Source organism: Durio zibethinus, chromosome 2 (assembly GCF_047325235.1).
Source record: "Durio zibethinus cultivar Kanyao isolate XHJ-2024 chromosome 2, ASM4732523v1, whole genome shotgun sequence".
NCBI classification, from domain to species: domain Eukaryota; kingdom Viridiplantae; phylum Streptophyta; class Magnoliopsida; order Malvales; family Malvaceae; genus Durio; species Durio zibethinus.
This window is the reverse complement of record NC_143163.1, coordinates 11,889,003-11,961,091: the sequence shown is the minus strand read 5'-3', so window position 1 is coordinate 11,961,091 and position 72,089 is coordinate 11,889,003. Positions and strand designations below refer to the sequence as shown.

Here is a 72,089-nt window from a genome sequence, read left to right as displayed (position 1 = left end):
ATGATCTAAAGAATTTGCATTAAGAAAACAAAAAATTTGAACCCAATTGAAAAAGGAAAAAAGTGCTAGATTTGGGGTTATGCAACAAAGGGAAATGATTAAACTTCAAGAAGAGATATAACATTGGAAGGACAAAGCCATGGAAAATGAAGAAAAAGCCATTTCAATTTCTCAAGAACAACTAAATTGAAAAGTTTTGTATTTAACAACTTTAGCAAGGCTGATAAAGATAAAATGTCAAAAATAGAATACCACATTAAAGGCCCATATAAAAGATAAAAAGAGAAAGCATTATGAAATGCAAAAAGAGTAGTAATCATTTTACTAAGTAATTTAAGAAATAGAACAAAAATTACGAGACCATAAAGATCATATTTTCACAATCATCAAAAAATGGACAAATAGAAAAAAAGATTGGAAATACACTTACGATCTCGAAGTGGAAGGCAAAAAGCTTGGAAAGACAACAATACATAGAGCATCTAGCTAGTCAAATTTACAAGGCAATAAAAAAAGCAAGGGAGATGGTTGAGAGGTAGAAGCCTTGATAGAAGAGATCAACCCAACTAAAAGTTATGGGTAATGTTTCTTGAACTTTTTGGTTGAAGCTAGGGATCATTATGAGCAAATTAAATGTTTTATGGTTACAATGCTAGAATGATAAGACTCTGTAATCAAAAGCTATTTAGAATCTATAAAAAGTTCTAGTGTTTGAGATATGTCTTTGAGTAAATACCTCCCAATGCATTCATGCATACATTATGTATATCTTTCTCTATCAATGTTTTACCTCATTAAAATGATGTTTCTAAAATTAAAATAAAGATTGTTTCACTTTAACAAAAGTAATATGGTGTCTTAATTTTTCAAATTATGATAAAAAAGTTTAACGATAGCTTAACCATCGAAAGCTTGGAACCAATATGCTTGCCACCCATATAATACAAGGTCACAAGTTAGAATTATGGAAAACAAGCAAGTAGCTAAGATAGAAAGAATGGAAAAAGCTCAGAAAGATATGTGGCTGAAATACATGAAGAGATACGAAGACAAATGATAGGGTTAAGAGAGTTAATGGGAGGCATGGCCATAGGGGAAGCTGTTGCTGAAACTTCTCTACAAGAGAGGAAAACTGACCCCAAGAAAACAACAATGTTAGAGAAAAACCACTTTACCTACCTGAGTATACTTCACCTTATGCTTGAGTTTCTTAAGTGATGTATCCATTACTTATGGGGGGCAACCTTACCCATTCATGAATATGAATCTACCAGCTAACCAACAACCAAATCAAGGGTAATTTGAGCAAAATCTAGGATGTAATCCGATTGATCAAATTTTTGTTCCCAATTAGATGATCTCGGAGGGCAAGAGAAATTAAGGGGCATATTGGAGTTATGAGAGAAAAAAGAAATTCAACACAAGTATGACTTGCTAAAGTGTAAACATCTTATTTTATTTGGGAATTTTTTTTAAAGATTGAAAATAGGCTTTCGATTGTGAATTCAGCTCAATTAAGAAACTTTGAACCTAATAGGAAAAGTTTTAATTTTAATTTGATTTAATTTGTTTTATTTATTTTGTTTAACTTTACTTGTTTAAAAGTATAAAAAAAAAGGGGAAAAAGTTTGAAAAAACGTTGAAGATTTTACAGTAAATTTTGGTGTGTAATTTTTGCAATTACGTTTCTAAAATTGATTCATAATAAAGAAGGATTGGATCCTAAAAAAACCACCCTTACCCTTCATTACCGAAGCCAGTCACTGAAATGGCCTGATCTTCCCATTGTTTGAGCAACAGTGACCAACAAATCAATTTGGTGTCATTCACATTACCATTCAGAATAAGCATCCATTACCAATAAGTTATGAAAGAGAGCCTAGACTTACAGAAGTTACAACCACATCAATTTTCTAATTTCCAGCAATCTCTTATCACCTGAAATTTTCCAGTCTCACAATAAACACACAAAGGTAGAACCTAGAACCATATGCCACGCCACAACAAAAAAAATCAAACAGACTAGGGTAATAAATAGACAAGAATTACACGCTTTTGATTGAGGATATTTTTTGTGGATTTCTAGATGCAAGAGAAGAAAAGAGATGAGATGGGGTGGTAGGAGTGACTGAGATAGCTTTGATGGTAATCGACTTATAGTCCATGTTCTAGGATTGGTGATGACAGATATTTGATTTTTGGATCTTTAGATCTTGCCAGCAATTGAAGATTGAAAGGAAAAGACAAACAAGATGAAAAAAAATGAAATGAGAGGAAAATTTGGAGATAGTAGTATCCAATCTACATTAGTAGTTTGATTGTTAGTATTTGGGTTTTGGTATTTTTGGGGAATAGAAAACATAAGAAAATAAGGATAAAAGATACAAAAAAGAGGTGAAAATCTTAACAGTGGACGTTCTAATTTTGGAAAACATTGGAGGAGAATAGCAGCCAGTTCATGTCAAAGGTATTTTGAAGGGAATGATGGGAAATATCCTGACCCATGTATGATTCGGCTAATCCGTGCGTCCATTTGCTTTCAAATTTAATCCGTTTTGCAGGTATCTCTTTTTTTATTTTTATTTTTTTGATTTTATTTTTATTCATTTTATATTTTGAGTTTTTTTCTTTCATTTATTTTATTTATTTTGCAAAATTTTCTTTTTAAATAGCAATAAAAAGTAAAAATAAAAAAATCTTTTCACAATAAATTCATGAATTCTACCAAACTATTGGAGAATTTTCATGAATTTAATTTTTAAAATGGAATCCACCAAACTATTGAGAAATTCCATAAATCTATTTTCAAAAAAATAAAAAAATAATTTTTATCCTCTAAACTATTGGAAGATTGCTTCCCAAATTAAGTATTACCAAATTATTAGGAGACTTAATGAAATTCTCAAAAATTTTTACAAATCTTTGTACAATAAAATCTCATCAAAATATTAAGATATTTGCTTCAAAGTAAGTTCTACCAAACTATTGGAAGACTTTACTAATTTTTTTTAAATAAAATAAATTAATAAATCTGATGACGGAGCCTATTTAGAATGAGACATTAGTCTCTATAAATACTCATGAGGTGAAAAAATTATCTTAAATTGCTACCAAACTATTAGGATAATTTTAAGATTGATTTTCAATATTATTCGATAAATTACAAATATGATCAAGGGTTAGGTGATTTGAAATCAAATTGGTACCATCATTTGGATGGGTATTGTGGGGGTGCTATAACCTTCCCCATGTGTAATCGACTCTCGAATTTAACATCTAATTTTATGGATCAAAATATATATCAGGTGACCAATCACACCTAGATAAAAAAATATTGGTGGTGACTCCTCTAATCCATGAGTAGCGGTAAGTCCACGGATCTATAAATTATGACAAAAAGAAAAAAGACTAAAAACTATTAAAAGAAAAGATATCTTTGGTAGTATTAATGCAAATGACCTCAGTTTGGTCCCAGATCTAGTAATTCTATTGAAGTTTAAAACTCTTGATTTTAAAAAGTATGACAGAACTATGTGCCTATTTCATAATGTTCTATCGTAAGATAACATATCACACTGACAATGATAAGCTTTTGATCCATTGTTTCTAGAATAGCCTTACTAGGTCTGTGACTAGATGGTATGTCCAACTAGATAGGAGTCGCATACATTCTTAGAAGGATCTTGCTAAATCTTTTCTTGGTCAATATAAGCATTTATTAGACATGGTTCCTAATAGGTTGTCACTACAAAATATGAAAAAAAAAAGCTACTAAAACTTTTAAGGAATATACATATAGATTGAGGGATCTTGTCACTTAAGTACAATCACATTTGATAAAAAAAGAGATAACGGTGCTTTTGTTAATACTCTCAAGGCATCATATTATGACAAAGTTGTTGGTAATGCAACAAAAAATTTTATTGATATGGTAATTTTTGATAAAATGATAGAAAGTGCCATTAAGAGTAGCAAGATTGAGATAGGTGACACCTCTAATTCCAAGAAAGCAATGCCACCTAAGAAAAAATATTGAAAGGCACATGCTATGGCTTATAGCAATCAACCACCTAGAAATTTTATCTCATATCACCTCTATCCAACCTACTTACCTTATTATCCCATACATAACATTTCTTAAAGTCCATACCCATATCAACCAGTACCACCACCAATATTCCCACAAAGCTTTCGCCATCACATGCCTACTTACACTTTAACACTCGTAGCCCAACCTATTATTCAGCCAAACAATTTGACAAGTAATCTTAGAAGTCCACAGGCCACTAAAAAAAACTTTTTTTGATCCTATTTTTATGTTTTACACTAATTTGTTCCTTCAGTTAGTAGCAAGCTATCTCATTACACCTTATCCATAAACCCTTTGAAGCCTTCATACCCTAGATGGTATGATCTAAATGCTCAGTGATTATCATGATGGGATTGTAGGCTATTCCACAAAAACTTACACAGTTCTTAAGTACAAAATGCAGTACTTGATAAAAAAAACTATGTGTAAATTTTAACACCAATAGAAAGCCAAATGTCAATGAAAATCTTTTATCGAGCCACGTTAGGCCAACAATCAATGTAATAGATGGCAGTATGGTAAGGTATGCGAAAAAAAAATGTTGATAAAATTAAAACCCTAATAGGTTAAGTGTTTGAAAACTTGGTCAAAATTGACTTGCTTCATCCAATTCCCTCAGAATAAGATATCCATCAAAAAGATTATGATTTAGTCCAAACATGTATTTATCACATGAATATGGTAGGACACTCTATTCAGAATTATGACGTATTTTGCCAAGTGTTTCAAATAATGATGGATTTGTCTTAGGTAAAGTTTGATGAAAAAGATTATCAAAACACAGAGAATGCAACAGAAGAAAGGTCTTCAAGGAGTATGCCTTCTAAGTTTGTACTTAAGTCGATGATGATTTATTGTAATAAAAAATCAGTGAGGCACAAGAGCAATCCTTGATGAATGTAATAGGAGCAAGATCTTTGAGAAGTATGTTCCCTAAGTTTATGCCTAAGCCAGCAACTATTTTCTACAACGTAAAACCAAGCCTGGTGAAATAGTAGCCCAATTTTTCCCATGAAACCTATAACAATTCAGGTCCCTAGCCTATTCCCTTATCAGAGTTATAAAGTAGTGCCATGAAAGTATGGTTATAATGTCATAGCACAAAGATCAAATGACTGTTAGGTTACAAGTGACCTAAATGCCACTAGTATTACAAATATAATCAAAGTAGGAGGAATGACAAAAAGTGAGAGATGTTATACTCCCGAAATGATATAAAAGGTTAAAAAAAAGCTAAAAAAAAGAAAAGAGGTGTTAGAAGAAGAAGATAAGACTCATCTTATAGTGGATCAAGATGAACGATATAAAAAACCTATTTTTGAAAAGAAGCTTGTGAGTTTTTAAAATTGATCAAGCATAATGAATACAGCATAGTAGAGCAGTTGAACAAGATGTCAGCTTGAATTTTTTTATTATTGTTATTGCTAAATTTTGAACCACATCTGAATGCTCTATGAAGAATGTTGAATCAAGTACATATAGATCGTAACATCTCTATCGAAAATGTTGACCAAATTAGAAGGAGTATTATGGCTTAAAATTTTATAACTTTTAATGATGATGAGATTTCACCAGAAGAACGGGACAGTACCAAGGCCCTCAATATCATTATTATGTGCAAAAGCCATATCATAGTTAAAATTCTTATTTTCAATAGCTCTTCAATCAATATCATGCTTATGATCACCTTAACAAAATTACCCATTGATGTATCATATACGAAGACCAGTCATATGGTAATGAGGGCTTTCGATACATTTCAAAAAGAAGTGTTAGGAGACATCGAGATACCAATGCAAATAGGGTCATGCACTTTCTCTATAAAATTCCAAGTCATGGATATTTTGTCTTCTTATAACTGCTTGTTGGGACGACCATGAATCCATATGGTAGGCACTGTCCCATCATTTCTATATCAGAAAGTAAAGTTTATAATATAGGATCAATTGATCAATGTTTCTGGAGAAGAGGTCTTGTTGGTAACCAAGCCCATAATTACATCATATGTGAAAGCTACTAATAAGTCATTGGAGTGCTCTTTTAAATCTTTTAAATTTATTAATGCAACTTATGTGAGAAAAGGATCGAATGTGCCTACTTCTCGCTTATCAAATGTAACCAAGATGGTCATCAAACAAACATATGAGAAATGATGATATGTTGGATATGACCTCAAAAGGAATTTGTAAGGATTCAATGAGCCACCAAGGGTGTTTAAAAATAAGGAAAGGTTTGGATTGGGATTTAAAGTCACTACAATAGAAAAAAAGAAAGCCATGGCTGAAAAGAGAGAGAAGAGATTGGTGCAGCTTAAGCGACATGAGCTGAAGTATAAGAGAATGATCATCCTTTATCTTTATAATACATTTCATTTAGGTGGATATATCCATCCTGATCTACTATAGGTCACACAAAATGAACCTATTCTAAACATGGAAGAAACTTTTTTCAAATTCCATATCTATATGGTGAGAGATAAGCTAAACAATTGAAAAGTAATGAAATTACCAGTTATCCTTAAATATTTCACAAGGTAATGTAATGAGTTAACTTCCATCAATGCTTATGCCTAAAAGTATTTGGAAGATTTTGTACGAGCTTATCTTTTTTTTATCATTTCAATAAAATGAGTAGTGTTTTACTTTTTCATTTCCTCTGCTATTTCATTCATTCAAACTTACAATATCTTTTTCTTTTTTTATACCTACACATACACTTATATCCTTTCAATTTCACCTATTTTTAGGTTTTCAAATAATGAATAGAAGGATAATCATGACAATAATTTAGGATTTGACTTTGAAAAACTTATTCATGTTGATGAACTTGATAATGAAGAGGATTCGAATGAGTACAATTTACCCCCTATTTATTAAAACTAATGGAATAAGAAAGAAAACAAATTGAACCTTATGAGAAAGCTATAGACATAGTTAATTTGGGTAATGAGAAAAATAAAAAAGAGGTTAAGATGGGCACATCACTTTCACCTATAGAAAAAGAAAAGTTAGAAGAATTACTTTAAGAGTTCGTTGATGTGTTTGCATGGTCATACGAAGATATGTCAGGACTTATTTAGATATTATAGAATATTGATTGCCATTAAAGCTAAAATGCAAGCCAGTACAGTAAAAATTGAGACGTATGAGTGGCCATGTTAAAAATCAAAGACTTTTTGGAGATAGCCAAATACTCGAAATGGGTAACTAATATAGTTTGGGTTCCCAAAAAGGATGAAAAAGTTTGAATGTGCATGGATTATAGAGATTTGAATAGAGTTAGCCTAAAAAATAATTTTTCTTTGCCCTATATTAACACTATTATGGATAACATAGTTAAGCACTACATATTCTGTTTCATGGATGGTTTTTTTTTTATATAACCAAATTAAAATGGCCATTTTTTATATGAAAAAAATCACGTTTGTTACCATGTAGGACATGTTCTATTATAAGGTCATGCTTTTTGGATTGAAGAATGTAGGAGTTACTTATTAAATAGCAATGGTAACTTTTTTGCATGACATTATACATAAGAAAATAGAGTTGTATGTGAACGATATAATTACAAAATCTCATAAGGAAAAGGACCATGTTACCAATAGCTGAAATTTGTTTAAAAGATTGTGAAAGGATCAACTTAAGCTAAACCCAACTAAATGCACATTGGTGCTAAGTTAGAAAAATTGTTAGGGTTTGTGATTAGTGAGAGGGGCATTGAAGTTGATCCAGATAAGATACTTACCATCCAAAACTTATCTCCCTCACGCATGTAAAAGGAACTAAGGGGTTTTCTAAGAAGGCTGAATTATATTTCTCGTTTTATTTCTCAACTTATTTCTAAATGTGACCCAATTTTCAAGTTGTTTTGAAAACATGATCTCGATAAATGGGATGAGAAATGTCAGCATGCCTTTGAAAAGATTAAAGAGTACCTATCAAATTTATCAGTGTTGCTACCTTCTGTTGTAGGGAAACTATTGATTTTGTATCTCATAGTGCATGACCATTCTATAGGATGTGTGTTAGGATAACAAGATGAAAGAGCAAGAAAGAGTGAGCTGTCTATTACTTGATTAAGAAGTTCACCGAATATGAGTCCAAATATTCCCAATTAGAGAAAATATTATACGCATTGGTGTAGATAGCCCATAGACTCAGGCAATATATGCTATACCATACTACTTGGTTGATAGTAAGATTGGATCTTTTTAAGTATATCTTTGAAAAACCATCATTGTCGAGGAGGTTAGCAAAATGATAAGTCATGCTTTCTGAATATGAGCCTATGAAATTGAACTTTCCTAACGAAGATTTGATGAACATTTCCCAAATGGAGGAAGGGGTACCAATAAAAAAGCCATGAAAATGGTTTTTTGATGGGGCTTTGAATGCTTTAGGGTATAGGATTAGAGTAGTTTTGATATCCCTTTATGGAAATCAATATCCAAGCATCACAAAGTTGGATTTTAATTGCACCAACAATGTGGTAGAGTATAAAACATGCATAATGGACTTGTAAATAGCGATTGAGAAGAAGATTAAAGTGTTAGAAGCATATGGGAACTCAACTTTGGTAATTTACCAACTACGAAGTGAATTAGAAATAAGGGATTTCGAGTTGGCACGATACCAAAAGTATGTGATAGATTTGATCGAACAATTTGAAAAGGTTTAATTTTGGCATGTACCTATAGAAGATAATCAAATGGCTGATGCTTTGCCTACATTGGCTGCAATGTTTAAAGTGAGGGATAAAATGAAAATCCAACCTATCTGGTTGAATGTGCAAGGATCACTAGCATATTGTTCAACTATTGAAGAGGAGATTGATAGCGTACCTTGGTACTATGACATCATGCAATATGTCGAACACCAACAATACCCAAAACATTTATTAAAAAATGACAAACGAATTATTAAAAGACTGGTTATGGGATTTTTTCTTGATAGAGAAATTTTTTACAAGAAAAGTCAGAATCAAATGTTATTGAGATGCGTGAATACTGTTAAAGGTAAAAAAACACTAGAAAAAGTGTATGAAAAAAGTTATTGAGCACATGTAAATAGTCACATAATGGCTAGACAAATCATGAGAATATGCTATTATTGGTTAACAATGGAAAGTGATAATATTAACTATGCTAAGAAGTGTCATAAATGTCAAATTTATGTATATAATATTCACATTCCTCAATTTCCTTTACATGTTCTCGCTCCTCTATGGTCTTTTTTCATGTAGGGGATGGATGTGATTAGACCCATCACTCCAAAAGCTTCAAATGAATATCGATTCATCTTTGTAATAATTGACTACTTCACAAAATAGGTTAAAACAACTTCTTATGCTAATGTGACAAGGGTGGTGGTGTGCAAGTTTATAAAAAAAGAGATAATATGTCGTTATGGCCTTTTAAAAAATATCATCTCTAATAATCCTTGTAATCTAAATAATAATATGTTAGCAGAGATTTGTGCTCAGTTTAAGGCAAACACCATAACTTGGCTCCATATCATCCAAAGATTAATGGGGCGATAGAAACTGCCCGTAAAAAATATCAAGAGGATAATAAAAAATGACTGATACCTATAAAGATTGGCATGAAAAGTTACGTTTCACATTGCATGCTTATAAGACATTAGTATGTGCATCTACTTGGGCAACTCAATTTTTGCTCATATATGAGATGAAAGTTGTATTGCTAATCGAGGTGAAAATTTCCTTTTTGAGAGTTTTGATGGAAGTAGATTTAAAGGAAGTGGAATGGGTTTGAAATTGTTACAATTAATTGAACATCATTGAATAGAAAAGGCTCACAGCTCTTTGTTATGGTCAGTTGTACCAAAAAAAAAATGATACGGACACATAACAAAAAAGTTTGATTTAGGCATTTCTGAGAGGAAGAATTAGTTTTAAAGAAAATTCTTCCAAATCAACATGATAATCGAGGAATATGGACGCCAAATTATGAAGGTCTATATGTAGTCAAAAAAGTTTTTTTGGGTGGAGCACTGATCTTACAAAGACGGATGGAGATGACTTGCCAAACTCGATAAACTCAGATGTTGTGAAAAAGTACTTTGCTTGAGAAAGAGACAAAAAAAAAAAAAAAACAAAAGAAAACATAAGAGAAAACCAAAAAAAAAAAGAAAAAATGAATAAAAAATGAAGGAAGACTCATAATTAAAAACCCAAAAAAGGTAGTTTAAGTCAAATGAAATATTTAAGTTGAAAACTTGAAAAGGCGGCTTATATGCAAAGGAATACTAATTTTTAAGTACAAGGAGGTAATGTCCAATGCAACGAACTTGGAATGATCATATGCATCAATGGAATAGGTTTTTAAGAGAAAGAATTTTGGAATATTTTTCATGATTGTCTGAATATTCACTGTCTAAATACGATTTTCTTGTTTAAATTTTGTATTAGTTTTCAAGTTTCTCATTGGACACATCCTTATACCTTCCTATAATAAATATTCATCTTTCTTTAATTTACCTTGCTTTTTAATAATTTTCATTCTCACAAATAAAGGAAATGCTAACTCATCACATTGGTCATGAAATTTGGATTATGATAAATGATTGATGATATTCATAAAAGGTCTTACATTATTTTGTGAAAGTCAAGGATAACAAAGTTAAAATAAGGATTAAGAAAAAAAAGGGAAGCTTTGGAAAAACACTAGTTCTCAGACTCATTAAACCAAAGTAAAAACTTGCTGAAAGTGGTGTTGGATAACGGTATCAATAAAGGATCATCATAGTTCACAAGAAAACACCTCATAGAATATGCAGACCAAGTTTAAGATTGGTTGTTTTGAAAAGAAAAAAAGAAAGAAAGAAAGAAAAGATTGACTTGGAAAACCTTGTTATCACAATTTGGATGTGTCATATTGGTTTCCAAAAAATCTTGTATCATATGTATTGCATTCATTACATTCATAAATTACATTTAATATATTTTTCAAAAAAAATTTTTAAACTTTGGGATTTTTAAGGATGAATCATTCAAGCAAAAGATTAAGGTATGAGATATGATTTTGAAATGGGCACAACTCGTGAAACCCTCAGGTCATTTTCAAACAAGATTTTGTAAAGTTTCAAAGCCTTTGTTCGAAAAGAGCCATTTTCAAACAAAATTTTTTAAAGTTCAAAGCCTATATTTGGGCGGAGCCATTTTCACACCAAATTTTTTTAAAAGTTTCAAAACCTTTGTTTAGGATGAGCCATTTTCACACCAATTTTTTAAAGTTTCAAAGCCTTTGTGTGGGAAGAGCTATTTTCATGCTAATTTTTTTTTTTTTTTAAGTTTCAAAGCCTCTGTTTGAGAGGAGCCATTTTTAAATAAATTTTTTTAAAGTTTCAAAGCCTCTGTTTTGAAGGAGCTATTTTCAAACAAGAATTTTTAAAGTTTCGATACTTTTGATTAAATGAGCATTCAAAGATCTCCAGATTTATAAGAGCTCTAGGCATGATCTCATATTTTATTTTAAAAAGTTGTTAAACTCTTGTTTACAAATAGTCAAATTAAAAAAAAAAAAACCTCTCACAAGCATCATCTAGACAAATTTATTGTTTATGTTTTTGCATTATTTTTTATTTTCATAAATATACAAATAGAAGCAGTTGTAGATACTTAATTTTGTTCGAAACTGTCTAACGTCATTAAACCATACTTGTTTTACGAAATACCGAAATAGAGATCAAAATGAATAATTTTTAAAACGATTCATTTTCTGGCCTGATTAACAACCTAAGTTAACCATCAAAAGAGGCTTGGAGTTAATAAAAGAGGGGGCCTAATTAAGGGCCCATTAAAAGCTTAAAGGAAGGCCCAAAGATAACCCATGACATGGCTTAATTTGTGGCCCATTTATGGCCTGATTTTTTTTAATGGCTTAGATATGGTCTTTATGAAAGAAGTCCAAGCAAAAGCCTATTCTAGCTTTGAGGCCTATTTCCATAAGAAAATGACAAGTTTTCACATGGGGAAGACATGTGGCTATAAAAGGGAGGTAGCGAAAAAAGAGGAGGAGGCTGGAAAGGAAAGAAAAAAAAAGGGTAAAAAAAAAAGAGAGGAAACACAAACAGAGAAAAGGAAAGGAGCCATCTGAAAGAAAAGATAAAAAAAAAAACAAAGGGTAGGTATAAGTTTGCGGGAGCACAAAAGGGAAGGAAAATTAGAAAAGGCGAAACCTACAACAAAAAAAAAAAAAGGAAGAGAGAACGAGGAAAGGCTGTAAAATGCAAAAGAAGGAAAATAGACATCAGAAACCAAAAAAGGTGATTTCTTTGATCCCATCTCGAGCATTTCACATGCATAATGTCATTCCTTATTTTCTATGTGTTTCTTTACGTGAAGTTCAAGACATAAATGGCTATTATATCCTATACATATGTGAACGTTCTCCTTTCTAAGTTTTTTTTTTTTTAAATAAAACATAAAAAACAAGTTCATAAACATGATTGAGGTTTTGGTTCCATCCAAAAAACAAAGGGAAGGCTAAACTAAAATAAATGGTTCTAAGGCAAGTTTAAAATATGGTTTTCTTTTCTTTACGTGAAACTTTGAAAGTCACTGACTTTCTTGAGCACATCATTAAAAAGGATAAATTGGGAATCAGATGGAGTTTCATTTTGATTTTGATTGGAAAAAAACCACATGGTTCTCTCCTTCAACATCTGTCCTCACGTGAAAAACAGAAGCTCTGTTTGTTGTCAACAGCTCCAATGTCGAGTTCCCTTTTTACAACTAGGGGCTCGGGTTCATGTTATTGTGGGCGCTTTTTGACTGGTATAATAAAAATGTTTCTTTTTTAGAAAGCTAGTACCTTTCAAAACCCAAGGGAGGAGAAACTTAAAAACTTTGCTCTGTTTTATTCCACTTGTCCTTTTCTTTTCTTTCTATTTGTGGCATTTTCCTAGCAAAAACTTGGGACTTTATCTTGGTCGGGGTCATGTATTTAGTTCTTGCTCTTCTTGCATAAAATTTATGGGCGGAGTTTGAGGCACTATCAGTCTTGGCACCTACTGTTTACACTTAAGGCTTATGTTTGCTGCAAGGGTTCAGTTTGTGGGATGAAAAAGTTTGAAACTTTGGCTGTAGAATGACTAAAAAAAATGGGAGGAATCTTGCCGTTTAGGGTAAGATAGACAGTTTTAGGAATGTAGGTACTATGGTAGACAGCTTTAGGAATTGTCAAGATATGCAGTTTAGGGTCTTCGAAACATAGGTACTTGAATATGCAATTCTTAATATCATGAAGGGATGATTGCTTAGGGAGGATAGAGAAATAAAATAAAAAAAATAAAAGTTGAAAGTAAGTTGGTTTAAAAATGGGTGTAGAATGCTTAAAACCAAGCTATCACTTCAAGGGCACCACCGTGGACACCATGAAAGCTTATAGCTTTCAGTGCCATTGCTTATTCCGGATAGTGATCATATAAAGGATGGGGAGAAGGCTGAAAAATAGGCCAAGGAAAAGTTATGAATTTTTCATATTTAATAATCATCTATTTTGAAGCCATTTATGAGGGGTGAACTTAAACTTAGGCCATCATGTTAAGATTCACACTTATGTTTCCTACTCTAAATTTTGTAAGTTACTGGGTTACAGTAAATTTGTTTTATATCATTTATGTCTTTCTCTTTTACATTTTTTAGTCCAATTTAAGCTAAAAAAAATATAATAATGAAATAGAGTAAAAATATCCCATCGTGAATATCAAAGCTTTCATACCTATTTTTTTATCCTAGATCCCACCGTTCATTTTTACTTTAAATTAATAAATATAATAGTACATTTTGTCTTTTATATATTATATGCCTATTTCTTTCATGCTATTGTGTTTAATTTAAACTTAAATCTTATGTATTATGATATTTGTGTGGTTTGAATTTTCATTTTAAAATTAATTTCATGCAATTTATTTTTTTATTATTGTAAATTATTTTTTGATTCAATTTATTTTTTATGCACACTAGCTTAGTGAAAAAAGAAAAAATATATATAAAAATAATAACAATAATAATGTTAATAGTAATAAATAAAAATCTCCAATGATAAAATTTTAAGGAAGTTTGAATAATAATTCATTAAAATCTCTAGGTGTTGATTTTTTTTAAATACTACAAAAGTAATTGAGTATTTAAGAAAATATTCAATACAAAATATTTTATTTATCTATGTTTCTAAAATTTTGATAGATATTAATAATAATATATAATGATTCTTTTAGTAACGAAATTGATATAATTAACTATTTTCTAAAAATTAAAGATTAAAAATTAAGATAAATAATTAGACAAAAAAGGAAAAAGTAAATAAAATCTCCAAAGATGAGATTTTAAGGAAGTTTGAGTGGAGATTCCTAAGGAATCATTAGGTAAGAAAATTCTTCTAAAGATACCATCAATGTATCGAGGTATCTAGAAAAGTTTTCAATAAAAAGATTTTATTTACTTTGTTTCTTTTTAAAAATTAGTAATAATTATGAAATAATTAAAGAGATTAAAACAAAATTAAAATAGGTAACAAAAAATGTAACAAAATATATTGTAAGGAAAATAAGTTTTTCGTATGCATATTCTATTTTATTGTTTGCATTACATAATTCTAAAAGTAATGAGAATTTCTAATGATAAGACTCCAAGAAATCTAAGTAGTGATTCCCGAGAATTTTTTAGGTGAGAAAAGTTTTCTAAAAATTACCAAAATATTGAAATATTTAAAAGTTTCTTTTTAATACGAAAAACCTCCATGTTATCATTATTTTCTTTAATTTGAGAAGTCTTTTAGATAAAAATATGTTTTTAAATAAATTTTTGGATAATAATATTACATTTCTAGATTATAATATTATTACATTTTTTATTATTAAAGCAAACGAAAAATCTCCGAAGATGAAATGCAAAAGAAATTCGAGTAGTGTTTTTTTGGAATCTCTGGGTAAAAAAATTTATCTAAAATGCTATCAATGTATTGGAATATTTAAATTAATTATCGATAAAGATTTCTTGTTTATTTATAAATGGCATAAAATGATTTTTTTTACAGACATTATGCTTCAAGGTTTTTTTTTTTTCAATATAAATATTGAAAATAAATATGAATTGTCAATGATAGGATTTTTGAGAATTTCGAATAGTGATTCTTAAAGATTCTTTAGGTGATATTATTCCTTTTAATATTATCAAAATATTGAAATATTTTTAGGGATTCTTCAGTATGTGGGGTTCTCATTTATTTTTCAAGCTATTAATAAAAAAATATGCTTGTAACGAAAATTAAGGAAATTAAATTTTAAATACCAAAATTAAGATCATTTTAGTCATAATTCAAAAGTAGCACATAATTAATTGGTACCATTTTAAACAAGCGCTGTGAGGGTGTTAATCATTTTTACGCGTAACTGATTCTCGAACTCAACCTGATTTTGCATATCTAAAAAATTATATTTTTGATAAAGTTTTAATTAATTTTAAAATTTTATTAAAAGGATAAATTTTAATAGATGGTTAATCATACCTGGCCAATCACACTTAGCTAAAAAAGATTGATAGCGATTCATTTCTGTTTTTAAATTCATCTAACAGCTCTCAAAATCGTTACAATAATCACAATATTTAAAAATCTATCACAATATTCTGTTACAAATTTCATATATTGTCTTTAAATTTGTTATATTGGAAAAAATCTTATACAAATTTATTAAAAATCTATCACAAAACTTTCAATATATGAAACAAATTTGTCACTATTTAATTTAAATAAAATTATTATTTTTTATTAATTTATTAAATGAATTAGAATTATAATTTCATCCCATAAGAGTAAAATTATCCATTAAACACTATTTCTATTCCTTTAAATTAAACGTATTTAAATATTTTTTATAATCTAACTCTAGGTTTAAGATTCTGAATATATTAAAATAATTTACTAAACCTAGTATGTATTGATTTTTAAATTAATTTTATTATTTAATTTAACATAATTATTTATATAAGTTCTTTTTGCAAAACCCAAAAAAATTGAAATTTCTCATTATGATACATGATATTAATGCTTTGGTTTATTGAATAAATAATTTTATTATTTCATTTTATTAGGATTCAAAGTTAGTCCTTCAAATAAATAAAAACTCGTCCCACATAAAAATTTAGGTTTAAATCTCTTATTTTATTTGGTTGGATGGAATGGTCATTCTATTTATGATCTACTTCAGGTTCATTACAAATATAACTTTATTTAATAGTTTGGCTTGTTATAAATTTTGTTATATGATATATTTAAATTAATTAAAATAAAATTAATTTTGATATATTAATTTAGATTATTAATATTATAAATAATTAATATAAATGATAATAACAATATTATTAATATGATATTATTAATAATTAATTATATATAATAAAAAATAATATATTTCTAAAAATATTTTATATTAAAGGAACTAAAATTTTTTAAAAAATTTTAAAAATTCAAAATATTTTTTATATTAAAGAGATTAAATTTCAAATTTCATGAAGTATAAGGATTAGATTTCAAATTTTGTGTTAGTATAATGATCATTTACATAATTTAACAACTGATTTCATTAATCCAAGTTGCTATCTCAACAAGTCAATGCCATGTCAACAAAGTCAACACTCACATTATAAAGTTGATGGTCACGTTAGTATTTTTAATAATAAAAATTTAACGGAGTTAGTGATTGAACTAAGATTATTAAATTAAAATAGTATGAGAATTAAATTTGTATAAAGTACAGTATAAAGATTAAATTTCAAATTTAAAATATAGGAATCTATGGCATAATTTGACCAAAATTTTATATTTAACCGACTTATAATAAAAAAATAATTTTTCAAAAAAAAAGGGAAAATGACACGTCTTCTCTTTGCATTTTCTTTATTTGTAAAATATTTGTACACTTAAAATTTATATCAAATAAAAATAAATTACACGTCTTTTTTAAAAGAACAAAGACACACACACACACATATATATATATATATATATTATCAAATGATGAATTAAATAATAAAGAAAGTATCAGCATGCTTTCACTTCTATAATGTTGCTCAAATTACTATACAAAATATAAAATTGTTAGGAGATGAGTGAAAAAATAAATTGTAAAAATATTAATATCTATAAAAACAAACTTGTAATAGTAATAAAATATATCTTGGAAAAAGAAAGATGCAAACAAAAAAATAAATTATAATAGCAATAAAATTCTAAGAAGTTGCAAACCAAAAAATAAAAAAAAATGATATAACACGTTGCTTTTATGATCTTTTAATTTATAGAGTAACTCTGGGATAACATTTAGAATTGAATAAATAATTTTCAAATGATATTTTAAAAAAATTAAAAGGATATAATAAATGATAAAAATTATATAAAAAATTATGCCTTTTTTTAAATACAAAATTGATATTAAAAGTTGAGATGGATATAGGTTTTATTATCTAGAGATTTAATATGAAAAGACTATTTGAATTCTCAATGTTTGATACAAATTAAAATAAAAAAATATAATAAGTTTTTAAAATATTTAGATAAATTTAATCTTTATAATTTTAAAACACATAAAAATATTTTCATAATTAAATAATTTATAAAATAAGATTATATCATAAAAATTAAAGTTATTAGGATAAAATCCATATTTCAAATTTTTTATTTTTAAAAAAACATATATTTAGATTAATTTGATTTGTAATTATAACTTGAATAATTTTAATATTTGAATTAATTCAAGATTATACAGTTTATAATTAAGAGAAATTATATTCTTTTAAAAAATTATCCAACATGTAATTTAAACAAGTTTTTCACATAAATATTCATGTCCCAAATATTATCAAATATCGATGTATATTATAATATAATAATATATATATGATTGCATGGATCGATAATTTGGCGTTTGGAAGCCTACGCTTTTTTTTATCATTTGTTGACCAAATTTAAAAAACCAAAACACTTTTAAAGACGCAGAGAGCACTTTTGTCGTAACAAAGGCAAGAAAGTGAGAGATGGCCGATGGGTGTATGCCATACAAAAAATTTGTAAGCAAATTGTAACATAAATTAAGCTTAATTTGTGGCATTTTCACTATGTAGAAAAATTTTATTGTGCGTTGTTGCAGTATAAATTTTGTTCTAATTTTTTTAAAAATATATATTTTTTTACGTATATTTCGTGAGAATTGATCTTTGATCTAACATATTTTATGTAACAAAATTTTAACAAAAAAATTGATCAAACTCTCAAATCCTAAGATCAAGTTGAGAAACAACTACACAATAAGGCATCAAATTGTGCTGAGAATTTTCCATTCTCTAATACTTATTTCATACGAACAAAGAAGAAAAAACCTTCACAATGATGAAGAGATGACTAATCGAAATTCCATACTAGTAAAATCTTTTAATGCTCTATCTAATTTTCTGTCAAGAGTTCTCCAGATGACAAACTATAATTCTATTAATGCTCTTTAAATCGAAATTCTATACTAGTAAAATCTTTTAATGCTCTTTAAATAGAATAATGTGATGGCTATTTCTTATTCCAAATAGGACTAGGGTATGCGGTCAACCTTCAAGCAACTATAAATAACACATGTGGAGATGAATTTTATCCGTAAATAAAAAAAAATCCATTCTTTTCACTTTCTATCCTCCTAACCAAACATTCTCCATCGAGACATACAATTTATTCATATTCATTAAAAAGGGGGTGGGGGGCTATAGAATCTAATTTTCATAGTAATCAAGGAGTTAATATCGAATTTAAAGTTACATGCTTAACTGAAGTTTCATTCATCTTGACTTCTAAACCACTTGCAAAAACATTATCCATTCAAAGAGTTGGGAGATGGCCTAGTAAATATCTTAAGGAACTTTCTAATCTAATAATATAAAGTTAATTTGCTCCAACCAATAAAAGAAATAATACTAGTATTTATTTATTCACTCACAAAGTCAAATATCTTTCAAGATTAAACTAAGTTGATAGCAACAAGTTATCAACTCCTTATCTTTTCCCTTAGGAAAAATAGCTACTTAATTATTATATAACTAGGTGTCACATTCTGTTGTTGTGGTTTTTTTTTTTTTTTTTAATTATTTTAACATTGAAGAATAGGAAAATAGGTTAAAGTTATAATAACAAATCATAATTTTTAAATTGATAATAATAAAAAATTATGTTCAAATACATATTATAATAAAAAAAATTTGGTATATTATTAACATATGGTTTATCTGGTTCTTTGTTCTTTTGTTTGAGATTTTTCAAGGAATAATCTGAAAGCAATGTAACTTGTATTGTTGAGTAAGGTAAGCTATCATCATGATTTGATTTATTTATATTTATATCATTAACAAATAAGTTAAACTTAAATTACATTAAATGTTAAGTACATTTATTCATAATTAATTGAATTAATGACTATCATAAATTTATGAATGATTAAATTCATTCATTTAGAATTTTATTGATAATTAATTAATATAAAATATAGACTCAAAATTTTAAATGATACAAAACATGAAGTACCTTTATTCACAATTTATTGAGTTTATGAATATCATATATTCTTAAATATATAAATTCATGTATACACTATCAAAATTATTTTGAGTACCGATGAAATTTTAGTAACAAAATTTTTTCATCAGTAATCACTTATGAAATATTGACGAAATATAATTGTAAAACATTCAAGTACCGAAGGGATACTCACAGAATTTACCTAGGGATTTAATTTTGTCGGTAATCTATAGGTCAAAATATGGCATGAATTATCGTAGAAATTACCAATGAAATTTTTTGTCAATAAAAAAAAATTTACATGGTTGCTGATTATTGATGATTCGTCATAAAATTCCAAAAATTTAAAACCCCTTATTCTCAAATTCGACAAACCCTAAATATGCCTTTTCTTCCTCCCCTGATCTATAAAATCCCTAACCCCTCTTTAGTCACTCATCTTTCCTCTCCTTTCTCCCTTCGGTTTGCCCTCTTTTCACCTATGAAACCATCACCGCAGATACTTTCGAAAAAGTAAGCTACTTGCATCAATCAACCTTTCCTTATTTGTGGAGATTTCTCCTTGTAGAAGACAATGATAAAAGCATAAAAAGACTTCTAGTTGGTGCTATGAGTGATAGCTAGTTAGGGACTGATAAAAAAAACCAATGTTAAACTGCTTTTAATGGAATACTTTCTAGTAGGATATGAAAATCGGATATTTGTTTGTATTTCAGTTTCCTTGGTTAGATTTAACTTTTTTTTAATGGTTACTAATTGTCATCTAGGTCTTTGATTAATGTTCAAAGTTGTTTTCTTTTTTCTGTATTTATGTATTTACTTAACATGGTGCTCCATTTCTTGCATTGTAGTTCTTTCTCTATATTCAAACCATATATTACTAAAATTACTCTATTAGAATAGGCAAGGTTTCTAGGAGGGGGTTTTTATGTAATATTAAATTGAATTAAAGTTTTGATTTTGAACAATTAACTTGAAGTGGAATCTTAGACTCACATCAACTTTTATTAATCTATCAATGATAGACTTGATTTGTGATAAAAGTTGTTTCATTGCACTTTAAGTTTGCATCTTTTCACATCTTAGCTGCTTATACTATCATGGTTTAATTCTTCTAATATTGTGTTAGTTTGTTTTGAAGTGCATGCTTTTTTTTTTTTTTATGAACCATTGTTTAAGACTATGAAGTAGAGTTAATCTTGTTGTTGGTTTACAAATTATGCTTACTATTTTAGAAATATATGTTAGGAATATGTAGTAGTAACTAGTAGAGATTCAAGGTTTGCTTATGAATACCTGGTATATTGCTTTTACTTGTGTATACCTAGTATATTGCTTGTGTAACTATTATGCTTGCCATTGTAACTATTATGCTTATGTATTCCTAATATATTACTTCATAATGCACATACTTTGAAATATCTAGTTAGTTTTGTAATTATAAGTAAGTATTTTTTGTCTCTTACTACGTATAGACTTAAGTCTTTCTCCACCTATTATAACATATGAGTTGCTCATCAAGAAACTTAGGCTATAATCAAAGATGAAAAGTTAGACCAAGAAGAGAAAATGAAAAACAAAGTTGCCTCTTAGTGCTCACCAAATTGATTGAGAAAATAGTTGTTGATATTCTATTTGTTTAACATGAATCATCTTTCAAAACCTTGTATATGGAGATATTTATGTATTCATTCTGTTGAAAGTAATGAGGTTTGTGAAGAAGAGAGATTATCTCATAGACCAATTTTTTATATTATTATTTTGGCCCTAAATGCTTACACTTGAAAGAGAACTGTTTATAAACACAAATTCATAATTTAATTTCTTTGGAAGGGATTGAAATATAAGGAGAAAAAGATAGGGAAGATTTTGTTGTTTTCTTTTGCCCATTTTTTTGTTTTTCATTTTTGGAATCGTTTTTTTAGATATTGCGTTCTTGGCTCTCAATTTTTACATCTTTTGTCAAATTTTGGATATTGATTATTCATGTTGGGCTATCATCTTTTGTTTATTTGGCATCATTACACACAATACCCTACTTTTAGAATTCTTTCAACTCGAGGTTGTTTAGTGGCAAATACAAAAGTTCTTTGAGAGAAAAGATTTTGTTTTACTCTATTTATCTTTATTAGAAACTTATTTTGATATAAAAATGCTTTTTATGGGTATTTTGTAACAACTCATATAACCTACATCCTCATTTTTCTTAATGGAATTTCGAAGTTTAGATTGTTTATTTCTATTTTCAAGTTAAGGTAATGTGAGACTAAGTGGGTTTCTTCTACCAAGGAACCCAAGAAGTAACCCTAGTTTTCCCTCATCATTTCATTTATTTTATCAATTCCTTTTCTTTTTTTTTTTTTAATCTATGTTAATATGGTATCATTTGTAGAGCGAAGATGAGGCTATAGTTAAGGACATCAAGGAAATAAGATGACGATGATGATGATAAGGAAGATAGTGCCCAAGGTTTCTCTATTTTATTTTTATTTTCCCCTTTGAGTTTTTTCTTGACTCATTTTCATTTTTTTTTTTTGTTGGATTGTGTAGTTGATACTTGGTTTGGCTTCAAATCTTTGTTTTAATTTCAGTATTAATACTATTATAGTGATTTAAGTGATACTTTATGAATTAGTGGAAATTTTGCTATATCAATTTTGGAATTTGGTTTGAATATATGCTTAAATTTTTAGTTTGGTTATTTACTTATCTTTAAGTATGAAATGAACTTAAAATTGTCTGTGTAAACACCTAATTTTATTTAGGCAGAATCTGACCAATTGTGAAGCTTTTAAAATCTTAGTCGATTTAAATCAACATTTTCTTAATTTTGAAAAGTTTCTAAAATCAAAATTGAGACCAATTTAACCCAAACGATCTAAAGTCAAACTTAATCAAACTTGATCAAACAAAGTTAAACTTGATCAAAATCGATCAAAATTAGCCAAACTACATTGAACTTATGTTAGTTTTTTAAAATTCATAACCAAATGGGATTAATCAACCATGGGATTAATCAACCATGGGAATGATAATTATGATTTTAAAGTATTAAAAACTTTAATTGTATTTCGAAAAAGGTAAAATTATTGAAATACCCTTTAGGGGTATTTTTGTAATTTAACCTTCTCAAAGTTGAACTTTTTTAAAACTTCTAGATCATAATTAAATATCTTTTAATGATTTTTTATACATTAAAAACTTCAATCATACCTTAGGAGGTGTGAAATTAATAAAACACACTTAGGGGTATTATCATAAATTGATCTTTTTGAGGTCAAAATTTTACAAAAAAAAACTCTAGATTATGATTTGATATTATTTGATAATTTTTGAAAATTTGAAAACCTTGATTGTACTTTAAAAGGGGCAAAATCACTAAAATACTTTTGAAGGTATTTTTGTAATTTGACATTCTCCAAATTAGTTTTTCACGAACTGTTCTAGATCATTTTTTTTAATTATTTAATGATTTTTGCACATTAAAATATTGGTAGCACCTCGAGAGGTACGAAATTATTAAAATACCTCTTAAGGGTAATTTTGTAATTTGATTTTTTCGAAGTCGGATTTTTACAAAAGCTTCCAAATCTTAATTTCACACTATTTCATATATTTTTGGTGGTTTAAAATCATAAAAATGAAGAAAGAAATATTGTTTTCCAAGAAAATATTTTAGAAATCGAAAACTTTTTAATGGGAGTAAAATGGTCTGTTCACTTGATTCCAATAGCATTAAAAATCTAATCTTTGGCATTGAGTATTCTTAACCATAAGATGATTTTGAAGGGATGGATCTAATGGTGAAAGGTAGCTCATTGTAAAGAAAACAAAAGAGAAATATTAACCATTAGATGAAATTTTAATCTAAGGGCTCATATTCATTTGGATGGGATATTTTCACACCATTTGAGAGAGCTGAGATTAATATTGGAAGATGAAGAGCTAGGATTTGGCAAAAAAAAATAGTGGAAAAAATAAGAAAAAAATAGAAAATTTTGGATAGCTTTTGTAGAAGTATAATTTCTAGTTCCTTTTTTTTTGCATTTCATAACATTTTTCTTGCATTTTTATATCATTTTCATATTTTTTTCTATTTCTTCTTGAGAAATTTCATAGTTGTTTTTGTTCTTAGCTTTTAATTTGATATAAAAACTCAATCAATGAATCGATAAATTGATTTAAGATAAAAGATAAAAAAAAAATCCACCATTAAAGCCATTTGAAGGTTTGACCAAGCATGGATCCACCATGGTCAAACCTATTTTAGAATATAGGTCTAATGCAACTCATTTGATGACCCCATACATTGATTTTGTTATGACTTGACCTATTTGCATTAAAAAAATTTTTATATTTTATTTTAGTTTTGTTTTACTTATTTTAATTCAAATCTTAAATTCAATACTCAATTGATGTAACCAAATTTGAACATATATTAAGGTAAAAAAATTAATTCCACCATTTAACCAAAGTATAGGGACGAACTGTATAATTTGAAAAAAAATATATGTGGAAAATGTTGCCATGGCAAAAATTTTTTTGCCACATCAGAAAAGTCAAAATGCCATGTTATCAATTTTAACAAAAAAGTTTGAACTGTTAAAAATTTGACTAAATTTGATAATTTATTGAAGTATATGGATTCAATTCGAATACATTAAGGTAGAAAGACTAATTTCATCATTTGACTAAAATATAGAGATTTATTGTACAATTTACCTAAACAAAAAAAAAAGCTGACATGGCAACTACAAAGATAAAAAAAAAATGAAGTTGACATGGCAATATCCATGTATCATAAAAATAAATAGCAAAAGATAAATAAATATATATATGTTAGATCCTTTTGCGCCATAACAAATGCTTTACATTATCATAATTAAGTCTAATTAGGTTGGTAAATGTCTAACCTAAAAATAAATAAGGGTTGTCGCGTAACCAATAAGATCTATGGTTTTTCTAATTTTTTATCAACAAAATGTGAGAGATTAGGTATTTTTTTTAATTTATCGGAAGCCAAGAAAGATTTAGAGTAGAGTTTTAGATCTAATATTTAAGTATCAAATTTATTTATTTTAAATTGCTTTCTATCTAAGTCTATTACTTTTTTCATTATTTGTAATAATTCTTTACTTGGAGGTTAACATGTTTACATTCCTAATCTTTTTGTCCCTATTATTTAAAATAAATAAAATTAATGGAATATTTGGATTAATGGCAAGTAGTAATTTATTAAACTTAGCTTTTTATAAGTTCATGATAAGGTTGGTTCATGTCTCATGGAAAAATAAACTTTACCCTTACCTTATATATTTAATGGGTGTTTGATTCATGAAAATATAAGATTTTCTCCCAAAATCTTGTTTTTCAAAATGTGATTCTCATGTTTGGTTCACGGATATCTAATTCCTAAGGTAATCTAAGATTCCCAACAATACCAAAATGTTCGAAATAAGAAACTCATTTCTTCCTATAATTTTTTAAGATTCTAGGAGGAAAATTAATTTTATCCCACATTTAACCTCAATACTAAATTTTTCGATTTATTTTACCATTGAAAATCAACATAATAGGAAAATTGGCATTCATAGCCACACGATTTGATAAGGGCACAATCCTAACAACAAAATTGAACATCTAGCACTGAAAATGATCGATAGAATATTACATATAATAAAAATAATGTTTTTAATGAAACAAACATAGTAGATAACGTCAATTTTTTGTTTTTGAATTTTTTTATTTTAGAAAGTACTACATTTTTTTTATATATGAAACGTAGTAGATCAATTAAAATACTAACAAATAAAGTAGATATTTTCATATCAACAACGTTTCTTATATTAAAAACATTGTAATTGATGTGATATTATATAATAATATTTCTAATACTTTTAACTATGTTTTTTATATCAGAAATGTAGTTTTTAATAACATAGACCATATTTTTTTACATAAAAAATGTAATTTTTGAAGAAAATAAAGATCATGTTTCTAACATAAGAAACATAATCTTTGTTAAATAATACTAATAAGATAAAACTAAAACTAAATTATCGTTACTAGAAGTAGATTAAATCTCTTTTCTGAAAATAATAAAAATAAAAATTTAATAAAGGACTAATGTTGTTTTAACACATGTCAGTATTAGCTAAGATTTTCTTACCTTTCCAAAATGCATATTAATAGAGGTCCCCCATTGTTTACAAACCATAGTCCACAGTCACCATTCTAAGGCCCGCATCAAATCAAAACCCTCAACTTCATACTACAAACTAAACACAATAATCTAACATTCTAATGCCACGAAAAATTACCTCTTGCCATGAATCCACATTTTCTCGAAGATCACTTTCCTTCTCAAAATTAAGATTTTATAAATAAAAAATCCCTTTAATTTATTTGGTCCAATCATGATGAAGTCGGTCCATGTCTCACCTAAAAGTAAACCCTTAACTAACAAAGAAAAATAAAGTAACCCATTTAATTTGTGATGCATGGAAGAAGCCTTCTGAAAATACCTATTGGAAGTCTTATTATTTCTTAATCTTAGCAGTTACTTGGACCAAAACCATATCCAAGATTTTCTAACCATTATTGGATAGAAGTCTGGATCATTTATGTCAAATGAGTTTTGAAAGTCTTTTCAGTTTAGTAAATGTTGATCAAGCACTAAAGGTGCATGGTTTTTAATAAGGATTCCATCAAAAGTGGTTTTGCATAATAAGATTAAACTCAATGTTAGGAGAAAAGAGTTTTGAACATGGTCATGAGAATCTAATCTCAGAAATATGTTTGTCTATGTATTAATCTTTCATATAATAAAATTAAATCAATATTTTTTTTTATGAACAAACTCCACAATTATTATTTATAATCAAGTAATATGCTAATATCAAGACAACAAACATCAATAGTGTTACATTTGAATATTTAGTTTAGTGCTTAGTATATGATCTCTTATTCAAACAATTAAAATTCGAATATCTTCTTTCTCAAATAAAATGAAAAAAAATCAACATTGTTACTGAATTATTGATTATTTTGTTTGGAATATAATTAAGAAAATAATAGTAGCTAACAATCGTAACAGATGGTTTTCGATTGGGTTAAATACATATTTGGCCTTTAAACTTTGTAATTTTGCTCACATTGGTAGCTAAAGAATTTTTTTGTCGTATTGGTACCTAAGCTTTCATATCGTTATTACGTTAATATTTTTTATTAACACCATTAGTCAAGTTTATTGATATAGTATGAATATCCAATAAGATGCTAACACATGTTAAAAAGTGAAGTCAACTTTATTGATATAGTATGAATATCCAATAAGATGCTAACACATGTTAAAAAGTGAAGTCAACACCACATCATCATTATCACGTCATACCCACATCATCTTTAAAAGAAACAATTCAAAAAAATTCAAAATTTTTTTTTTAATTATAAAAAATTAAAAAAATCTAAAAGATTAAAAAATTTTAAAGAAATTCTAAAATATGCTTTAAAATTTTGAAAATTTCTAAAATAATTTTTTAACAAAATTTTGAAAATTCAAAAAATTCTTAAAATATTATGGATTTTTTTAAAAAATTTTGAACTTTTTTTAAATTATAAAAATTATAACATTTTTTGAAAATTCTAAAAATTCTAAAATAATTTTGAAAAAGAATTTAGAAAAGTAAAAAAAAGTTAAAAAATTTTAAAAATCTGAAAAAAATTTAAAGATTCCAAAATTTTTATAATTGAAAATATAAAAAAATTTAAAAAACTTAAAAATTCTGAAAAATTTTAAAAATTCTAAAAACTTTTGAAAATTAAAAAGAATCTAAAACTCTAAAAAATTTAGAAAATTTTAAAAAATTCAAAAAGAATTAAGGAAACTTAAAAACTTTCAAAAAAATCCAAAATTTTGAAAAATATGAAAAAAATATAAAAGAATTTTTTTATTTTTAAGTTTTTAATTTTAGATTTTTTTTAATTTTAAGGAATGTTTAATTTTTGAAATTATTTAATTTTTCAAAAAATTTTAAAAGTTTTTAGATTTTTTTATTTTCGATTTTTTTTTGTTTTTGTATTTTTTAAACTATAAGAAAATTAATTTTTATAAAATTTAATTTTTTTATTTTTAAAAAAATTTTCAAAATTTTAAAAAATTTCCAAATTATGATAATTTATAGAAATATTTTATATATATTTTTAAAAATTTTAAAATTATTTTAAAATTTTTCATAAATTTTAAAATTATTTAAAAATTACTTATAATTTTTCAAAATTTTTTAGAATTTTTAAGAATTGTTTAGAAAATTTTAAAGTTTTTTGAGAAATTTTTTAAAAATTTGCTTACTAAAATTTTTTTTTATTCTTTTAAAAAATTATTTACTATTTTTTATAAATTTTTAAATTAAAATATTAATTTAAAATGTTTTTAGAAAATTTTAAAATTTTTTTAGAATTATTAAAATTTCTTTTAGAATTATCTTGCATTTTCTTAAGTTTTTAAAATTTTTCAATGTTTCTAAAATTTTTTTTGAAAATTTTTAACATTTTTTGAGAATTTTTTAAAATTTTTTAATATTTTTTGAAGTTTTAAAAAATTCTTTAAAACTTTTATTATTTTTTTTTGGAACTGTTTAAAATTTTTAGAATTTTTTAAAATTTTTTATATGTTTAAAAATATTTTTGAAAATTTTAAAATTTTTAGAATCTTAACAAAATTTTAGAATTTTTTTTTAAATTTTAATATTTTTGGTAATTTTTTAAAAGTTTTTAAAAATTGTTCGAATTTATTTGAATTTTTTAAAAGATTTTTTTGTATATGATGTAAGCATGATATGACATTAATGATGTGACATTATTTAGACCTTTTGATACACGTATCGATATCTTGTTGGATATTTATACGACATCAACAAAGTTCACTAACAGCTTTAATAAAAAGTATCAATGTGATAATGATATTAAAGTTTAAGTATCAATATAATAAAAATTACAAAATTCAGGAACTAAATATAAATATTATCCCTTTTTTATCCTATCCTCTAAAATAATGCAATAGAGGATCAATTTTCTTTCTTTCTTTTTTTATTTTTTCAAATTGCATCTAATTATCCTTTTACAAATTATAATGAAGTTAATAAAATAAATTTAACAACATAAAGTAAATAGTTAGAAAAGAGTCAAACCTATATCAAGCAAGTATCAAAATGTTTAATTTAAATTGTTCAACAACTTCTCGATATAGATTGCTTAGTTGGCGAATCAAGTCATCTAATGGACAGCTTCTTGTTTATTTATGTTGAGAAAAGTCGAAAGCAATTGGCTTCCCCCGTTTCAAAGTAAACTCTATTCCATATATATATATATATATATGTATGTATGTATGTATGTATATGTATATAAACATATATGTGATGAAAGCAACTATAAATATTTAATAAATTTAAAATTTTAAAGATCAAATGGCAAACCTTAGAAAGAGAGTATATAAAGTGAAGAAAAAAAGGTCGATGCTAGCGAGTGTTCAGTTTAAACTTTATTTCCCCTTGCATTTTTCACTTTCATATCTGCCAAATAAATTTAAGATTGCTGCTACACGTCATTTTTTTTTATTATTCATTAATTTTCCAATATAAATTCTCATGTTTTCAATCATAAAATTATAGAACTATGAGTATATTAAATGCAGTTATTTTCTTGTGTATCCCTAATGAATCTTTAATTATTGTTTTTATTTAAATATTTTTAATAATTAAGATTAAATCTCGGACAATTATTGAATTGAACAATGATAGTGCCCGTAAAAATATCTTGCATTTTATATATTTTAACAATAGATTATTTTTCACCAAAGATGACATTATTGTTATCGTTCAAATGTATCACATTGAACATAAACATATATAAAAACAAAACATCATTAGAAGAAGCTTCCAAATTTAATATCAAAGTAGGCAAAATTTCAACATTACATGCAAATAACAAAAGCATCTAATCAACTAAATAGTGATGAGCCTTTGGATACTTGATTCCATCAGTCATCACTCCATATCTACAAGAATTTCTCTATGCTTGAGGATAGAGTAGTTTTGGGTACAGCACCAATAACTGCATCTTTCTTCTCGCCATTGACAAAGATCATGATTGTTGGGATGCTTCGGATTCCATATTGGGTAGCAACTGTGGGACCATCATCAGTATTCAGTTTGAAGCACTTGAGCTTTCCAGAATATTGCTGTCCTAGTTCAGCTATTACTGGATGGATCATACGGCATGGCCCACACCATGGAGCCCAGAACTCAACTAATACAGGCCCATTAGCCTTGAGTACAAGTGATTGCCATGTTTTATCAGTCACCACTGGAACTGCCAATGTAACAATACAAGGGACAAGTGAATTAAACTGTTGTATACAGAAACTAAAACAGCATTGGTTCTATACAGATTAACCTGCATTTTCTTCTTCTAACAACATAGAAATCTCATTTTTCAAGCTCAATTGAAAGTAGGCTACGAAACTAAAAATATTACGTGGTTTCCATAAAACCACTGCTTATTTTCTCTGAATGTTCAGCTCCAGATTACAAGTCCCAATAAAATCACAAAACATTTCAACGAGTTTCCAAAGATGAATGCTTATTGCTTACATACGGTTAACCGGATTACAAGTTACATTTATAAAGATATTTTATATGAACTTTCAGCAATAATACATACTAGTTTTTAGTTTGGCAGAGAATTAAATCCCTCTTCACGCAGATGAAGGTTTATACAGTGAGAAATATGTTATGATCTCGTCATTTTGCAGCTTGCACCAATCTCGTTGTTCCCTAATCTTTAAGAGCCTTAACTCCAACTATTTGCAGGGGAATGCCAACAAACATGACACCATTTTCACCCAAGTCGGTAGAACTTGACCATAAACTTTCAATTTCAAGTCCCCAAAAGATCATTTTCAGCTTTCAATTTCAAGCCAAATGGCAACTATAACTTAATAACTCACATCAAGCCCCTTCTCCTTGCCTTACTACCCTTCCTACACAAAAATAACCAAATCTAGGTAATGCTCCTATCTTCTATTGAAATAAAACCAAAAATAAATTTCTGTGAATGTCAATATAACAACTAACAAGACCTCTCTTTTTATTTCCATCTCACATCAATCCACTTCAAATAAACAAAAAAAAAAAATTATATTTCCCCTGAATTCTTGCACATTAGAACTCCTTTAATCTTAATTTCAGAAACCGCAATAGAATCAGTTATACTTTCAAGTAAAATTAGATAAGTTTCCACTAACAGTGGGAGAGCAGAGCTTACCCGTAAGAGCAGTTTCTCGAGCTTCGCAAACAACGCCTCCTTTGTGCTTCGAAACCCTACGATATCTCCAATTCCACGACGCCTTCGAGTAAGATTGGATCTTCAACCCCATAAATCCCGGAAAGCCACCGCGACTAGATAAAGAAACCGATGAAATCATCATTTCCGGCTGTGATACTGAGGTTCTAAAGCGTGAAGAAGCAGGGGAAGAGAGGGCGGCCATGGACTCTGTTAACGACGCCATTGAAGAGAGAGAGAATATTTTTATTTAGTGGTATTGTTTTTTTCTTTTTCGTTTTGCTGCTATACTATTCTGTATTCACCAAAACAAACTTGTTTAAGCAGCATAAATTCTGTTCTCCCAATTGAAACAAGAAATAAATGCGTTTGGTTTATGCTATTATTATTTATTTTTTAATAAAAATAAAAAATTAGAAAACGAATTAAAAACAAAAGAAAATTAACAAAAATACCTATCAAATTAGATATTACGCACCTATCATGCGGGTGAATAAAAAAAGTGAATTTAAAAAATAAATTATTTTACAATTTCATACGTGTAGATAAATTTTTTTTAAAAAGTAAAAAAAATATTTAATTACATTCTATTATTATAACCTCAATTTAATTTTTAAATAATTTATTAATTAAGTTGATATTCCATAATTTTAATAATAGTATAAATGAAAGTAAAAATAGTGGATCAACAATTCACAAACTTCTCCATCTAATATAATTTAAGATTAATATCATAAATGATTCTTAAATTATAATAAAATATTTAATATATTATTTAAATTTAAAAAATTTTTAATATAGTATTTAAATTATGAATCTATTAACTAAATTAATACTCACATATAATCTCATTAACTTCAAATGATAATACAAATAAACAATCTTTTAAATATTATATTAATTATCATATTTATAATTTAGATATCATATTAAATATTTTTAAAGTTTAGATATCATATTGATCATTTTACTATAGTTTATGAACTATTCATGATATTAATATTTCACTTTACATATACATGGCAATTCATGTATTTGTGTAGATTAATAATTCGTTTATTTATATTATATTTTACATGAAGATTGTATGTCACAATTTGTATTGACATAAAAATATAAAATATATATTTTTTAATTTTATTAAATTTATATATAATTTTTACTAAAATTTTAAATTTTATCACTTTTGTAACTCTTTTCGTATTATTTTCAAATTACGTCATTTTGTCTGGCTTTTCCTTTTATTAATTAGTTTTTAGTGTATTAAGGATTTTATTTTAATTGTTTTAGCATAAAAAAATTAAAATTCTAATTTACAACCAATTAGATTTTCAAGTATTTTACTTTTTTATGATTTATAAGTATAAATTATAATCATAAGTAAATTCAATATAAAATTAAATCTAATTTATATATAATAAAATTTAAACTTGAAATTTCCGAGTGATAAGATATGTTCTTTGCCTCCTAGTCAAATCACTTCAAGTATTTTATTTGATAAAAGAAATACTTGAAAGGATTGAATTTTAGTATACCTCCTACAATTTCTTCGAGCCTCAACTTATTATTTGATTAGTAAGTCAATGTACCGAAATTTGTTTGCCAAAAAAAAAAAAAAGTTACTGAAAATTTAATTCCATTTAGGTTAATAAGCACAAATAGACTAATCATGATTTCTCATGGTTTATCGATTTGCCAATTATATGCTTCCTTTAGTTTATGCGGTGCCCCTTTCTTCATTGTTGTTATCATCATTTCTTTCTGTTATCGCTTTTTCTCAGCAAGTCTTCTTATCCATGATCACTGTGTCATTTAATAGTTTGATTTTCATGTTTTTGGTCTATTGCGGTAAAAATCAGGGAGATTTTAAAATTCAGGAATACAAGAAGCTCAGATCAAATTATGAGGCTTGGGGTGACTTGGACAAAAAGTTCCAGTTATTTCTGCTCGACATATTGCATGCCGGTTGCTTGGAAGTTATTTGGAGATTTTCAGAGCTATCATTGATATGCTTCAGAGAAGAGCTATCATTTAGAAGTAATTTCGTCATCTTTTCATAATTTGATAATGAATTTTATCAATTTTAAGTGTTGGCTTCCTAAGGAAGATTGTATGCGTTAATAAATTCAAGCCTTGCTCGCTTTGGCATGGCATCAAGTTTTGGTTGTATATGTATCCGAAGGTTTTGATTTTCTTTTACCTTATTGATATATTGATGGTATTGATCCATAGTGCATATGTCACGGACCTAAAGAGGAGTCCTGAATCTTATATCAAACATAATAGGAAGATCACTGGGATATAAAAGGATTCACACCACCTCTATCTTGTGAGGTACCTTTTGTAAGACAAAACAGTGAAGTTAAGGGGGTCAGAGCAGACAATACTTTATAAGAGTGTGAATCGTGGCGGTTAGGCTGATCTGGGATGCCGGATGAGTGGATGCCCGGGTCTCGAAGCCACGCAGGTTCGAAGCTTAAGTCTTGACCCATGATAAATAGTATCAGAGCCAGTTATAAACCGTTCGATCTACGCCAAGTACCTCGAGAGAGGTAGGCAGGGTGGCCAGCCTCCGTGACGAGGGTATCACGAGGTTGAGTGCGAGAAAATGTCACAGACCTAAGGAAGGTCACTGGGATATAAAAATGTTCATATCACCTCTGCCTTATGAGGCGCCTTTTGTAAGACAAAATCGTGAGGTCAAGGGGGTCAAAGCGGACAATACCTCACAAAGGTATGAACTATGACGGTTAGACTGATCTAAGATACTAGATGAGTGGATGCCTGAATCTCGAAGTTACATGAATTCGAAACTTAAGTCTCGACTCGTGACACATGCATCAAATGTATCTTTTAATACTAATTACATGTATATTATTAATTTTTAAAAGTTTGACCTACTATTCCCAAGAAAGTATTTCTTTCTTTAGCCCGTAGAAAACTAGGGAAAAAATGTTTTGACTTCTATGTCTTGTTTCAATTTATTAATTAAAGGTGGAATGCAAATGTGCATCAGTATCTTTTTCCTAATATTTTTGGTACAAAGAGGAACAGATAACCGTTAGCGTACTTTTATTATAACATCAATAATCAACATGCAACTGACTGAGATTGTTTCGTTTCCAAATGCCATAACTACTGTCCCAACTTTATTGCAACTTTTTCCTCTCCTCCTCTTTCTTTTTTTTTTTTTTTTTCTTTGTTTGGCAAAACCAACAAAAAAGAAAAAAAGGCCCAAAGGGGAGAAAGAAAAGAAGAGAGGGAGAGTTGCCTTGGTGAGGAGATCATATTATAGGTCTCCAAAAACAAAGAAGAAAGAAATGGGTTTAAATCAAAGCTTTATGCATCTTATAGTATTCTTTTTCCTCGTAGCTGGATTTGCCTCTTCTTCCACCCACATTTCAAGTAATTCTCTTATTTCTTTTTTCTTCATTATCCATTGTCACACATATATGATAGGTTTGAATTCTTAAGCACATTAAAAATGTTTCACAAAAAAAGTTATACATGATATTATGATTTAAACATGACATTTAGTAATTGTTTAATTTGCATGCAGATGGAGCCTTTGAATCTCATGGAACTGCTGGACGTAGTCTCCTTCAAGCTAAAAAGGGTATGTTCGGTTTTTCAAGGAAAAGAACAGAAAATCTGCCTATCTGGAATTGTTTTTATTTTCTATATTCATCAAAGAGGAGAAATTCACATATAGTAGCGTAAATCTCACAGTTTTTCCAATATTTGGGGTGTCCATGCACACCCCCACTTCAAAAGGTGGATCCACATTTTCTTCTAGCTTTCATCAATACACAGAACATATAGGAAGGATGAAAACCATGAAGTAACTTTGTCATTTCTTTCATAATTAACTATGCATTATTTCAAATGAGAGATATGTGATATACATTATTCAAACTCATTGTCTCAAGTAAACTAATTTCCGAAATAAAATTTTCAAGTCTTCAATTCGGACATATCCTAGAAAAAACTAGTACCATATAGTCTTCATTGCTCTACCTCGCTCTGCAGATATATACAGATTATATGGAGCATGCTTCCAAATTCTCTTTAAGCATTGTAAAATAAACCGATATGATATCTCAAATGTCATGAACCTACAGCTTGCACTGAAGACTTCGAGCACAAGAACTACACAATCCTCACAAGCAAGTGCAAAGGACCCCTGTACCCAGCCAAAGGTTGTTGTGATGCTCTCAAGGAATTTGCTTGCCCTTTCGCGGATAAACTAAATGACCTTACCACTGATTGTGCTTCAACCATGTTCAGCTACATAAACTTGTACGGAAAATATCCGCCTGGCCTGTTCGCCAATATGTGCCGTGAGGGGAAAGAAGGTCTTGAATGTCCTGAATCAACCCCTAGCGGTATGGCGGTCATTAAGCCTACATTGCCAGTGCTCAAGTCTGGATTCCTAGTGTTGTTATTTCACTTGTTCTAAAGGATAAAAATGTGGAGGATTGACCATTCTGCGGCCCTTTATTCATTGTTAATCCATTTTCTTCTTGTCTGAGTATATGATTCTTCCAAAGGTCTGGTTTTCAGGTGATGTTTTCTACTATTTTGTAAGCTTTGGTTCACATTGTTTTATTAAAATATCTTAAAGAGTATGATTCTATATAATCCGTTTGTTTTTGCCTCTGAAGATGGTTGAAATTAAGACAAGCCCTGAAACATTCTGGGATGTTTGTCTGACACCATATTTGCTTAGTCAGAAATATTATTGTTTGAGATAATTTCCGAATGTGATGTTTGCCTGTGAAGGCTTGAGATACTTGTGGTGTATCTTGGAGAGTAGGTTCAGTGGATGGATTGAAAATATTAGAGAAGTGGAGATTTTTTCCTTTTTGTCTATTGAATCTGCTTCAACATCAAGTCTTATAATTAAACCAAAATTTTCTGTTACTGCTTTGAACAGCACTAAATTTTCTTCTATTATTGCTAACGTTTATACATGTAATTCTTGTCTGCAATTATTGAAACTTGGCATTCTCCTCAAAGGAGACCTTTAATTTTATCATCATGTATATTTGATCATATCATATTTCGAGTCAAATTGAAACGACCTTAATTTAAAAGCAGCCATCACTTCAATTAAAATTGCGTCTTCTCTTCTTTTTCTAATCCATAATCAAAATTTCCCATCAATCTAATTAGTCTGGTTTAATCTCTATAAGCGTTTAATTGGATAAGAACAGCAAAAGCCACCATTATATTTATATATATATATATATATATATATATATTTATTTATTTATTTGAACAATAGTTAACTATTTCTCTAACTTGGAATTTGGAACAAGAACAGATCATACTACAGATTATACGACTGTTGGTATGTTGAGTTGTTTCTATTTATACAGATAAGCATAGCTCTAGGCAAATCATAAAATGCATATTTCTTCAACCAAAAACAAAAAAGAAAAAGGTTGTTCAAAACGGTTGAGAAAGTTCCTATCCGTCACTACTCACCGAAAGGAGGGACTGGGAAAAATCAACATCGCAATCATGACGAAAGGAACACCAAGAGCAGTAGAGCCACAGAGGAATAATGTGAAAGTGTAATACCCTACTCAAATGAAAATTGAACTAGATTATTACTAAAATTTATTAATTTAATTAAAAAATTAATTACTAAAAATAATGATATAAATATTTTGTGAGAGAAAATTTAGTTATCATAAAACAAAAAAAGAAAAGCAAAGCTCTTATTTCTCATCTTCCTTAGGGTTAAAAAGCATGAAAAATCAAGTTGAGAATCCAAAATCAGAGGCTACAATAAAATTAATCTCCTAAAAGTAAGTATATACCCTCTTTTTATTTAAGAAAAAATATCATATTGGTTGCTATTATTTGAAGTTATAGTTGTGAGAGAAAAATTTAGAAAAATTATGAAATCTTTCATTAATCTTCTTGATCTATTTGGGTAAATTATTAGGCTTCATTTACTTCATGTTAATAAGATTTAATGATGATTATTGAGTAGATTTTAAAAGCTGAAAGTAGAGATTTGGGTTTTTTTTAAAGATTGAAAGAGAAACTTTGTTTTTGGATGAGATGTAATTATCTATAACAGTGGATTAAAATGAAATTCTGTATTAATGGATAAGTTATTGCTGTAAGCATTAATACTTTTTGAAAGCTTGTTGAATCTACTTTCTAACGAAATAAATGGAAGTCAATTCTAAATTTTTTATGAAGAGTTGTCTAATTTTTACATAGGGATGTGCAGATTACGTGGCAGCAATATTAGTGATGAATTAAGAAAATAGTCTTAAATTTTATACAAGGAATTATGAATTGAGACATACATGTTTAAAAGGATTATTGAGTCTACTTTCCAATGAAATAAACGGAACTGAATTTGGAGTCTCTTATGAATAAATATGTAAATTTTATTAAAAGGTATACATGCCAATTGATAGCAACATATGATGTGGATTGAAAAAATTATTACAATTAATTTACAAGGAATACGAGATGGACCATATGTTTAGAAAACTTATCAAGTCTAGTTTCTAACGCACTATAAAGATCTTAATTTTGAGTTGGATATCTTAAGATATGATCATCTTAGTGAAAAGATCTCAGACTATCAGTATTAATTAGTTGAGTTAACCATTGTGTAACTTAGTTATTTTTAGCATAAATATCTCAAAGTGGGTTGATTAATTTCTATTATGTTGAAATGATCTTGAATAGGTCATTAATTATTTTAAGGGAAAACTTAAATGGTGGAATTGAAATGAGGTAAGTAGAATCTCACATATTTTGCTTCTTTTCGAACCTATGTATTTTATATTTTTCTAAATGAGTAAATGTTTTATTTCATTATTTTTTATATATGAAAATAGGAGCAAACAAATGATTATTTTGTATTTTTGTTATGTAAATGATGGATCATGCTTACGAATAAAATGAAAAAATGATTTATGTTTAAAGAATAATTTTATGATAGTTACGTTTTTACATCCTTGGAAAGTGAGATTATTGATACTAGAACTAGTTCTACGACCCTGACTAATATAGTAGTTAGCTTAGCTATGATCATATAGCTTACTAATGGGTTATAGTAGTTAGAATAAAGTCTTGGCTAGTGGGTTATAATAGTTAGCAATGATTATGAACATGAAATTATCGATACGACCAATGTCACGAGTTATAACAGTGATCATAGCTAACGATAAATGAATAATAATGATGATTTATGATGATGATGATTTTTAAAGATTGATCCATGATTTGGTTTGATTATGATATTTGAATAACAACATATTTTACAATGATTTATGAATTGATCTATTTTGATATTGATTTATGATCTACAAAATGTTTAATGTAATGATGATTTTTGAAAATGTTTTGACATTATGATTTGACAAATTATATGATATGTATAAAAACGATACTTGATCTGGTTAGGTGTGTGAAGCTATACTTGCTGAGCTATAGATTGTCATTCCTCTTTTACTTTTTTTTTTTTTTTTACAGATGAGTAAGTAATAAGTTTGTTTAGTTATGTCAGAAACTAGAAGATCATATTGAAAATATTATTTGAGCATTAGAGATCTTATTGGCTAATGAGATCTTATGAAACAATTTTATATTTTTATTAGTTTGTATTTGAATATATAAAGATTTATCATCAGTTTATTGATGAAGTTTAGAATGATTAAGAAAAAAAGCTTCATGTTACTTTGAGATTTTACTTCAAGGTAATATGGTCGTATTGCATCTCAATCTCGAGATATGATATAAAGTAATATCAGAGTTTAGGTTGTGATTTTTAAAGAATTTTTAAGAGTTAGATTATGATTTTTAAATTGTGATGAGATTTTTTTTAAAAGCCTAAGTTATGACTTTTGGAGATTTTCTAAGAGTTCAGATTATGATCTTTAAACTATGTGAGATATTTAAGAGCTTCTATTATGATTTTGGACATTTTCTAAGAACTTAGGCTATGATCTTTGGAGATTTTCTAAGAGGTTAAATTATGATAATTAGATTAATGGTGATTTTCTTATAATGTAGCTTATGATCTTTGGGTTGAAATAGATATTTTATGAGTAAGGTTATGATCCATATATTATACGAAGACTTAAGGACTTAGATGATGATATTTAGATTATGTGATGATTTTCTAAGATCTTAAGTTTGATCTATATACTATATTCATAAGTATAAGTAAATGATTCAATGAAGTTTGGACTACTTAAAATTTTATTGAATTTTGAGGAATCAATGATTCCATAAATTTTTGGAGTAATTATTTTGGTTGATAATTACATATTGCTTTGGAGATTTTGTAATTAAATGAAAGTCTAATTACTTTAATAAAGTGTGATTTTATAAGTGGAAAAGATTTTTGATGTGACTTATAATGAAACATATTTCATGAGTTGAAAGATTATCAAAGAAAATGATTTGATCATTCGAGGTTCTATGAGTTGAGAAAAGACATTTGATTTAATGAAATTTCAAAGCTATTTGTTAAGTGCTGCCTAAACCTTTAATCATGGATTAAGATTGGACTAAGGCTGAGCATTATTGGAATTAAAAGTATAAAATATTGACATTAGAATGAAATAATATTTCAAAATTTTGAAGTAATTATTTATGGATTATAATGTTTGAGAATTTGTCTTGGTGGACTTAGCCACAAATATTATAATTGTGGTAAATAGTTTAATGTATGTAAAGAAAGATATACATTTGATTTGATTCTATATTTTTATTGAAAAAATATTTAAGGTTTGATCACATGAGTTTGACATTTATATAGTTAATTTGAAGTTTAATCATTAAATTAATATTTAGGTGTACTGATTTTTTTTTAATGACGAAATTGATTAATTTGTGGTTATAGTTTCTAACTAAAGTATAATGTTGGATTCCTTCAAATTTTTATATTTATGGAAAACATTACCTATTGTGATACAAGGCTATGTAGTAGTAAGGAATTAAATTTGTAGATAAAAATTAAAGTTGTGGTTATCTAAATGATTTAGTAAGGAAGTTGGTTTGAAGGAGTAATCAATTTATAGAAAAATATATATGTTTTGGTTAAAAATGATTGTTTGAAATCTTGTTAGTGCAAAAAATTGTTCATTTTATGATCATGTCTTAATAATTAGTGATGATTTTGTGTATTTAGAGATGCTGAGATGTATTCGATTTTAGAGAAATTTGAAAAACTTCTGAAATAATGTGAGGGTTTTGGTTATTGTTTATAACTATATGTTCGATACAAAATCACGTATTTGGAGTTCTTATTGTTTAAGAATTTTATTTATGAGTTATGATATATAGGTTTTTATTTTGACTTGGAGATAGTAGCAATATATTTGGTAAAAAGAAAATTTGAGACATTATGATATTTGTGAGAATTGTGGAGAATCAATTGTTATATGATAATTCGTCTATGAAATTAGAAAGAACAATATTCGAAATAGGAGATGACTTTGGAAACCAAAGATTTTTGTTTGAATTTACATTATATAAATTTATGGATATGATCTATTGCATTGATTTCATATGTATTATAACGGTTAATTAATAGAAAATTTCATATTATCGATGAAAAAGAAAAGAAAATTAAAGTACTATATGATATCTTTTTGGTGACTAAATGATTTTGTTGATATTGTTATTCAAGGTTGTTATGGCTATAAACAAACGGTGTGAAGCAGATAAATGAAATTTAGTGGACATATGTTTTTCTTGTTATAAAATAATGTAACGAAAGTTAATTTGTTATTTTAGAATTATATTGGAAGAAAATATTAGAGTGCACAATGAAAGCTTGATTTAGTTTTAGTTATAAATTCTTAAGCTATTATTAGTTGAGAAAGTGATGAATCTTTAATAAATAAGGATTAATAGATTTTTGGTAAGAATATTTTGTGTTCCTTCTATTTTTGGAAGGCTTTATCATTGATTGATATTTTCTAAGAAATGCTTATATCATGACTTGAAGAGAAATATTTTTATAACAATAGTTATAAGACAAATATTCAATGACTCATTTTGAGGTTTTGTATGAAAGTAGATATAAGTCTCAAATTTATTGAGGTAAGGACAAGGAAGAAAAACTTTTATTTTTTGAATTTATGGATCAAATGGCTGATAAATTTTAGTTCATTAAAGAATGGTTTAAAGTAAGCAAAAAATTATGCCAAAATTCAGAGGTAAAATTTGTAGCTTCAAGTGGTTAATCATTTGTATTCAAATGTGTCAACATTAAAGGTGTTACAAAGATTATAAGGTAAGAAAGATTAAGTTTACATTATGTAAAGAAATTTGAAGTACTTGGTAAAGTGAAAAAAGTTCAATATAAAAATTCTTGCCACCTCAAATTTTATTGTACATATTGTGTTACAAATCTATGGTGAGATAATATATTTTTAATCCAAGCTATGTGGTTAGATATAAGTATTTAAAAATTAAAGTTGATATAAGTTTTAACATATCGAAACTATCTTATTCCAATGGTTGATTGGAAAGAACAAGCTTTAACACAGAATTGTTACCTTTGTAAATATTTATTGAAATAATCATATGACAAGATAAGCAATTTCAAAAATGGAGGAATAAGATGTGGACGCAAATCAAGTTTCGAGGATGAAACTTTTTATAAGGAAAAATGTAATATCCCAGCCCAAATGATAATTAGGCTAGACTACTACTAAAGCCTATTAATTTAATTAAAAGATTAATTACTAAAGAAAAGTGACAAAGGCATTTTAGGAGAGAAAACCTAGTTATCGTAAAACAGAAAAAAAAAAAAAAAACGGAGCTCTTCTTTCTCATCTTTCTTAGAGTTAGAGTACATGAAAAATTAAGTTAAGGATCCAAAATCAAAGGCTACAATCAAGTTAATCTCTTAAAGGTCAATATATACTCTCTTTTTTTAAAAAAAAAAAAATCATATTGGTTGTTATTATTTAAAGTTGAAGTTATAAGAGAAAAATTATAAAATCTTTCATTAATCTTCTTGATCTATTTAGGTAAATTATTGGGTTTTATTTACTTCATGTTATTTAAGATTTAATTATGATTATTGAGTGGATTTTAAAAGCTAAAAGTAAAGATTTAGGTTTTTTATAAGATTAAAGAAAAAATTTTATTTTTGGATGAAATGTTATTATCTACAACAGTAGATTAAAATGAAATTATGTATTAATGGATAAATTATTGCTATAAGTATTATATAGCATTGGAAAGCTTGTTGAATCTCTAAAGAAATAAATGGAAGTCAATTTTAAATTTTTTATGAAGAATTGTCTAATTATATTTTAAAATGTGCAGACTGCATGGTTGTAGCATTAGTGATAAATTTCAAAATTTGTCTTAAATTTTATACAAGGAATTATGAATTGAGCTATACATGTTTGAAAGGATTATTGAGTCTATTTTTCAATGAAATAAGTGGAACTGAATTTGGAGTTTCCTATGAATAAATATGTAAATTTTATTAGAAGGTATACATGTTATTTGACAGTAGCATATGACGTGAATTTCAAAAATTATTATAATTAATCTACAAAGAAATAATAAGGTGGGCCATATATGTTTAAAAAGCTTATCAAGTCTAGTTTCTAACACATTATAAATATTTTAATTCTGAGTTGGATATCTTAAGATATAGTCATTTTAGTGAAAGGAGCTCAAGTTGTTGGTATTAATTGGTTTAGTTAATTATTGTGTAACTTAATTATTTTTAGCATAAATGGCCTCAAAATTGGTTAATTAATTTCTGTTTTGTTGAAATAATCTTGAATAGGCTATTAATTATTGTGGGGGACAAACGAAGTGGTGGAATTGAAAAAAGGTAAGTAAAATCTCACGCACTTTACTTATTTTGAACCTATATATATGTAAGTTTCTAAATGAGTAAATGTTTTATTTCATTATTTTTTATATACGAAAATAAGAACAAGCATATGGTTATTTTGTGTTTTTGCTATATAAATGATAAATCATGTTTATGAATGAGATGAAAAAATGATTTATGTTTAAGAAATGATTTTATGATAGTTACATTTTTACATCTTTGGGGTGGGATTATTGACACAAAAACTAGTTCTATGACCTTAGCTAACAAGTTATAGTAGTTAGCGTAAGGTCTTGGTTAACGGATTATAATAGTTAACAAAGATCATGATGATGAAATTATTGATACGATTAATGTCATGAGTTATAGCAATGACCATAGTTAACAATAAATGAATAATAATGATGATTTATGATGATGATGATGATGATTTTTAAAAATTGATCCATGATTTAGTTTGATTACGATATTTGAATACCAATATATTTTACAATGATTTATGAATTGATTTATTTTGATATTGATTTATGATATATAAAATGTTTGACATAATGATGATTTTTTAAATGTTTTGACATTATGATTTGACAAATATTTTGAATGATTTATATGATATGTATGAAATTGATACTTAATCTCGTAAGGTGTGTGAAGCTATACTTGTTAAGTTGTGATTTGTTCATTCTCCTTTTATTTATTTTTTTTTTTTACAGATGAATAAGTAATAAATTTATTTAGTTAATTGAGAAACTAGAATATTAGATTAAAAAGATTACTTGGGTAATGAAATCTTATAAAATAATTTTATATTTTTATTAATTTATATTTGAATATATAGATATTTATCATCAATTTATTGAAGAAGTTTATAATGATTAAGAAAAAAGATTCTTGTTACTTTAAAATTTCACTATAAGATAATATGATCGTGTTACATTTCGATCTCGGGATATGACATAAAGCTTTTCCAAAATTCAGAAATGTGCAACAAACTTGAAAAATCTCCTTTTTTTTCAATTTTCCTTTTATAGCCAATTAAGTGGATCATGACGGCGAGTTGCGAATGAAATAGTCTCATGATGTGGATGTACAGTGTGAACCAAATTACATATCAGCAATTCAGCAGTGATGACAGTGAGAAATCTTTGCTTCAAGGGTGGGCTGGTTCAGCATATCATAAACCAAATTTGGATGTGGTGAGGTGTCAAGTGGAGCTAGAAAACAAAATGCTAAAGCTGGTGCAATACTTTTTATTGGAGTTGGATGTGAAGGTTAAGCTGCCAGGAAACTTCCAGCATAGCTACTACCTAATCTAGCTTTTAGTAGTTAAGCACTCAAGATGAATATAGATGATTCAACCAGACAGTTTTCAGTAGGAGTAGCTTAACAAATTGGCTTATAAGAATGCTGTTTTCTTATTTGGATGAGATCTTTTTCAACATCGAAAACCCACTTCTACCTAAAAAAGGATTAACAAAAAAAAAAAAAAAAAAAGTGCCTTAACAACATAAACACTCACCAAGCTTAAAATGGCTAAAAGAGATTGCTACTAGCAAAGGTTTATTGGGAATTCGCCTTTTGGAACCCAATTTGGTGATTGAGAAAATTGCCATCAGAGCTGCCCTTTACAAACTTGGTCGCCAATATCATCCTTCAATTTTTTAATATAAAGCATTACGTAATCTATCTGGACCAGGACAACTCAATTTATGTACATCCTTTTCTCCAAAAAAGGAAACAAAAAAAAAAAACTAGGCGGTTTGGATTATTTGATTATCATTATAATTGGCGCCTAAAAAAAATTAGGAATTCCAAAAAAATTTTGCTCGGGATATCTTCTCCATCTAAATAGTTGTAAGGGTAAAAGAAAAGGATAAATTAAATAATTTTTTAAAAATTGAAAAATGTGATAAAATAAAAAGAAAGTCCCGCATATAAGTTTATATTATATATATATATATATATTTATATTTATATATATATAAACGTCATGCCTAAAGAAAAGGTCTTTTTAATACTTAGTACTATGAAACCCTGAAACGTTACAGTTGATCTCTTCCTCTGCTCAAGAATCTAGCAAAGGCAAAAAGGTCAAAATAATAAAGAAGTCTTCATCTGGTAAAAATTGAAGCTTGTGGTGAGCGGTGACCCAAGCTTTTATCTATGAGCAGTGACCAAAGTCTCAATGAACCTTAAGCCATCAAACCTCGGTGCAAATTTTTCAGTTGAATCTGATTTCTTGATTGCAGAATTTTCATGCTCTTTCTTGTTCTGCAAAATTAAACAAATCGAAATCATGAATTTAACCATTCAAGCCAAAGTGATCAACTAATCTTATAAAACTATTTGAGAATTTCACCATTTAAATCATGAATTCTTGGTCATTGTTTTCTTGGCAACCAAACAAGGCAAAACAGGAGGACAAATATTTTTCTAAAAAAGATGAGATACACAGTTTAAATCTATAGCAAAGAGTAAAAGAAAATGACCGAGAATTGAGTTAAAAGATTTTACCTCGCCAGACAACTGAGAATTTGAATTACAAGTAAAATTGGAGGGAGAAGAAGAAGCAGAGATGGCAGTGGCAGAGGCAGCAGCGACAGAAGCAGCGAAGAGGCCTGATTTCTTCATGGTTGAAGATAAGCAATCTGATTGAAAGAATTTTGATAAGCGGAAAGAAGACTAAGGAACTATGAGAAAATTTTGGATGTTTGATGATCGCATTTATATATTATAAGAGGGGGGGGGGGGGGGGGGGGAGGAGGGATTGCCATTTGCCAGTTTGTTAATGGTAATTTCGAATATCTACGAGGCAACCATACCCACCGGGTGCTTCTAGTTGCACCACTTAAAATTCTTTTTCCACACTTCAATATTTTTCTTTCATAAATCTAATTTGTAAAAATAAATTTATCACATAGGTACTTATATTGACAATTCTTTTAAATGACACATAAAATATTTTTTTAAAAAATTAAGATAATTTTTTTAATTATAAATTAGATAATTTTAAATTTATTCAAATATCAAATTATTCAAATTATAATTAAAAATAAAATCAATTTAGAGATATATATTCTAAAATTAAAAATATAAAATATGAATTTTATTTTTTTAATAAATAATTTTAATTGTTTACCAAATAATCTTATTCAAAAAAATTATTTAATTATCAAAATATTTCAAATATGTTTAAAAATTATAAAAATTAGGTCTATCCATATCTTTCACTAATTTTTTTTATCTTGATTTAAAATTTTTTATTAAAAAATATCTTTTTTAAAAAATTTACATAAGACATTAAAAATTCAAGTAATTTTATGTAAGATTTTAAAAATTCAAAAAATTTTCATCATAAATCTTTAAATAATAAGATTGTCAAAATGATTATATTCATTTAAACTCTAATTATCAAATTTATATTTCAAATAAATAAATAAAAATTAATATTATCTTTATTACTTATTATATCAATTTAAATTTTAAAAATTATCTATTTAATTTTAATTGTCACTAAAATTTTTTTTTACAAATTTAAAACTAAAAATATAATGTGTTATACATCAATTTTTTTTATTTTTTCAATAACTTTTTTTAAGGTATATTCTATTACTATAGCAATTTGTTTGTTTTTTTTTTTTGTTTATAAATTATTATTATTATTATTATTACAATTTCATTCTTATGAAAAATAATTTTTTTTCAATCTATTTTTTTCACATATTTTCTAACATTTTTCATATTTTATATAATAATTTAGTCAATATTACTTAAGTGAAAGAATATCATATTACTATTGCAATTTGTTTTTTTCTTTGTTTACAAATTTTTTCTAAGATATATTTTATTGTTATTACAATTCCATTCTTATAAAAATAAAATTTTTTCAATTTATTTTTTCACATATTTTCTAATACTTTTCATATTTTGTATAATAATTTAGTCAAGATTACTAAAGTAAAAGGGTGTTAATACTACTTTTATTATTTAATTTATCATTCTATAATATTTATTTTTTTATTTTTTTAAAAATGATGTAATTTATTTTTTTTATATAATTTTACAAGTATATAAATATTATTGTAAACAAAAATATCCAAAGAAAAGACAAATTTTTTTTGCTGTTTTCAAAAAGTTTATTTTTCAATAACAAATCAATATATAAAAATTTTATTCATGTTATAAGTTTTAAATATTTAAATATAATTTGTTTAAAAAATTAATTTATATATAATCATATTAAATAAATAAAATTATTTCGTATATCGCACGGATTATAATCCAATATTTATACATAAAATATTTTATATATCATTTAGTAAATTATAATTTTAACCTTTTACAACCGTTTACATTCCCTTTCTCTTCTTTTTCCCATTTTCTTCTTTTTTTTTTCTTCATCTTTCTTCTTTTTTCTTGAGAAAAAAAATTCTAAATCTCTAAAACAAACCTCCGAATTTTGAAATGTTTGTTAAATTCTGAAAAAATAAATAATCAAATGAGAAACAATTACTACAACAAAAGAAACTTTTAGTGAGGATCACGACTCTCACTAAAAGTCTATATAATTTTCATTAATTCTTTTAGTGAAGGTCAACGTAACCTTCACGAGCTCTCATTGTAAATTTTTTCGTTAATTTTATATAATAAAAAAAAAAAATTGCCCCTTACTCTATTTATCATTTAACAAAACATTAAAAGACTTTCACTAAATATAAACAATTAATGATAACCATTTTTTACCCTCATTAAATATAAAACCTATAGTAAAAATCAAATCTAACTCTTATAATATCTTTTACGTTTAATAAAAGTTTTTATTAACTCTCACTTAAAGTTTTTCCTTTTAGTGAACTTTCATAGACCCTTATTTAAAATTATTTTTACTAAGGATTATGACTTCCACTATAATACTTTATATCATTTAATGAAAATCTTATGACCCTAAAAAAAATACATATTTATATATTTTTATTGATCTTGTTAATAACTACATATATTTTTTTATATTTGTAATTCTTATTCCAAGCAAAACATAAATAAATAAAATGTGTCAAAAAAATTGCATAAAATCAAATAAGCATTGACATATACTAATTTCAAACGACAAACAAACATCTTTCATAATTAACATATCAATTCTTTTTAAGTATTCTAGTTTTTTGGTCAAAAAACTTGACAAATTTGTACGACAGTGAATCAATATACAATCAAAGTCATCTAATATCGATCTAATTTTCTTCTTCATGAGAACCACTTTATTCGTAGCAATAACTCCATTGAGATTAAAATCACTACAAGAAAAAGAAAAACATATATAACAAAATGAAAACAGATAATACTAAAAATATTTACAAGTTTAAATATTGTTTCTTGCTAAAAATATCCAAACAAATAGACCATATAAGACCAAGATAAGCCCTGACAAGAATATTAGGCAAAACTAAACCAAAACCAACAAGCAAATGCAAAGCAATACCAAATATAATAATCCTTAAAACTCTAGCATTCACATAATTAGCATTGTTAAAGAATGGAAAATTTATCAACTTAAATTGCACTAAACATCCAAGTAGAGTTTCATCATGCAAGGCCAAAATACACAAAGACACTATTTAGTACCAAGATTGTGAAGTAATCAAATTTAACATTCAAGAATCACAATAGGGCTCACCTACAATTCTGATGACTATAAGAACTTGAATGATCAGCTGCTTCTTCCTGTTTCAATGAAGTATTAGCTACCTAGAACATGAACCGTATAAAAGCTAATTATCTATAAATTAGAAAACCATCCACTTCATTTGACTCAAGACTCATTTTCAATCACCTCATAGTTTTCTCTCCTAAGATGTAAAATTTCTTTGTGAATATCAATATAGTGCGCCTATAGACCAAACACCTATCATACCACTAAATTATATCTTCACCAATTTATTAGTGAATAAACACGAATAATACCTTTCTTAACTACATATCCATCACTACAATATCCTTAAATTTCCCTCTAAAGCCCAAATTCTTCTCTACCAGTCCACGTAAACCTTCTTCTGATATCTTACAAATCCATCAACATTTTTAATGCCGTTAAAAACCGAACACATGAAACCCTTAAGTTATAGAGGCAAAAAATTCCAGCACTAAAAAACATTCAATGTAGCCATCCTGTTGACATATCAACTCAGACAACCCTAACTGATTCCCAAATTCCTAGTTTTGCTTACTGCTGCAGTTGCAAAGCATAGCACTCTGGTTTTCTTGAGTGTAAACTCACCCCGAAGTAGACAAATTAATCAAACCTTTCCTGTGTTTGAAAGTTAAAGGAAGATTGAGGATTGTTATATGAGTGGAGATTTCATTCTTAAAACAGTAGCAGAAAGAAATCCACCCATATTTGTTTTAGATGATAACAATAATAATAATTTAGTGTTTATAAATATTACAGTCAATCTCAACATCACATAGAATGACTCCACTTTTGCACATTTTCAGCACTTGAGTAAAAATAACTTTTTACGTAACTTTTGTGCACCTGCATAACTGTGGGAAAACACTTATTTACAGCTGGTTGTAATTTTGTAATCTGTATATTTATATTTGTATCTCTAGAATTAAGTATTTGTATCCCTAGAATTAAGGAAGATTTAGTTTCCTAGTTTAACCCCTAGTTAGTTGTATATAAACCTAAGATTCTTGTATAATTGTAAATAAGCAGTTTTTCAATATACATTCAGTTTCCACATGGTATCAGAGCTTTAAGCTCTTATTGAGAAGAAAAATTTTCAGCCTTCATTGCTGACTTTTTTAGGCCTTCATTGCCGAATCCTGTTTAGGCCTTCATTGCCGAACCCTTTCAAAGAAATATATCACTATCACCCAATTTGAGAAAATGTTAACTGGAAAAATCACTGGAGTACTACAGATGTCTCAGAAACAAAGAGAGTTCAACAGGGAAGAGATTGAAAAGCTGAGAAACTTATTGAAAATCCTTGACAAGCCTACTATGGTATGTTCTTTGGGTCTAGTTCAGGTAAAGCTTCCGATTCTCATGGATTAAATGTCTCAGCTAAGCCTATTACGAGTTCTTGGGTCATTGACTCAGGAGCCACAGACCACATGACACATTCCCCACAAAAATTTAGTACATATAACCTGTGTCCTAGCAATAAGAAAATTGTTGTTGCTGATGGTTCACTTACCACAGTGACAGGATTAGGAGATGTTCAAGTTAATCCCTCATTTGTTCTAAAAAATGTTCTTCATGTTCCTGGATTGTCTACTAATCTGATATCTATACAAAAACTTACCAGAGATATGAATTGCAAAGTAACTTTTTATCCCTCTTATTGTGAATTTCAGGACCAGAGTTCGAGGAAGATGATTGGACTTGCTAAGGAGAAGGATGGACTATACTATCTTGAGACATCAAATAACACAAGTAGTATCAAAAATAGTTTACCTTTATCATTTCTTTCTGAAAAATCTTCCAATAAAGACAAAATCTGGCTTTATCATTTTCGTCTTGGACATCCTTCTTTTGGAACCTTGTGAAACATGTTTCCTTCTTTGTTCAAAGAATTAAATGTTGAAGATTTTCATTGTGATATTTGCGAATTTGCAAAACATAGACGTGTGTCTTTTCCAATCAATAACAAAAAAAGTTCTACTCCCTTTTACTTGATTCATAGTGACATTTGGGGTCCCTCTACAATTCCTAATATTTCTGGTGCAAGATGGTTTGTTTCATTCATAGATGATTGTACTAAGGTCTCTTGGGTTTTTTTACTTAAATCCAAATCAGATGTGAATAATGTGTTTTTAAGCTTCCAAAATATGATCCAAAATCAATTTGGAGTGAGAATCAAGAGACTTATGTCTGATAATGCAAGAGACTACTTCAACCAGAGTCTATCCACCCATTTTCAAAAAGAGGGGATTATCCATGAGTCATCTTGTGTTAATACTCCACAGCAGAATGGAGTGACAGAGAGAAAAAACAGCCATTTATTAGCCACAACCCGAGCCTTTCTTTTTCAAGCAAATGTACCTAAATCTTATTGGGGGGAAGCTATTCTCACTGCCACACACATTATAAATAGATTACCTTCAAGAGTTTTAGGATTTAAAACTCCTATGGAACTACTCTCACAATTTTATCCCAACCTCAATACCACAAACAATCTCACACCTAGGATATTTGGTTGTACATCATTTGTTCATGTTCACAGTCATAACAGGGGAAAGTTGGATCCAAGAGCGATTAAGTGTATTTTTGTGGGGTATTCTTCAACTCAAAAAGGATATAAGTGCTATCATCCTCCTACCAAAAAATTTTATGTGTCTGCAGATGTCACTTTTGACGAAAATAAACCATTTTTTACTCAACCTTATCTTCAAGGGGAGACTTCATTCATGGAAGATAAGGATAAAGACTTCTTTTTACTTGATTTGCCCCCTTCTTCAACATTTACACCCATTAATTCTTATGAGTCAAAACCAGTTTCTGCTGAGCCCAAGTCAAATATTGAATTTGAGTCTGAACCCATTCCAAATACAGAAGATGTGACAGGATAATATCGTTCTTGATTCTATGAAGGAATTACAAGTGTACTCAAGAAGGAAAGTTCCAGATCCTAAACCGGCGCCAGTCCAAGAACCTGATCCTAACTCTGGAAATGAGGTAACTACAGTTTTTGACTCCGTTTCTCAAAATGAGCATGAATCTCCTAATAATATAACTAGTGATTATGATTTGCCTATTGCCATTAGGAAAGGAACCAGAGAATGTACCAAGCATCCACTATACCCAATATCTAATTTTGTGTCATTTGAAAATTTTTCACCATCCCACAAAAATTTTCTTGTGAGCCTAAACACTATTTCTGTTCCAACAACATTATCTGAGGCATTATCCAGTGAGAAATGGAGGCAAGCCATGAAAATAGAAATGGAGGCCTTAGAGAAAAATCAGACATGGGAACTGGTAGAGTTGCCTAAAGGAAAAAATCCAGTGGGGTGTAAATGGGTTTTCACTGTAAAATACAAAGCAAATGGTACTGTTGAAAGGTATAAAGCCAGGTTAGTGGCTAAGGGCTACACTCAGACCTACGGAGTGGATTACCAGGAAACCTTTGCTCCAGTTGCCAAGATGAATACAGTTAGGATTTTGTTATCATTGGCTGCAAATTACAATTGGCAGCTTCAACAATTTGATGTAAAGAATGCTTTTTTACATGGTGATTTGGAAGAAGAAATATATATATGAAGGTTCCACCGGGATTTGGAGGTCATCTAGAAGCAAACAAAGTTTGCAGGCTAAAAAAGGCTTTATATGGCCTTAAACAGTCTCCTAGAGCTTGGTTCGGGAGATTTGCCAAAGTGATGCTAGTAATGGGATATAAACAGAGTCAAGGAGATCACACATTGTTTATCAAGCACTCTGATTCAGGGAGATTCACAGTTCTATTAGTGTATGTTGATGATATAATTGTAACTGGAGATGATGAAAAAGAGAAAGAATCTCTAAAACAGTTTTTGGCTAGAGAATTTGAGATAAAAAAGCTTGGGAGATTGAAGTACTTCCTAGGAATTGAAGTAGCTCACTCAAGGTATGGTATTTTTATCTCACAACAAAAATATGTGATGAATCTTCTGAAGGAAACTGGGAAGCTTGCATGTAAACCTGTAAATACCCCTATAGAACCTAATCATAAAATTGAAGAAACTAATGAAGATGCTGCTGTAAATAGAGAGATGTACCAAAGATTAGTTGGAAGACTCATTTATCTCTCACATACTAGACCTGATATAGCATATGCTGTGAGTGTGGTAAGTCAATTTATGCATAGTCCTAAAGAAGTGCACCTACAGGCTGTCTACCGTATATTGCACTATTTGAAGGCCAATCCTGGGAGAGGTATCTTATTCAAAAGAGATTCAGGGTTAGCTCTAGAAGCATATACAGATGCTGATTATGCAGGTTCAGTAACTGATAGAAGATTTACCTCAGGCTACTGCACTTTCTTAGGTGGTAATCTTGTGAGGAGGAGTAAAAAACAAAATGTGGTGGCAAGATCAAGTGCTGAAGCAGAGTTCAGAGCAATGGCTCAAGGAATTTGTGAACTACTATGGTTAAAGATTATCCTAGAAGACTTGAAGATCAAGTGGGATGGACCAATGAGACTCTACTGTGATAACAAGTCTGCAATAAGCATTGCACACAATCCTATGCAACATGACAGAACAAAACACATTGAAGTAGACAGGCATTTCATAAAGGAGAAACTAGACAGTGGGTTGATTTGTACACCTTATGTATCAACCAAGGGTCAACTTGCAGATGTGTTGACTAAAGGTCTCAGCAGTGCAACATTTCAAGAAATTATTTCCAAGCTGAGAATGGAAAACACCTATTCACCAGCTTGAGGGGGAGTGTGGGAAAACAATTATTTACAGCTGGTTGTAATCTTGTAATCTGTATATTTATATTTGTATCTCTAGAATTAAGTATTTGTATCCCTAGAATTAAGGAAGATTTAGTTTCCTAGTTTAACCCCTAGTTAGTTGTATATAAACCTAAGATTCTTGTATAATTGTAGATAAGCAGTTTTTCAATATACATTCAGTTTCCACAATAACAACTATAATTCAAGCAAATGAAAAATAAAAACAAAAAGGAATGCGAAGAAATATCCCACCTTAGCAGAGACACCCATTTTGCACAATCAATTGCTATGTGTGTTTCACAAGCAATGCTCTCCTTCATCCCCATTAATACTGCAAGCGCATTTTCAAAGGATGACAAAGCAGCATGTGCTTCAGTGTAATTATTGTACTTACTGCTAGATTTTGGTATTTCAGAGGCCCCAGAGTCAGCTTTACGTTCATTGTCAGCAATTGAAACACATAAAGATTTGGTGGGACAAGAGTGAACATTTGGACTACAACACCCATTGCTTTGAATAATAGTATCCAAAGACAGAAACAGCACAGCATGAATCCCCAAAAAGAAAACCACAGTGAAGTTTGAATCTAGAAGGAACAAGAAAGAAGAGCCGAAAAACAACCAATGCACATATAACTTTAACTATAATTAGCCTTACCCATATCTATTTGAATGATAAGAACTTTCTGCATCTTCTTTCATATAAGAATATAAATGAACAGGGCCAATGGAATGCGTGGGGTAGACAGAAAAGACTTATAGAAGATGCCAGCATCACACAAAATTGCAACTTGACAGACATCAGTCACTACTAATCATGTTAGATCTATGCTATATTGATCTCCAGGATTTCATTATGCTAATGAGGTATTCCACATTAAAGTTGAAGTAGTAGACTAGAAAATAGAAATCCCTTCCTACTAAGTTCCAGTAAATAGAAAGGGAAGACATGCAGAAATGTTTACCTGCACAATTCAAACTTGAAAAACAAGACGATTAGCGTGGTCTTCAGCCAAATGTAGTAATCTTTTATGTGTTAGCACATCTTCTGCCTGCTCCACGTTCACATCCAATGCATATCTATCAGCAGTAATAGAAATCACGAAACATCAAGAGAGAACAAATCATAATTTAGTTTAAGCTCAAGTATTAAATATTAAAAAAAAAAAGAAATAATACCAATAGCTTCGAACTTCATTAACTAGACTATTATTAAAGGATAATGAGAAAGATGAGAAAAGACAAACAATAAGTCTCACCTTTACACAACTGCTTCGCTGTTTTGATTTGAACTCCTTTTTGTTTCTTGTTTGTTAAAGACAAAATGAATTTTTTAAAAAGGGGATGATAACCATAAATCTTACACCAATTGTAAGATTCATGAATCTTATCTCAAACTTTTTGTTCCAATCATCAGCAACCAAACAATCATTTTAGATAGTTCAAAAAGAAAAAATTACAGAATCAAACAAAAACAGAAATATAGGTTTAGGGTTAGTACCGAGCAGGGAGTAGATTGAAATGAAGCTAGAGCCAATCATTGAAGTCCGGCAGATTAGCTTCCTTATAATTAAATGAGTATTTAATTAAACTGATATAATCTGAAATGAGAGAAAATTATTAACAGAATATACCATACTCACAAAACTATTAATAATACCTGTACATTCTTCAGTGCAAGGACAATACCATCTCTCTGATTAGAAATCAAGTCAGAATGTTTTGATCCAGGGGACTGTAATACACTGCTGAAATATCAATTTTAAGCATTGTTAGAGAGCTAGTAAAACCTTTGAAAGGATAAACTACAAAGATATACACAACAAATTGAGCATGCTAAAAGATTGCCTAAAATGTATAAAATACTAAACATTATGTCATTCTTATCATACCATCATGCTTGTAAATATTAACAGCAAATTTGTTTCTATTGTTGTGCTTATCCTAGAAATCCTCACCTTCTAAACAAAATTCTGGCACAAATAAAACTTGAAGCGGTATCAAAATTCAGCATGGTGTTGAATCAAAAGCAGTTTTGGCCTGGCGAGGTTGCATGGTTGCAAATTTTCTTATCAGGTGAATTGACAAAATGAGGAACGAATATGGAGTTAGCAGCAATTTCATCTAGCAAAGCCTTCTTCACAAAGCACATTAAAGTATCACCTTTCCAGAGAGTCCACCACTATGGCCTATGTTTATAGTGTTTCCAGTAGATCTGCGACAAAACATGAAATAGAGAACATTATTTAAGAAAAACCACAAGAATGTTGACTTCATCCACCGTTGAGGACAGTGTTTAAACAAAACAAGAGAAACTAGACATCAACACTATAAGCTGATATTCATTTTCCCTTCTAGCAAGCAGTTGGCTTTATCAGCATAGCAGATTGAAGGTATCTATGTTGTGTATCTTTACAATTTTTGGCAGTCAGCCTATTTCCTCGATATAAAAGCACAAACAATGAGAATAACAGCACAGTTAGTTTCAATTCAAAAGCAAAAGTACCAAAATTGCTTACAACTGAAGGCCATAAGGAAATTTGGAGATTAAACTTTACCGCAGTTCAATAGTTCTTTTCTTTCACTCCATAATCTATCATCAAGAAGCTAAGAGCCTAAGACCTAGTGAACCCTCTCAAAACCAGGCCATTTATTAAATCATTATGAACAATTTCTAGAGTGCAAAAACTATGAAGAGAGAAGTAAAAAAGTGACCTTTGACGCTGAGAATGAGGGCTGCGACTTCGAGGGCTAAAGCTGAGAGAAGGAGAGGAAGAGGATAAGGATCTAGACCAAGAGCGAGAGTGAGAGCTAGACGGAGAAGCAGATCTAGATCGGGAGTTCAGCGATGACTAGGCTTATCGAGAAGAGAGAGGGACAGTGGCCGTAGTGGCGACAGCGTCAGCGGTGGTGACAAAGGCGGAGCCGGTGACAATGCTGAATTGGGGGCAACGAAGAAACCCTAATTCTTGGTTAAGAGAAAGAATTATTTTTTCCTTGCCCTACAGATAAAATTTTGTTATAGACGGCTGGTTGGCAATTTTGAAACCCTAAAAACAAATAAAAGGATTGACATCGAAAATATTTTGCCATTCTTTATTATGTCACATAATAAAGTAAAATAAAATAAAAATTCAAGCTTTCCTTCATCAAAAGTTGCAACCTTAAACAATATTTTTTCTATTATATATTTCACACATTTAGCTACATTACTATATAAAAAAAAATATATATGATTTAGAATGTGTTTGGTGGGTCGATTAACATGGCTATTAATTTTCAATAAAATCATAAATCATAATAATAATTTTTTATTTATTGATTTTTTTTATAATTTTTTATATTAAATACGTTTTAAAATATTTTTTATTTTTTATTACTATTGAAAATAATATATTTTTTATGAGATTACAATGACTTTCATAAAATTTATAAAATTCTTATTTAAATTGTTTAATTTTTAAAAAATATATATATAAAGTAATAAATTTTATTTAATGAGATTTAAAATGACCTTACTAAATCTATTTATATTCATTTTTAACTCCCAACTCAATTGTAGATATGAAAGTTTACACTTGTGAAACAAATTTGTGAAGATCAACTTTAAATACTCATAAAAATATTAAATAAGTGAAGACCATTTATGATTCTTACAACAAAATGACTTTTAATAAGGATAAAATGTATTGCTCACTAAAATTATTCTTAATGAAGGTTAAGGATGGCTTTCACTACAAAAAGAGATTTTAGTGAGGGTCAACACTTAACCCACATTAAAGTTCTCACTAAAACACACTTTTCTTATAGTGAATATTAGAAGAGATAAACTTGACGAGGTAATTCATTTAAAATCTATTTTAAATTGAAAATTTTATGTGTATAGAAATGGATTTCCAGTAATGTAAAATAATTTTCGAAAATGCAACATTGTTTTTAAAAATACATTTCTAAAAAATATGTTGCATTACTAGATATCCATTTTCTGATACTGCATCATTATTTTCGAAAATGTATTTTTGAAAATCATATTGCATTACTGGTAATGCAATGGATATCCGGTTATGCAACATGCTTTTTGAAAATGCATTTTTGAAAATCATATTGCGTTATCATATATCTATTTCCTACAATGCAACATTATTTCGAAAATGTATATCCAAAATCATTTTACATTATTAGATATCTATTTTCGTAAACATTAAAATTGCCAAGTAATGGCATTATTATTTCCACTTCCTAATGGTATTATTATAATTTTTTAACATATCGTAATATGTAGATCAATTTGGAAACTACATTGTTAAAGTGGAATCAATCACCAAAAATTTAGATACTAGATATGATTGCATGGATTCATTTACTATGGAAAGGTGAGATTATGTTTTTGAGGTAGTTTGTTATGGAAGGTATAACATGTTAGTTTTATAGATATAATAAGTTAAATATGTTGTGTAAGTGTTTTGTAGTAAAGAAGTTTCAATTTTATGGGCTAAACGGTTAGAAAAGATAATGGTTTTGTGATTGTGATTAAAAACTCTAAATTGGGAGGCTTGAGAAAATCTAGAATAATGAATGAAGTAAAAATAAAGATGGCAACGGATCGAGTCGGGATGAGTTTTTGCTCACCCCAAACCTAACTCGACTTTATATCCACAATACCTGAACCCAACTCGACTCAACTTTTTAAAATTATTTTATACCAAAATCTTACCTAACCCTAAGTAGAAAATATAGGCAACAAAAGAATAAAGGCAAGGTAAAGAGAATGCAATGAGAACGAAAAAGTGTGGTTGCCCATTTGAGTTATATAAGATTAAGTTGGCAATGGATTATCGATGGGGTGTGAAAGTAATTTGTGGATTTCACAATCATCTACTAAAGCAAAACAATTCGAGGAATATTTATTTGTAGGTTGATTATCTTAAACAAAAAAAAAGTAGTTACTAATATGTTAAACATATGGTCAAACCTAGAAACATACTGTTGATCATAAAACAACATAATGAAAAGAATGTTAGCATTATAAAGATAATATACAATGAATGTTAACGATATAGATATGTTGAGAAAGTTGGCAAATCTCAAATGCAGCAGCTCATGAAGAAGTTGACCTATTGTAAATACCTAGAATGGCACAAGACTAACGAGTCAAGTGACTGTTTGAAAGACTTATTCTGGGCTCATCCTACTAGTGTAGATTTATTACAACCTTTCCTAAGTGTTTTGATTATGGATTGTACTTAAAAAATGAATATATATCATTTGCCATTATTTGAAATTACTGGTGTGACTTCCGTCGAGATGATATTTTTTGTTGTATTTGTGTACATGAAGGCCAAGTATTCTGAGAACTATAGTTAAACTCTGGATAAGTTAAAAAATTTAATGTTTGCTAGTATATTTTCTACTGTTATTGTTACTTATAAAGATTAGGCATTGATGAATATAATAGACATTATGTTTTCCAACACAGTAAATCTTTTTTGTAGATTGAATATCTTAATAAATGTGCTTGCAAATTGTAGGAAGCTTTTTGAGTGAAAAGAGAAATGGGAGGCATTCATCTCAAGTTAAAGTGTACTTGTGTTTTCTTTTATCAATGATGAGTACGATAGGCATTTAAGTTCACTGAACATTGATTATCAAACGTATAGAGCTACAATAAGTATATTAAAAAGCAGTGGTTGACAAAGTATAAGGATAGATTTATTGCTGCTTCGACAGATAAAGTAATGTACTTTAGTAATGTTACATCAAATAAATATGATTTATATTGCATTTTTAAGATTATTTATGGTTTAGGGTTTCATAACAAAATATTTTAATATACCTTTATTAATTTGTTTAGGATCGAGACTGCATATGTAAAATTAAAGAGGTATATTAGATCATTTTAAGAGGGTTTTAAATCATCATAGAAGATAATTAACTCCTTTATTTAGCTTCAACATACAAAGATCAAGACTTTACTTAAGAGAAGTCTTACAATTGTCAAGCATAATCATAAGCCTTCATTGTTAAAAGAGTTACAAGATTTGGTATCTAAAGGTGCACTTAATATGATATTAATGAAGGTCAAACGACCTAATCATGTAGAAATTGAGAAAATACTTATGGTTTTATGATCAGAAATACGCATGGATTACCTTGCGCTCACAAAATTACAAAACATGTAAGGATGAAAAGTTTAATTTATTTAACTAAAGTGCATCATCATTTGAAGAAGTTGTATTTAATTTTAATGATATCTCTGAAGAGTTGATCATTGTGTCTAAGGTTGATCGAATCATAAAACGCTTCAATAAATGTGATGAGTTCAGTAAATTAGCCATGAAAAGAAAGTTACAAAAACTTGATGATCCGTCAACAACTACCTTAATTCCACCATTAAAAATACCTGAGACAAAATGTTGTAAAACTATAAAAGTAGATACCTCTACACCGCATGACCTGTCACACTTGGAGATTATGTTATCTACACAGGATAGCACATCACCACCAACCATTATAAACTCAGTGAAAGTAATGACATAGATTACTAAATTTTTGGTTTAGCATCCCTATAATAAATGAAAAATACGATATTTGGATAGTTTATCAGTGGAGTTACATCTGTATATATAGAGTATCATTGATGTTGAGGCAGATAGATATTATAGTTTTAATTTTATTATTGGGTTGCTTGGATTGGTTTTGATAGTTGGGTACAAGAGTAACAAGATTTAATTAAAGAGTTTAATTGGTTTTGAGGTGAATATATGACTTTATATGAATTTATAGAGCATGTTAAAAAATTCTTGGAAACCTTATTACATTTCGACACTTCTATTATATATAATAAATAGATGACCTTACCTAATATGGGTCATTTGATTACTTTACTGATAATTTTATTTTTATAGAATTGTCATAGAGGTTTTATGATTAATTATAATGTTTTTCATTCTTAATTTTGTTTGTTTAAGTCTATTTTCCACCTAAATTTGTTTAATGTTTTCATTGTAGGAAAGTGGAAAAAAATGGTGAATTATACATTGTATGAGCACCATGGCCGAGACCTCTCATACATAATTTAGCCACTCTTGATTACATAGACTATAATGGATAAATGGTAGATGAATGAGAATGCATGATAGAACCAAAGGATACAACGTAGAGGATCAATGCTACTTAGACATCTACATGAAGTTTATAAATTGTGAGGTGCTACTTATGCATGAGATGTGTGATTGGGCAAGACAACAAGGACTAAGAGCTGCCAACATGGATTAAAAAGCCAACCAATGTCTTTTACCTCAGCAAACCAAGTGAGAAACCATGAAAAAACATGCGTAAGAAGCTAGCTTACATATGATAAAGAGGGGGACCAAAAGCATAAAAAGATAAAGTTAAAACTTGGGAAAAAGACGATTGCTGTAATTCTTTGTGCTACTAATCTCCACAATTTTGTAGTGGTTTGTAGTTGAAAAATTAAAAGGAAAAGAGGTATAAATAAGTGTGGCTTTATGATGGAAAATTATTGGAGAAACAAATAGGCATAAGCAAGATAGTAAAATGCATTATAGATAAGTCAGCACCTTATTGCCAGTACATTACCAACTACTGTTTTAAAAGCCTTTCTACCTTTATTCTTTCTCAATTAAACCAGCATAGTGGTCTAATTATGTCTTAAGTAGCAATATGAATTCTCTTCAATTATCCGTATTGACATCCAGCACATAGCAAGAAATGTTAATGAAAAAGCCAAGCTAGCCATAAGCTACCAAGAGATTGCCTATCTATAGTTTTTACCTTCATTCAACCTTAAAATTTTTTATTTGAAGAGGGCATAAAGCTACCACAATAAGTCTTAGGTGGAGGTATCAAAATCTCCTATTAGTCCAACTTAACATAGAGCATATAACAAGGAAAAAGCTTGGAGATTTTTTTTTTCTTCTCTTCTCTTTTAAGAGTTTGATTAGGAGATTAGGTATATGAAAGGGTCTAAGAATCAAGTCGCTGACCATCTTTCTAGGTTAGAGAATGTTGGAGTAAGTAAAACCATCATTAATGAGACATACTCTGGTGAACAACTATTTGTTTATGGCCACTCTAGCTTACCTTGGTATGCAAGCTATGTTAATTATTTGGTTGGTAAGGTCGTCCTTCTAAAATTTTCCTACCAACAGAAAAAAAATTTTTTGCATGATATTAAGTATTTTGTTCGGGATGAACCTTATTTGTTCAAACAATGCAAGATTAGGTCCTTAGAATGTGTGTTCCTATGGAAAAGGTAGAGAGCATACATAGACATTATTGTACATCAGATTATGGAAGACATTATGGGGGAGAAAGAACTACAGTGAAAGGGTTACAATTTGGTTTTTATTGGCTCATGTTGTTTAATGATGCACACCAATTTATCCTTTAATATGATCGATGCCAACGAGTGGGGAACATCTTAAAGAGACACGAAATACCTTTGAATAACATATCAAAAGTTAAAATTTTTTATGTGTCAGGCATTGATTTCATGAGACCTTTCATCTCATCTTATGGCAACCTCTACATTCTGCTAGATGTTGATTATGTTTATAAGAGGGTGAAAGCATTGGCCTTACCTACTAATAATGCTAAAGTGGTCATGAACTTTCTTAGGAAGAACATCTTTACTCTTTTTGGGACATCTAGGGTGATCATTAGTGATGAGGAAATTGATTTTTGTAGTAAACACTTTTCTGGACTTTTAATGAAATAAGGAGTCTATAATAAGGTTGCTATTAGCTACCACCCACAGACTAGTGGCCAAGTTGAGGTATCAAATAGGAAAATCAAAAAGATCATTGAAAAAATGATGAATCCCTTAAGGAAAGACTAGTCTAAGAGATTAGACGATTCACTTTGGATTTATAGGATTATATTCAAAACTTCTATAGGGATATCATCATACCAGTTAGTATTCGAAAAAGCATGTCACCTTCCAATTGAGTTGGAACATAAAGCTTTCTAGGCTTTGCAAATTTTAAACTTTGATCTTAATGTAGCTGGTGAGGAGATGATGCAACTTAATGAGCTTGATGAGGTCAGATAAAGGTGGCATGACAAGAAAATCCTAGAAAAGAGTTTTCACTATAAGAAAATGAAAGATTAGTGGTAGTTTTATAGTGGCGTTTCACTTACAAATGCTGCTAGCTTCTGTGTTTTTATAAAACTTAGGGTGTTTATTATTAAAACACTACTAAATATTCAAATAGTGGTATTGTTACTTATAAACGCCACCCAAGACTTGATATTAGCGGCGTTTATCAACTAAAATGCCTTGAATAATCCTGTTTTAAAAATTTGAGTGAATACTAAAGGCATTTTTAGCAGAAAATGACTTGAATAATCCTGTTAAAAAATTGATAAGGAATTACTGAAGGCATTTTTGACAGATAATGCCTTTAATAATCCCCTCATAAAAAAATATATACGATTATTGAAAGCATTTTCTACAAAAAAAATACCTTTAATAATTTCACGAAAAAATTTCACAGGCTTATTGAAGGCGTTTTTGCTAAAAAAATGCCTTTAATGCCTTTAATAAATATCTTATCAAAATTTTAAGATCGTACAGATATTAACCATAAGGTTGTAGCTTTGATCCCTTTCTTTAGCCTTTTTTGGGTTTTTGTAAAGATTATTTGTAATTGATTACTTTAGGTATTTTTTGGGCAAAAATGCCTTCACCAATCTGTTTTAAAAAATTTTGGAGAGAATATTGAAGGCGTTTTTGACAAAGAAACGCCCTTAATAATCTATAGGAAAAATATGAAATTGATTCTTGAAGGCATTTTTTACTGAACTCACCTTCAATAATCAAATCAATAAATTTTTAGTGTAAGTCAGATTTTGTCAAAAACGCCTTCAATAATCCATACACAAAAGTTGGAATGGATTTTTAAAGGCGTTTTTGGCTCAAAAAGTCTTTAATATTTCACACAATAAATTTGAATGGTCAGATTATTGAAGGCGATTTTTATAAAAAAATACCTTAAATAACATTTTGTTAAGGATTATTCAAGGTATTTTCAGCAGAAAAATACCCTTAATAATCCATAGGAAAAATATGAAACAGATTCTTGAAGCCATTTTTGGTTGAAAATGCCTTCAATAATCCATTCAATTAATTTTTAGTTGATATTATTGAAGGTGGTTTTTTTTTAAGTACCTTAAATAATCCATACAAAAAAGTTAGAATGGATTCTTGAAGGCGTTTTTGGCTTAAAATGCCTTTAATATTCCACACAATAAATTTTTAAGTGGGATTATTGAATGCTGTTTTGGTAAAAAATGCTATCAATAACATTTTGTTATGAATAATTCAAGGCATTTTCTTGCTAAATATGCCGTTAATAATCCATAAGAAAAATATGGAACGGATTCTTGAAGGTGTTTTTGGGTGAAAGCGCCTTCAATAATCCAATCAATAAATTTTTAACAGAGATTATTGAAGGTGATTTTTGTAAAAAAAATGCCTTCAATAATCCATACAAAATATTTGGAACGAATTCTAGAAAGAATTTTTATCCTAAAATGCCTTTAATATTCCAAACAATATATTTTTAAGTGGGATTATTGAAGGCGATTTTTGTAAAAACACCTTAAATAACATTTTGTTAGGGATGATTCAAGCATTTTCTTACTAAAAATGTCTTTATTAATCCCATCAAAAAAATATTTTTGATATTATATATGTCAAGTCAGTTATAGGTTTATGCCTAAAAAATATTTGAAGTTAGTTGTATATTTATGCCCAGAAGATATTTGGTTTATATATGTGATACTACAAATTATATTTTGAAATTTACATAATGAACATTGTTGTATTTCAATAAAGTGACCACAAATCTGAATTTAAAATTGATAACATTGTCATATTAATATACTTTTCTGAAATAATCGTACTCAATAATATATTAATTACACATAGTGTATTCATATAAAACAAATATATACCAATAATATTAAACCAATACCCTAATCTACAAACTTAAATTTTTCATTTAACATGGCATGTTAAAAACATTATAACAATTTGTTTCTCATATATTTACATTCAACCAACAATGTCTAACGTCAAGGTTTATCAATATTGATAATGGTAATACATACTCACACCATTCTTTACGAACTTCATCTAGTTCTTCTACCATGAAGTTTTTTTTACTCTTCCACTAAAAAAATATCAGAAGTAAATGTTAATAAATGAGAACATAATTTAGCTTTTTATTTTTTTGAAGATATAACGAGTTTATGAAATTTATACTAACTTGAATAGTGTAGTAATAAAATCGTATAAAACTATTTCTTGTATAAAATGAAGGACGTAATATCCACATTCAGTATTATCGGGTTGATGAGGTACCTGAAAATTAAATTGAGTGGGTTTAGAAAATATTTATTTACACAAACTCAGCATAAAAGAATAAATTTACATTTACCAATAATGATACCTATTTCAATTTCTTTGCCTTCTTATCGAATGCAAATATTACCCTAAATTGAAAAAAAAATTACTTAATAAATAAATAAAATTACTTATGAAGAAAAAGAAGATATATAATATAATAAAGTGTAATACCTCTTTATAAAAGTTTGAATATCGAGGTTGGCATCGCCGTTGGATTAACTGAATTAAATAAGTATGACGTTAAGGATTTGGTGTCAATCACAATAAGTACCCAATAATGACTGCAAAATAATAACAATGATATACTCAGATTACACATCATAACAGATTTGGGTAAGGTTGGAATAATTATTTGTATGAATATAACTTACTGTGCATTATACGTGAGCAAATAATAATCAATCAATTTTTTCATGCATTCAATCACATGATTAGCACGATAAACGACTGTGCCATTCTACTTACTAATGAAGTTTATGTCAATGAATCTAAATTTGCTAGTCAACTGTCTCCCCTTAAGCTCTCTATATAAAAAGTTGCACGATAACAATCAATAATACTAGTTAGTATTACACCGTAATATAGATTAATATATATTGAGTGTGCATATTTGTATTTATAAGCTAACCTCATATAAGCAACAATATCAACAGTTGATAATTCATCCAGTTCACAAAATTCTTTAACCTCCTCCACACCAATGAAAGAAAATGATGGTTTATCAAATATCCCTTCATCAAACTCAATGATTATTAAGTTTCCTCCAGATAAATGCCCTAGCGAATAATTATATAGCTCATTCATGGTAGCCTGACAAGGGTCATACTCTGAGTTTCAACATCCTGCTACAATATTTAATGAAATATATGTATTAAAACTAAATTAATAAATATAATAAACAAATTATTATTAACCTTATAAACAAAATCATACTTCATGGGTGGTAACAAAGGTTGGGTTCATTGCCTGACTTGCAACGAAAGCTTATCCTATGTGGACGATGCTATCCGACTGGCTTACTGGCATGCTATGTTGCATTACTGCCAACATGGCCTTCAAAGCAGTGAGTCTTTGCTATTGCTTATTAAAGCATTGCTCTTAGTTATCAAGTTGTTGCTGTTGTTGCTCAATGATTGCTTCATATTTTGCATTTGTCATTCGCAAGGTTTTGGATTGATTACTAAATACCTTTGATGGCAAAACAAATTTACCAACCCTAAGAAGATGACCAGGCCTTTGTTTAGCACTTAATGCTAAAAACAATGGATCTTTACTATACTGGGTTGCCAGTTCACCATATTTGACTTTGGTAGCAAAATCATCTTGAAAGATAATAATAAGATGGACTGCAATAACAAATCTATACAAGCTAGTATACAGTCATGCATACAACCACAATGCCAATCATACATGATATTAAAAAAATAGTTATACATACAATCTTTTTTACTATTTTTTTGATTGTTTTATCTATAAATGATCTATCATTTCGTAGATATCCTTGTTTCTAGACATCCCATTTGAAAACTTTGGTGCTAGAGCTCGCTAATTCCTATTAAATTACCACAATATAAAAATCAAAATGTATGAAATAATGTTCATAAATATTCATTAATGAGTATAAAATAAGTGTATGAATATATACAAGCTCATACTTCATATTTACGTATCCTTTTCTCGCTGTCCGATGGTGATATTGTTGTTTGGCCCAAATGTTTCGTTGGTTTTCTTTGATTTTTTATAAAAGAAAGAAATTACGTCAATCACATATGAAGATCAAAGGATATATTATGTAAATACTTATAAATAATTTTTTTGGTAATGGGTTTATGTATTGAGGAATCTTCTAAAAGTCGATATCGAATAAAATTTGTTCAATCTTCAACACTTATTACATCTGTATATGACATAGTTGGAACAGCCAATACATCACTTTGATTAGCCAACGATAAAATATATTGGGTTGTCAATCTGCTTTTAAAGTCTCTGAATGCTTTATCAATAGATTAAAACACAATCTTTTTATAATCAATTAGAACGTTGAACCGTTCCTAAATAATTTAACACAATTAATATGAATACATTGAATTTCAATTAAATGATCAATTAACAAATTTTACGAAATAGTTGAATAAACATACCACAACCGATTACCATATATCATCTTTTAGATCATCAAGAACTCATCGTCAATTGGTGTACGTAATTGAAATCCTACTACGGATGATGGCTCCAATATGAGTAGCCAACTTGGTAGCTCCTTCAGACATAAACTATCCACTTTGATTAAAGTCAACGTGAATTTTTGTGTCATTCACTTTAATTTGTTTATTTGGACCCCTTTCTTTTTTTTTTTTTTTGGCCTACAAATGTGTCTTGTGCATGTTCAATAGAAGGTGAATGATGTTGTTTGGAGTTCATAATACCTGTGATTTTGATCATAATTATACGAATTATACAAAATGATCGTCTAAATTTAACGCTGTACATAATTAAATACAACCAATACTATACTACATACAGAAATACTATTCAGTAAACTAATCAGGAATGTGCTCAGACACACCCTTCAACAAACCGTTCAGCATATGATTTAGCATACCAATATCGTACAATACCATTCAGCAAAACAATATCACACAACAAGATTTAGCAAACCATAATATTTAAAGACAACTACACAGAAAAAGCATACATGCAATGAAAAGTGCTTGGACAACTATGCTTATGGTGAAATTAATAAATATATATATGCATATGTAAATAGTAAAGAATAAAAAAAATACCTAGATCGAATAATATAAATAATACAGTAAATAAAAAAAAGACATACCAGTAAACAGAAATATGCATGTCATTGATTTGTTGAAGGTCGGTGCCAACGATATGGATAAAAAAACTAAAAGTCTGATAGAAATGTGTTTATGAGTTTAGTTTGGTTGATTACTGCAGCTTTTAATCATTCTCTATACTAACAATTTGTGATTCTGATATTCAAGACAAGGGAATGAATATAAAATTATAAGTGAAGGCATTTTTCTGGAAAAAACACCTTCAATAATCATCTTAAAATTTTAGTTGAAGATTATTAAAGGCGTTTTTTACTAAAAGATGCTTTTAGTAATCCAAAAAATAATTTTCAAAAGAAATTATTAAAGGTATTTTCCTAAAAAAACATTTTTGATAATTCTGAACAAAAATTATTGAAGGCATTTTTAGTAGAAAATCACATTCACTAATTATGTACAAAAATTAAAAGGAATTAGTGAAGGCATTATTCTAGAATAAACACCTTCAGTAATTGTCTCAAAATTTAAGTAATGGACTATTGAAGGTATTTTTCACTAAAAGACGCCTTTAATAACCCAAAAATTTTTAAAAGGAAATTATTGAAGGCATTTATTCTTAAAAAATACCTTCAATAAATTATTAAAGGTATTTTCTGGAATAAACGCATTTACTAACCATTTTAAAATTTGAGTATTGGTATATTGAAGGCGTTTTTCATTAGAAGACGCATTTAATAATCTCAAAAATTTTTAAAAGAAAATTATTGAAGGTGTTTGTTCTTAAAAAATGCCTTCAATAATTATGTACATAAATTAAAAAGAATTAATGAAGGCATTTTTTTAGAATAAACGCTTTTACTAACCATCTTAAATTTTGAGTAATGGAATATTGAAAGCACTTTTTCACTGGAAGACGCCTTTAATAATCCCAAAATTTTTTAAAAAAAATTATTAAAGACGTTTTTCTAATAAACGCCCTCACTAACCATCTTAAAATTTGAGTAGTGGAACATTGAATGCATTTTTTATTAGAAAACACCTTCAATAATTCTCTTAAAATTATTGAAGGAGTTAATACAAAAAACACTTTCACTAAATTTCTTTAAAAAATAAAATGAATTAGTCAGGCATTTTTTTGGAATAAACGCCTTCAATAACCCCTTAAAATTTTAGTAGTATAATATTAAAGGCATTTTGTACAAAAGACGCCTTTAATAATCTCAAATAATTTTTAAAAGAAAATTATTGAAGGCATTTTTAGTAGCAAACTGCCTTCATTGATATTCATAGATAAAATGAGAGAATTATTGAAGGCGTATTATGCAAAAAAATCTTCAATTAATACACCATAAAAATTAGATGAAATTAGTGAAGGTGTTTTTGGGGCGTAAACGCTTTTAATAATCTTAAATAATTCTACTACGACTCAGTTGAAGGTGCCTATAATATATTCAAAAAATATTTATGAGGAAATTATTGAAGGTGTTTTTCTTAGTAAACGCCTTCAATAATTGGTCCAATAAAATTGTCCCCAAACTTAGCTCATCCAATCACCAACTTCAAGTTTCATCTTCGTTATTTTACTATTTCTCTTTCCAAATCAATTACAATTTACTTTTTCTTTCTTTCAACTTTTAGTATTCGAGCATTGTCTTTTAGAATCCTATTTTGACTATTCATTAGTTATTCACTTTAGCTTTCACTTCATTCGACTATTCCTTCAGCTTTTGCAATTCACGATTTTCTTTTTGGTTTAAACAATTTTCTCCAAAATTCACATTCTTCAAATACCCATTTGTAACCTATCATCCACTTCCCTTTCCCTTTCATTTTATTTTTTTTTAGGTTTTCTCTATACCTATTTTACCTTATTTCAACCTTAATTACAAATACTCTTGGGTATGTCTATGTTAGCAATAGAGTTCTAACATTCATAATATCAGGTAGTTGATAAAATACTTCACAACAAGGAGTTTTGATATTCTGTAAGTACTGATCTTGTTATTATCTTTTATTTAAAACATAGTAAACTTAAGTATTTTACATTTTCATTTTCATATAAATTATTTATATACATTTGGTCTGATAATGTAGCAAGTACTAAACGGATAAGAGTTTAATGCAAAAGTCAAGATTAAGTCAAGAGTATAGAAATTGAATGAAAAATTTTCTTAATTTTGCATTTGAGAATACAAGTAAAGATAATATGATATTATGCCCATGTGTGAAGTGTGCTAATATCGATTAGCAAATGCATGAAGTTATTTTTGAACATTTAATTTGTATTGGATTTCTCTCGGGATATGTTACTTGGTATTCATAAATAATCTATATCGTCAAGGTGTTTCACTAGAGTTCTTTTAACTTTAAGGGCTCCCCAACACTAACATGATCCTTTTATAGTAGATGACATTGAAGGCATATTACAAGATGCTTTTAACATTCATAACCAGTATTTTTAGAATCTTTCTCCCTAAAATGATGGATTTAATCAGTCCAATGTTGAAATAAATAAATTTGGTGAACCTAGGATAGATGTAGGTGACCAATGACCTAGAGAAAAAGCATCAAAGTTTTATAGATTGCTTAAAGATATAAATGAAGAATTTTATGAAGGATCAAAGCATTCAATGTTATCTTTCTGTGTTCGTCTTTTTCACTTGAAATGCTTATGTAAATGGATAAAAAACTCTTTGACTTTTATTAGAGTTTATGAAAAAAATATTTTCTTTTGCAAAAATTCTTGAATCTTGTAAGGAATCAAAAAAGATAATCAAGGATTTAGGTCTTGAATATGAGAAAATTTATAGTTATCCCAATGATTGCATGTTGTATTGAAGTGATAGAAAAAGTCAAGAATCTTGTCATTTATCTGGTATTTCTCGTTGGGTGGACAAAAATCTTAAGAAAAGGTTGAATGAGGATGGTGATGAGGTTTATGTAAAATGAAGTCTGTTAAGGTTTTACGTTATTTTTCATTAATACTAAGACTTCAATGACTCTTCATGTCTTTCAAAACTACAGATTCAATGAAATGGCATCATGAGAAGTGAACGAATGATGGATCACTGAGGCATCATGTAGATTCTTTGGCATAGAAATTATTTCATTCTAGGTTTTTAGACTTTGCATCTAATCCTTTAAATGTTATGTTTGGACTAGCATCTGATAGATTCAACCTGATCAAAATGATGAGTACTTCTTATAGTACTTGATCAGTTGTATTAATTCCTTATAATTTGCCACCATGGATTGTTATGAAGCAACAATCATTTATATTGTGTATGATAATTCTCGAGAAAAAAAGTCTGGGTAATGGCATAGACATTTACTTAAAATCTCTTATGAAAAAGTTAAAGCAATTATGAAAATGAGTTGAAACCTATGATGCATCAAAAAAAGAGAACTTCAATATGTGTGCTATTTTATTATAAACTATCAACGATTTTTTTGCTTATGCGAATTTATCTGGTTGGAGTACAAAAGGTCATTATGCTTGTCCATGTTGTGCTATACAGACATGTTCAAAATAGTTACGTAATGATGAGAAGTTCTGTTATATGGGACATCGTCAATGGTTAGATGATAATCATCGATTTAGATTTTCAAAATATCTTTTTGATGGAACTAAAGAGTTGAGAAAATTGTCTTTACTAATTAGTTGGTCTAATATCTTGTTAAAGTTAAAACATATCAAATTTACTTATGAAAAAATGACTCCATTAAAAAAAAGAGTGAGGGACATATTTGATGGTGTCTGACCTCATATTACACAAGTTGGTGATATTGATACTTAAGTTGGTGATCTCGATGTTCAAAATGATGAAAATGAGATAAAGAAGATGACCCAAATGAGTTTGAGTTATGAAAAAAAAGTATCTTTTTTTAGTTGTCTTATTGAAAATATAATTTATTATGCCATAACCTTAATTTAATGCACATAGAGAAGAATGTTTGCAAAAATTTTATTAGGACAATTCACAATGTGAATAGAAGATCAACGGATGACTTAAAGAGTCGGCTTAACCTAGTTGATATGGGGATTTACCTGACCTTCATCCAAAGTTGCTTTCTAATGGTAAATATTGATTGTCTGCTGCTTGTTTTTGGATTTCTAAAGCTAAAAAAGATGTGTTTTACAAGGTTTTGAAATATATCAAAGTTTCATATGGCTATGCATCAAATATATCGAGATGTGTGAATCTGAAAGAATGTAAACTTTTTTTTATTGAAGTCACATGATTATCATATTTTGATGCAAGACTTACTTTCGATTGCTTTACGTTCATCAATGTCAAAGTAAGTCACTTCTGTGGTAATTGAATTGAGTAACATATTTAAATCTCTATGTGAGAAATGTATAAATGTGGAAGAGCTTGACAAACTTCAAGATCGAGCTGCAGTTACTTTATGCCATTTAGAGAAGATTTTTCCTCCAAACTTCTTCACTATTATGATGCATTTGATTATTTACCTTCCATATGAAGCAAAAGTCGATGGGTCAATTTATTATCGATGGATGTATCCTATCAAAAAGTATTATTATTTAATAGATTGATTAGGTTTT

The 72,089-nt window shown here is 28.3% G+C and overlaps 2 protein-coding genes, 1 long non-coding RNA gene and 1 pseudogene across 53 annotated transcripts; 1 reads left to right on the top strand and 3 right to left on the bottom strand.

Annotated features, from left to right (window-relative positions):
* Positions 1-29,586: 29,586 nt before the first annotated feature.
* On the bottom strand, positions 29,587-31,357 carry LOC111308448 (uncharacterized). The gene is made up of 2 exons (XM_022906773.2): positions 30,987-31,357; positions 29,587-30,032 (listed from the first exon to the last, which is right to left on the bottom strand). The coding sequence occupies exons 1-2, from the start codon at positions 31,228-31,230 to the stop codon at positions 29,719-29,721; spliced, it is 558 nt and encodes a 185-aa protein (XP_022762508.2). The 5' UTR covers positions 31,231-31,357; the 3' UTR covers positions 29,587-29,718.
* A 1,326-nt stretch (positions 31,358-32,683) lies between these two features.
* Positions 32,684-36,082, top strand: LOC111308447 (GPI-anchored protein LLG3 pseudogene; annotated as a pseudogene). The gene is made up of 3 exons (XR_016332318.1): positions 32,684-33,041; positions 34,564-34,620; positions 35,126-36,082. The product of XR_016332318.1 is annotated as a GPI-anchored protein LLG3 pseudogene (transcript).
* Positions 36,083-44,246: 8,164 nt separating this feature from the next.
* On the bottom strand, positions 44,247-45,540 carry LOC149520003 (uncharacterized). Its single transcript, XM_089742800.1, has 2 exons — positions 45,370-45,540; positions 44,247-45,126 (listed from the first exon to the last, which is right to left on the bottom strand). Exons 1-2 carry the CDS (start codon positions 45,484-45,486, stop codon positions 45,013-45,015), a joined length of 231 nt encoding a protein of 76 aa, XP_089598926.1. The 5' UTR covers positions 45,487-45,540; the 3' UTR covers positions 44,247-45,012.
* Positions 45,541-47,917: 2,377 nt separating this feature from the next.
* LOC111309284 (uncharacterized) lies at positions 47,918-56,441 on the bottom strand. Of its 50 annotated transcripts, none has more exons than XR_016331251.1 (7): positions 56,015-56,441; positions 55,258-55,514; positions 54,989-55,047; positions 54,559-54,900; positions 54,265-54,351; positions 48,530-53,810; positions 47,918-48,149 (listed from the first exon to the last, which is right to left on the bottom strand). It is a non-coding gene; the product is annotated as an uncharacterized LOC111309284 (long non-coding RNA). The 50 variants fall into 50 exon arrangements; XR_016331234.1 differs by having other exon boundaries at positions 54,265-54,379; positions 56,015-56,440; XR_016331222.1 differs by having other exon boundaries at positions 48,530-53,886; positions 54,265-54,379; positions 56,015-56,439.
* Between the last annotated feature and the right edge of the window lie 15,648 nt (positions 56,442-72,089).

What these genes read in the sequence shown, in the direction of transcription:
- LOC111308448 (XM_022906773.2), bottom strand. Translation starts at nt 31,230, where the DNA reads ATGGCGTCGTTAACAGAGTCCATGGCCGCCCTCTCTTCCCCTGCTTCT. An exon ending in TCGAGAAACTGCTCTTACGG is followed by an intron (nt 30,033 to 30,986) that starts GTAAGCTCTGCT and finishes TTACATTGGCAG; the next exon opens with TTCCAGTGGTGACTGATAAA.
- LOC149520003 (XM_089742800.1), bottom strand. Translation starts at nt 45,486, where the DNA reads ATGAAGAAATCAGGCCTCTTCGCTGCTTCTGTCGCTGCTGCCTCTGCC. An exon ending in ATTCTCAGTTGTCTGGCGAG is followed by an intron (nt 45,127 to 45,369) that starts GTAAAATCTTTT and finishes TTAATTTTGCAG; the next exon opens with AACAAGAAAGAGCATGAAAA.